The sequence below is a fragment of the Barbus barbus genome (genome assembly GCF_936440315.1).
Source record: "Barbus barbus genome assembly, chromosome: 10".
NCBI classification, from domain to species: domain Eukaryota; kingdom Metazoa; phylum Chordata; class Actinopteri; order Cypriniformes; family Cyprinidae; genus Barbus; species Barbus barbus.
Genome location: NC_136738.1, coordinates 14,531,819 through 14,588,478, shown reverse-complemented (window position 1 = coordinate 14,588,478; position 56,660 = coordinate 14,531,819). Strand labels below are relative to the sequence as shown.

General features: G+C 37.8%; 1 protein-coding gene across 1 annotated transcript; it reads right to left on the bottom strand.

The window, feature by feature from the left end:
• Positions 1 to 4,889: 4,889 nt before the first annotated feature.
• On the bottom strand, positions 4,890 to 45,400 carry LOC306875610 (interleukin-1 receptor accessory protein-like 1-A; the record flags this gene model as incomplete). Its single annotated transcript, XM_079426297.1, has 11 exons — positions 4,890 to 7,201; positions 7,422 to 7,466; positions 8,120 to 8,290; positions 8,462 to 8,608; positions 12,190 to 12,335; positions 13,934 to 14,066; positions 25,447 to 25,521; positions 37,136 to 37,289; positions 37,904 to 38,090; positions 40,910 to 41,195; positions 45,340 to 45,400. The coding sequence occupies 11 exons, from the start codon at positions 45,398 to 45,400 to the stop codon at positions 6,480 to 6,482; spliced, it is 2,127 nt and encodes a 708-aa protein (XP_079282423.1). The 3' UTR covers positions 4,890 to 6,479.
• Positions 45,401 to 56,660: the final 11,260 nt, after the last annotated feature.

Genomic DNA, 56,660 nt, shown 5'->3' with positions numbered 1-56,660 from the left:
TGTAAAAACCTTCAGGATATAGACAGGAATAAAGATGTAAAGTTTGGTGTGTGTAAGTGCTATAAGTGGAGATATGTGGCTCAATGTAGGAGAGAAAACTCATTTTCAGAAAACGGCCTTATAAAATATGTATTGTAATTGAAATCTGTTGACACAAATAGAACAGTGCTATAAAATAAACTAACTAAACTTTTTTTCTGCTTAGTACCGATCGTGTCTTTCTGTTCCACTTGATTTGTGTGTGTGTGCGTGTGTATATATATAAACACACACACACACACACATACACATACACACACACACACACACACACATGTTGGTTTTTCTGGTTTATGGGGACTCTCTATAGGCGTAATGGTTTTTATACTGAACAAACTGTGTGTGCTATTGCCCTACACCAACCCTACACCTAAACTTAGCCCTCACAGGAGACTTTGTGCATTTTTGGATTTTCAAAAAAACACCATTTAGTATGTTTTTTAAGCCTTTTGAATTACGGGGACATAGGCAGTGTCCTCATAAACCACTTTCATATTGTAATACCTCTGTCATACCCATGTCATTATACAAATTTGTGTCCTCATAAACCACATAAACACACACACACGCACACACGCACGCGGGTAGTCGTGGCCGAATGGATAGAGAGTTGGACTTGTAACCCGAGGGTTCGAGTCTCGGGTTATTGATATTAATAATATGACAATATCTGTAGTCAAATGGGCTGGGGAAATCCTGCCCATACCCAGCTAGGAAAAAATGATAAAAGCACTGAAGTGGAATTCTGAAACTTTGATTAAATTAAACAAAACAGCAAAATAATAATAACAACAATAACATCTTCATCAAACAAAAAAGAGATTACCTTAGAAAAAGTTTGACGAATATGTACATACACCACTGGTCAAAAGTTTGGACCCATTACTATTTTTAATGTTTTTGAAAGAAATTTCTCAGTTTTTTTTATTTATATTTTTAATATAATATAATAAATTTATATTTTTATTTTTAAACATCTTTTTAATAATCAAAACAATCCCGAAAAAAGTATCACAGGTCATATAATAAACATGAAGCACTGTTTCTAACATTGATAATAAATCAGTAGGCTATATTAGAATGATTTATATAGGATATTACATGTGACACTGAAGATGGAGTAATGGCTGATGAAAAATCCGTTTTGCATCAGAGAAATATGTTTTAAAGTATAGTAAAATAGAAAATCATTATTTTAAATTGTAATAATATTTCACAATATAATTTTGAATCAAACAGACTAAATCCAGGCTTGATGAGCATAAGAGACATCTTTCAAAAACATTTAAAATAGTAATTTTCCAAATTTGTGTACTGTATAAGTATACAACATTTAAAGTTAAATATTGTATAATCAAAAATGTTAGGAATCATATTTGTTTCAAGTGCTTTTTATTGGGGGTGGGCATGATTTTTTGCCTAGGGCCTCCTAATGTCCGGCCCTGGAACTGGATAAAGTGTTTTTATCATCATCGTTTTGCTGCTGTGTCCATCACTTCTCGTCGTCTCTTCACTTCTAGTGTGGTAATTGAAGTCGCACACCGTTTCTCTCTGGTCTTCTTCCACATATCCTGAATGAGTATTTTGATTCGTTCTGCGTCTTTGGACACGCGATCGTACCTCAGTAACTGAGTTTTTACATGAGTCGCAGAAGTTTGCCAACAAATTCCTCCAACACGAGTCACACGACCGCATATTCCGCAAGCTTATGTCCACGAAACTGTCTGTATTTATTACATGTGGATGGATTGAAACTGTGCCCACAGAGTCTACACACATGTGCTGCTGTTGTCTGTACATTTGGCTGCGACTCTTGTGCCGTGATTTGAACGGGTCAGCCTCTTTGTTGTTACTGAAGTGGATTATTATCGCCGCCTACTGTACACTTTAGGAATCTCACACGTCGACCTCAAGGGGGCCGCATTCAAATCTCAAATCTTCAAGGGTTAATTAACCCAAAAAATGTAAATTAGCCCATGCTTTACTCACCCTCAAGACATCCTAGGTGTATATGACTTTCTTCTTTCAGACGAAGCCAATCGGAGTAATGTTAAAAATGGCCCTGGCTCTTCTAAGCTTTATAATGGCAGTGGGCGGGTGTTTTTTCTTTTCAACAATCCAAAAGAAGTCCAATAAAGTGCATCCATCCATATTAAAACGTGCCTCACAGTATATTTATCCAAATAGGAAATGAAAAGAAATCAATTTGCATTTGTTTTATCACTGCATTTACTCTAGGATTTAGTGACTAAACAGAAGTGTGTGTAGGCTAGGCCTACTTGATGGACTTTTTAATTTCCAGAATGACATTTTGGGATATGAAGAACAACACAATGCAATTATTTATTTTATTAGGAAAATACCATATACATACGAAAAAGTAAAAATTCTAGCCTATGAAAATGAATTTCTTCCATTTTATAAATGCCTTAAACATAAACCTTTTGGAACAAATTAAAAATCAAAACGCACCGAGATGTATTAACTTTTTTGTCTGGTAGCTAATGTGGTTAATAATGTAATACCCCTGGTCCTTGTGGCATTGAATAACAATAAAACATTTAAATAAATTAGTTAAAAAATATTTATGAAACATTTACTTTTCCTGTGACATTTCTGATGTGTATTCAAGTTGTAATAAAATAAAGAAATAAATAAAAATATAATAAAGAAACATTTATTTTTCCTGACATTTCTGACGTGTATTCAAGTTATTAAACTGGAAAAAGTTAAGTCCACCAAGACAAACTTTGAATATTGGTTTGACAGACCTTGCCTGAGTAGTTTTAAAAGCTTAGGTTTGAAGGTTATAGGATCGAGATGTGCTCAAAGGGAAGGTTTTAAAGGAGAGCTGCACAGCAGGGATCTGTGTTTACTCAAATGTTTTAGAAATGTTATAACCCTGGCCTGGAAAGACACCTCTTACATCCCTGTACCCAGAGCTCCATGTGCAAAATCTTTGAATGCCATTTGACCCATTGGTCTTACATCAGTTCTCCTTAAATGCATGGGGCCTCTACAGTATATGTAAAGTATTTTAATCGGAAAAAGGTGAATTTATGGACGCCGTGCATTTTGCTTATCAGCTAACCTATGCTGGATAACGTCTGACAGCATTTGAACAAAACTAACTCTTCTGCCTTTAATACAGTCCAACCCCAAAGTACCTACTACATGATGTAAATGTGAACAGGCTAGTCCTTTGCATCAAAGTGCTGCTTCAGCAAGACCGTATGAACAGCACCTCATCCGACCGGCGCTCCTCAGGGATGTGTGCTGCTACATCTCCCGTTATATCATGTTAATACATAGCAGTCAAGTGCAGTGTAACAACAGTGACCTGCTCCTTTCAAGTGTGCTGATGATACAGCTTTGGTTGCTTGCTAGAAGGATGCAAATAGTCTATTTCCAGTATGCTGACAGCCGTGTCTTCAGGTTTGATAACAGCTCCCTACACATTAATATCACCAACACCAAGGAACCATGATTAGAAAGTTACGCTCGAGCTGGCAGCACAGGATGTGAAGAAGGTCACCAGCTTTAAATATCTCTGCACTATAATAGACAGTAACTTTCACAGCAACACTGATTACATCCATAAGACATCAAGGAAAAAAAAAAAAAAAAAAAAAGTTTATGTTGGAAAATTCCACTGGACAACATTATATAAATCCTGGCAAAACTTTACTATAAAAGGATCACATTGTTATCATTAGTTAATCATTATATATCAGAAACTAACCGGTAATGTTATTTTATATATATATATATATATATATATATATATATATATATATATATATATATATATATACACACACACACACACATACTTTTTTCGTAAATTAAAATTTTGGGGTAAACTATTCCTTTAACCTAGATAGATTATAATTGCTTTAGAAGTATTGTTCATTGTTAGTTCATGATACCCAACACATTAACTAAAGTTAATAAATAAAATTTACTGTAAAGTGTTGCATTGGCAGTAATTATCCTCAAGTTATTGTGATGTCATTTTACTATTTTAAGTATTGTTTTTAATTATGTCCACATATCTATTTATGTTCAATAATTACGTAAGTCTTTTTATGTAAAATATTTATTAATGGTATCTGTCTACGTGCTATTTTCAAAGACACATTTCCATTGTACAACAAATCCAAAGGATTATAAATCATAAGATCATAAATCAGAATCTTTTTAAATGTCACAGTCTGTAGTAATACAGAAATAAGTGCATATATTAGATGTTGTTTTTCTCTTTTATTTAAAGAGGTGCATTCATATGCATATGATATGAAATGATTTTTTGCTTATTCAACTAGTATCCAGTATGTAGCATTTTGTTCAAAAGCATAATTGAAATATTCAGTTTTAGCTACTCACCTAGAACGTAAAACTTTGTGTTTGTTTCTCAAATAAGTGTCTTATACAGACAACCCACTGTGAGAGAATTCACATCAGGCCTGACACACCTCTTCACACGCACTCATGTTGGTATTGGTGGTTTACGGGGACTCTCCATAGGTGTAATGGATTGTATACTGTACAAACTGTATATTCTAGCAAGCTACACCAACCCTACACCTAAACCTACTCCTTACAGAAAACTTTGTGCATTTTTAGATAAAAAAAAACAAAAACAAACACAATTCATGTTTTTTAGCCTTTTGAATTACGGGGATATAGGCAGTGTCCTCATAAACCACCTTCACATTGTAATACCTGTCATACCCATGTCATTATACAAATTTGTGTCCTCATAAACCACTCAAACCAGTGCACTCCACACACACACACACACACACACACACGCACGCACAAAATTTCACCGATCAGCTTATAGTGGTTTGTGACTTTACTGTACACAGTGAGAAACAATATAAAAAGAAAAATGATTGTGCCTCTAGAGAGATCACACATCTCTCTGTGATAGCTGTTGTTTATAATACAGTAAATATTCAAATCAGGATACACAACTAGTCTCTATGCATACTCAAGAGGTAAACATTCATACATAATTCTAATTATTTTTATAAACAATTTTCTTGCAACTGAAAAAAAAAAAAAAAGAACAAAGAAAAATAGGAGAAAAGAGATTACAGGAATCGTTTCTGATTTTTTTTTCTTTTTTCATACAGTTAGACCTCTTTTTACTGTAAACCTCTTGGTTCTGATTCTAGCTTTGTGTTTTCCCCCCTTAGAGTCAGTACATGCTGCCATAAGTGAAAATCCTTAGATCAGGAAAACCTCTAGACAAGATACAACAAATACATGTTGACTTTGGGCATTTATTAAATCATATGGTATGTTATAAAGGAGAGTTATTTGACACTCTATTCTAGAATGCGAGTATACAGGCCTGTGTTCCTCTGTGAAACATGCCAGCATGTATCTGAGTCACACAGCAGCTAGAGGAGAAAAAGACAAGCATGTAACCAGTGTGTTAAGACGTCAGACTGAGAGTTAAACACATTAGAAATGTGAAAGAAGGTGAAAAGGTCTGCCTGTGGATCAAAAGTCCTAGACTATGAACATAAATGAAAAAAATACAAACAAAAATGCAGTTGATTATTGTTTCAGAAGTTAACATAAAACATTTCCTTTTCTCCACAGGTGAGAACAACGTAGCAAACTGTATAAAATACCCAAATTCACAAATAAAGAGAGTCTCCAGTCCCATTGACCCTGTGGTATTAGAGAGAATCAGCACTCTTCAGATATAAAAATAGATTTCTCATCATTTAAAATCCCCTTAATATTTGAGAAATGGTGCTGTTCCTCCTGTAAAAGAAGACAGCACCGCTCTCTGATCACCTCTGTCCCCTTTAGGCTTTCATATATTTTGCATAATTTGTAATATATTTCCTTCTTGAAAATTTTGCAATTAAAACCATAAATACATACCTTACATCGGACAACAGAAAGAGGGACGGAACTAAACGCAGTAGCTTCCGAGCAAAACGACAGTAGCTAAAATCAAACGAGGAATATTTCAGTCCATTTCAAAAGAAGGTAGAAAAAGCAAAAAAATTAAATCAAATGTCCATGTCAAACCTAAAAAAAGTGGAAGGGACAAAACGAAAAGCATCAAGCGTTAACGAGTAAAAATAGATGGCGTGATCAAACCCAACATGGAGACAGGAAGACAGCGGTGCTACAAATATAACGCTAACATCTACACGAGACCCTGTATACCTCCATGTGGTGTGACTTTATATGCTCAGTTCACGCCTACAGATCCGGCACTACGACGTCCCTCGCCGCCAGATCAATGCCCAAAAGAAGACGCAAATCCTCAGACCCACTTAGCATGGACAGAACGATCATTCCGCTCATAGGAAGCCACTAACCTCATCGTGTCCTGTGCTGTATGCCAGCTTATTTAGTCCCCCGTGTGCCAGGCGGCCCAAACCGCGCGCGTTTCGGATTCTCTGTGTTTACCAGATGACGCTGGAGATGCTCGTCTCTCTGGGCAGCAACGGGAGCATGGCGTTGTTCCCGTGGTGCTCATCCAGGCTGTGCTGGTGCAGGGTCTTGTTGTTGACGGGCCGCTGGCCGTTCAGGAGGGTGAGGGGAAGGTTGCAGTAGGTGTGCTGGGGTGGCAGCGTTCCTCCGGCCGTGAAGGGCAGCTCGTAGTCGTAGCTGCGGTAGTGTGAGTGTTTCTGCCGTGCCAGTGAGTGCGAGCGGTACGAGCTCCGCAGGGACGGGCGCAGCTCAGGGTGAGCCGGTGCCAAGGCGGCGGACGTGGCCGTAGCCATGGAGATGGCCGAGACGGTCTGCAGGTCGGCGAAGGGGCCGGGTTCGCTGGCGTCCAGCGCGTGATTGGTGAGGGTTTGCTGGGGGCGGCGGTACGGCATGGTGTAGCGGAGCTGCTTCCAGAAGCGCGAGCCGGGCTTGTTGCTCTGCGGGCCGTTCCAGTGCACCACGCTCAGGCATTTAATGGATTGTTTTAACTCCTCCACCTCCTGGTAGTTAATGACTCCTCGCAGATCGGGACACTCGATTAAGATCACTTTAATGTCCCCTGAAACTAGAGAGTTGCGCAGACGGGACTCCAGCTCAAATATACTCCACCCGCGACGCAGCACATAGCTCGGGGTCAGCACGATGATCAGGCGTTTACTCATGTCTATGCAGCGGGACACGTCCTCTATGTACGCTACAGGAGATAAACACCACAGACAAAGAAAGAAACTGTAATACCAAAATAACAGTTTGCACGAGGACTGAAAATAATGCACAGCTGAAGACAAACGCACATTTAGGACAGAACAACCACAGTCATTCATGAAGAACAATCTGCATGCACAATGTATGCGTGTTGTTGTTCGCACCGTACATGTGTGCACGCATGTTTTTGCATTCAAACAAAGCTGTACCTCTAAGAAGATGTGTGTCATCCTGGTAATGTTGACTGCTCAAACCTGGACATAAACATTCGGCTTTCAGACACAGCACACATACAGGGCAAAAACACCTGACATATGATGCAAACAAGCACACACACCGTGTCACATAAACTGGCTCTGATGGCTTGCAATGGAAAAAAAAAAGTTGCATTATTATTGCCCAGATTTTGGAATATGAATAATCTTTTAGAGTTATTGTTTTGTTCTACAGAAACTTTTAAGACTAAATACTTATTTTCTTATTAACCAAGCTATTTTCTAGTCAACATAAGGCTTTCTGGTCATATTAATGCTGATGAGGGAGTTTAATTAGATTTAATTACAAATGATTAAATTACTTTGCAGTATGAGAAAGCAAGATAAATCCAGTGCTGCTATCATGTTCATAAGCTGAAAACGTCACACTTCATTATGAATGATTGAGGTGTTTTTATTAGTTCTGTACAATTAGCGCTGTTCATCAAATCTCTGCACAACTTTCTTTTGGGATTGTTGGTCTCTGAATACACTCCTAGTCCTAAAACTTCACAAGAATTAATTTGTCTGACTATTCATGACATTTCTGTGAACGTCATGTGCTAATGAAAATGTTTTAAACATTTAAGACAACATTTACAAACACGCTAACAAAGACATACATTCACACAAAACACACATTCGGCACATACTGCTGGTAGGAATGAGATCTCGGTCAGGGATGAAGAGTTTGTATCCGTAATGTTTCTCCAGGACGTCAGGGAGAATCTCCAGAGCAAAGCGCTCCTCTTCCTGTAATTCCTGACCCCACTGATCCAGCTCAACCTTACTGTAGGACAGGTATGCATCATACTCTTTATTTTCTGAGGGGAAAAGAAAGAAAGAATGAAATGTTTAATGATATAGTTTAGAAATATTACAATACTTCTGATGAAAAAAAGAGTTCCATATAATGTAGAAATTAGAATCAAATATGTAATTGCTGCAGTGTCGTGCTCATTAGTTCCTGTAGAGGGAGTGTGTGTGGCGTTTACCTCCGTCTGTATCCTCCCCACCAAAGTGATGCCTGTAGCAGAGCAGCAGCTCGATCCTGTAGCACTTATACACAGACAATAACAAAGCCAACAGCAGAAGAATCGCACCCAGTCCACCAGCCAACTCCACGGTGTACATCAGCTCCACTGAGAGAGACAAAATGGAAAGAGAAAGAACATATTACAAATACATATTACAAATATAATACTCCTGGAATAACATAGCATACATTTGTACTACATTTGTGAGGGAAGAGCTGCAATCCTATGCAGCATTGCGAATGACAATCAAATTAAAGAGAAATATAAAACTATTTTATACTTTATAAAACAACATATTTTACATTTATTGATAAATATGCATATTACACATACAATTACTTAAGTATTACCTTCGACTCTTTGTTATTTACAGTGCTTCATGGAAATGGGAGCTCTTTTTGCTAGTCGAGATTCTCTTATTGTTATAGATTTCTCTTCTGAATTTTGGGTAATGTATTTTTTCACTAGGAAATACACTGTTTAACATGATTATTTAAAAAATAAGTTGAATTACACTATGAATCAACAACCTTGAAGCTCACAGTAGTCTGTCTTTGAAGGTGTATAAGTTATTATTAAAAATCAATTCCCTCTTGGAGGAAACAAATAGGATTTTTACTTCCAGCACCCGACAGTTGCATTCTATTACAGAAACATTCTAAGCCTAGAATACTATTTCATTAGTTTGTAACCATGGCGATTTTAGTTGGAAGACTGAATTCTTGTCAGATTTTAATTTACTACAGAAATTTTCGCTACATGGTCACTGATCCCTATCATAGGATTCTAGGTGTGCTGGCATCTAGCTAAACCGGCAAGACTTCCTTTGTCAATTAGCTTCACTAGCAAATCTAGCAGCCAGATCAGCACCAAACCAGCCTGGACCAGCATGGAAATTCATGCTGCGCTAAGGACATACACAAGGGGTGAGAAATGCAAAATGACTTCAGAATGATTAAGCGCTAATGATGTTCATATTGTTCAAACCTCCTCTGCGCTACAGCTAATGGAGGAAAACACGCAAGATACACTCAGATGCTTCAGAGAAGCTGAAAGATTGTGAAAGCATGTGTGTTTGTGAGCTCAGCAATGAGCTGAAGGAGGGGGGGGGGGGGGGTGCATATGAGAGATTTAGTTTGTGTGTGTGTTTGTGAGTATGTGGCTTTGAGATTATCTGCAGAATATGTGTGCATGGCTAAGACGAGCTGAAAGAGAGAGAGAGAGAGAGAGAGAGAGAGAGAGTGTGTTTATTCATTTGTGTGTGTGTGTGTGTGAGAACAGTTTTGAGTTGGGCTGAGAGGGAGAGAATGTGTCTGAACTGCTGAAGCCGTCTCCTCCTCTGAACTGCCATTAAAAGAGAAGACAGGACGCCTTCAAAGCAGCTCTCTCTAAAAGAGAGTGAATTGTAGATGCTGATGCATTTCCCGAAAGGAGAGAAAGAAAGAGCCAGAGAAGAGGAGGGAGACACAGGAACATGCTGTGCTGTTTAGGTAAAGAAACCCCACAGCACATTAAAAGGATAGTTTACCCAAAAAATGAAAAATTCTGTCATCATTTACACACCCTCATGTTGTTCCAAACCAGTATGACTTACTTTCTTTTGTGGGACAAAAAAGGAGCAGCTTTGAAGAATGTCTGAGCTGCTTTTTTCATACAGAAAAAGGATACAGTAGGTGACTAGGGGTTGTCAAAATAGTAAAATATTAATATTATTTTTAACATAAAATGATAATAATGATAATAATGTTTCTTGAGCAGCAAATTGGAATATTAGAACGACTTCTGAAGGATCATGTGACACTGAAGACTGGAGTAATGGCTGCTGAACATTCAGCTTTTTCAGGAATAAATGACATTTTAAAGCGGACCTATTATGCAAAAATCACTTTTATAAGGTGTTTGAACACAGTTGTGTGGCTGCAGGGTGAGAAAACATCCAGCCTATAATGGTAAAAATCCACCCACTCGTTTATTTATAATCTAATAAAATCATAAACAGTCTCTCAGAACGAGCTGTTTCAGATTCTCCCTGTGCACGTCACTGAGGGGAATAAGTCCCACCCATTTGTGACGCTGCCCCTGAGTGAGAAGCTGCAGTCCGCCTCCGCCATTAACGTTACTGATTACTGTAGCTGCTGGAGATATACAATGTCAGCGCCAAAGAGGCTTTTCAAGTGTTGTTTTGGGATGCACTAACGAACATAGGAGTCTCCATAGACTCCTTCCATCTGAGCCATTGTGGACACTGTGGTTAAGTTTAATTTTCTGAGGAAATATCCCAGAAAAAAATCAGTAAAGCCCCCAATAAGTGTAGGGATCAATACCAACGCTACGTGCGCGAACGTCAGCTCCAGACAAAGTATCACACGTTTGTTTTCCAAATTGCCCCTCTGAAAGAGCTTCTTGTCACTCTGTAAGGCTAATGATGCTAAAGCTATCATTGTCTCTGTCTGTTCTCACTGGTGCTGTCTTCATGAATGATCGTGAATAGGAATGTTGTGGTTCAAAGTTGCATCTGAAAGCAATGTGAGGCGATCATTTGACTTTGTTGAGCTCATAATCACGAGTGGGACTTATAAAGTTTGTGATAATATGAGACCAGCTATGTTGTTATTTTTATGGTGCTGTGCTCCCTGTCTGTCTAATTCATAAATGCTAATTTATTATGCACAGTATAATCAGATGACTGACTTTGAAACAGAGTATGTTTTCTGTGAAGATAACAGGCTTGTACTAATCGTGGAATGTTTATTTGCAAAGGCTAGCACGGCTAATGCAGGAGCTTGAGCTCTTGAAGCTCCATCCTCTTCTCCGGGAGCACCAGCTCATTTGCATTAAAGCAATACACTCAATATCAGAGCATTTGGGCTCATACCCTAAAGGTGGCAATTGTAACAAGCTATAAAAAATTATCTGTTGGGTATTTTGAGCTAAAACTTCACATACACACTCTGGGGACATCATAAACTTATTTTACATCTTGTAAAAAGGAGCATAATTGGTCCCCTTTAAAATATATTTAAATAGAAAACAGTTATTTCAGATCGTAATAATATTTCACATTACAGTATTTTGAATCAAATAAATGCCTTGCTAAGCATAAAGGACTTTAAAAAACATTAAAAATCTGTACTGACCACAAACGTTTTTGAGCAGGGTAATGTATACTGGAAAAAAGATTGTCAGTGAGCAGTTTTGGCCTAGTTACTCAAAGAATGTAAAATATTACTCATTAATAGTTACTCCTTTCAAAAGTAATATTGTTACTTATTACTTTCTGGCAACAGTAATTAGTTGCACTACTAGCTACTGCAGAAAGTAATATTATCACAGTAACTAAGCTACTAGTAACTAGTTACAGCCCAACACTGACAGTGAGTGACTTATATTGCCATGTGTTCATTCTATAAAGACACTGTATGTATTATACATTTCTAAACTCATGAACTCTAAACTTTTTTATGGTGATTTTTTATTTGACAGCACCTTATCACCGTCTGTGCTTTCACTGTCTAAAAAAAGAACAGCCTTAAAATTCTTCAAAACATCTTGTTTTTTCATAAAAGAAAGTCATACAAAAACAAATTACAGATTTTTCATTTTTGTGTGAACTGTTCCTTTAAATGAGAAGCAGCTGGTATGACTCAGTCGGTTGAGTTCATGTGTGTTACGGCTGAATGTGTTACCTCGTTTCCCAATCTGTACATTGGCTTGTCTTCTCCCGTTGCCATTTTCCGCATAACAGGAATAATTACCCAGATCTACCTCCTCCAGTGAATCTATGGTCAGAGTAATGGACACTTCCTGTTCACCCAGGTGTTCTCTAACCGTCCTGGCGGAGAGAATAAAACAACAATGAGCCATTGTTCACCAAAAGCTGTGGAATAAAAGTTTTTTAATTAGCTCCTTTTGATAGAGGATTTGGGGGATAAATTTTAGATTGAGCAGCTTGTAGAGATTAGAAATTTTGGGAGGAAGGGTTTCGGGTTTGGTCGGCGTTCAACAAATGGGGCTCTCATTTAATTATAACAACGCATTTTCACTCTCTTGTTTGTCCTGGCTGAATCATTTGAAACTGAAATTTCATTTAAAAGATGCTGATATTGCTGCTCCTTAACAGCATGTAAATGCAAATGCATTCAGCTCATGGTGCGAGATACATTTCGCTGTGTTATTAGGATGTATTCAGCACTTGCTCAGATCCAGCTCTCTTTCAGACACGGGAATTAATAATAGTGTGTCATCACAGCGACCACCCCTGCTAGATATAAATAGGTTCATATACAAGCTTGTGATATCAGTAATTGAAAATGTACTGTCGACATCTCAGTGAACATTTAAAGTGTGCTTTACCGTGCACTATCTATCGTATTGAATAAGCGATTTCACAGTGGAAGCTAGTTTTAAAAGCAACTGTTTCTTGTATACCATTACAACAACACTATGGTGGTACAGTGATAGTATTACCATTGAACTTTGATATATTATCATGGCACTTCAAGATAACCTTATTCATTTACTAAGGTATTTACACTCAACTCGACAGGAAGACTGTACTGAAGGAAAACTATTTGCCTGTAAATACAATAAGTAAAATAAAAATTATATATATATATACACAGTGGTGTGAAAAAGTGTTGGCCCCCTTCCTGATTTTTTATTTTTTTGCATGTTTGTGACACTTTAATGTTTCAGATCATCAAACAAATTTAAATATTAATCAAAGATAACACAGGTGAACACAACATGCAGTTTTTAAATGAAGGGTTTTTTTTATGAAGGGAAAACAAAATCCAAACCCACATGGCCCTGTGTGAAAAAGCGTTTGGCTGTTTTGCTGCTTCAGGACCTGGAAGACTTGCTGTGATAAATGGAACCATGAATTCAGCTGTCTACCAAAAAATCCTGAAGGACAATGTCTGGCCATCTGTTCGTGACCTCAAGCTGAAGCGAACTTGGGTTCTGCAGCAGGACAATGATCCAAAACACACCAGCAAATCCACCTCTGAATGGCTGAAGAAAAACAAAATGAAGACTTTGGAGTGGCCTAGTCAAAGTCCTGACCTGAATCCTATTGAGATGCTGTGGCATGACCTCAAAAAGGCGGTTCATGCTCGAAAACCCTCCAATGTGGCTGAATTACAACAATTCTGCCAAGATGAGTGGGCCAAAATTCCTCCGCAGTGCTGTAACAGACTCATTGCAAGTTATCGCAAACGCTTGATTGCAGTTGTTGCTGCTAAGGGTGGCCCAACCAGTTATTAGGTTTATATATATATATATTTGCATGCAATTCTAATGTTTGCATGTTTGTAATGTTTTTCAGTATGATATCCTTAATTCAGAACATTGGCTATTTTTTGGGGAGGGGGTTGTTTTGAGCTTGTGTCACAAAATGTTTACTCTCGCCTCCACTGTGTTCCTTCTTACTTGATTTCACTCTCTCGAATGCGACTCTGGTCCATGTCCTCAATGAACTTCTCTCCTTTCATCCAGTAAACAAGCGGACTGATATCCCCACTGTACCCAAAGAAGGCTCGGCATGTCAGGTTCAGCATGCTTCCTGCAGGGGTAAAGGAGGTTTGTGATTACACATTGATACCAAACTTCTTTCTGTTTTGATCCAATAGTTCCTCTGCCCAGGGCTTGTTGCCCTCTGTAAGAATACGTCTGGCCCATACTGTGTTTGTGAAGCCAGAGATACTGGCCATTAGGGGGTCTCACTGTAATCAATGGCAGCTGACAAGCTCACAATGGTGTTTTGTAGGTTAATGAGACTCACCAGTGTGCTCGGAAAGCAGAATCGTAATCAGGGAGCTATTTCTTGACAATACAATAATGTGTAAAATGCAATTTGTTCTCAGTTCTTTGAATCTTATTTCTTTAAAATTGATCTGAAACACCCTTAATAAAGCATTAAAATCAGTTAGATCTATTTTTCTAAAAGCAAGGGTCTTCAACAGGGGGTCTGTGAACCCTCGGAGTATGCCAATTATTGTTTGATTGCACACAGATTTTTGGGAAAAATAGCTTTAAAATATATCATTATGAGCCAGTAATAAAATGCTACACTCACTTAAAAACAATATGTAACAGTAGGTTCCTGCTCCCTCTGTCTTTCGACTAAATATGGATGCCTGTTCTCGCCTTGAAATAAAAAGTAAAAAGGGTAACTGCAGTTCTGAGGAAAAAAGGTCAGAACTGCAAGCAAACTTGGAAAGAGAAAGAAAGTAAGAACTGAGATATAAACTCAATTTTATGAGTCAGAAAAAAGAAACAGAATTCTGAGATTCTTGTGATTCTTAATCTGAGATCCTTGGTCCGAAAAATGTTGAAGTGCCCTGTTTTAAAGTATTTATATGGCGTGCAAATGATTGATGTACACCATTTCCTTTATATAACACATAAATCTTGTTATTCCCCTTTACTCTGAATTGAATTTCTGAAAGATTACTTTTAATCACTCTCAAAGCATCAAGATCAGTCAGATCTATACTTCTAAAGCAAGGGTCTTCAACGGGGGGTCTGCAGACCCTAAGGTATCAGGCAATTATTGTTTGATCTCAAGCTATTCTCTATGAAAACAAAATCAATTAAAAATTGCATTAAAATACAAATGCAAAACTGAAAACTACATCAACAACAGTGTGTTTATTTCAGTGTATGAACATGTTTATCCTCGGTGGTTTGAAGTGCTGCTTCTTTTCTTTCTTTAGTTGCAGTTGAGGTGGTATTTCTGCCTTAATGTTGTGATGTTTGTCGGTTGTTTGACGTTAATTAGGCATGTCTTTAGACTAGCAACGAATAAGGCCCAGCACCGGGGAAGATCTTGCTCCGGGCCCCCAAACAAACCAGAAATAGCGTCTGTCTCTCACCAGGATGTGAAGTACATGTAGAGCATCTGATCAAAGAGATACTGAGACCATGAGTCTGTAAAACAGCACCATACACGCTTTCTGTAAATTACATCAAGTCACAAAAATGTAACTGATACTGGGTTTGATGTATTGTTGACATAATAATAATCACAAATTACATTTATGGAATGTTAATGTTCAGACATTCACAGTTTGAGACCTTTAAACCAATTACATTTACATTTAATCATTTAGCAGATGCTTTTATCCAAAGCGACTTTCAAATAAGGCAAAACACAAACTATTTATCATACAGGAGTCAGCGACATTAGCAGTGCCGCAATACTGAATTTCACGAGTAAACAAAAGCTAGAGCAGAAGTGCGACTGCAGAAGTAGAAAAGAGAGATTTGAATTTGAATTTGATTAGGATGTCAGTGGCACAAGACTGAGAGGGGTGAAACGTAGGCCGTCTCCGGTCGGTTAAAGACCAAATACACTGGCGTTCTTGTGCCAGGTTTAAGGCTGGCCAATACAGCTTTGTAGTAGTCCAGTCTTGAGATGACAAGATCCTGGATCAGGAGCAGATCTGTATGCACACATTAGAACACCCTAGCAACCACTTACAACAAGCTAGCAAACACATAGAAACAAACTAACAACCATTCAGAACATTTTAGCATCTGCATAGCCAAGCAGAACCAACATACTGTTATTCTACAAACCTGAGTTAGTTTAGTTTTTTTTTGAATGACTCAAATCAGTCATTCTGTCATTCAAATCAGTATCAGAGTAATGTTTTTTTTCACAGAAGACACTGATGGAATGGACTTCCATTGAACCTTTCTGAATCCCAAATTCTTAATGCAGTATAAATGCTTAACGTTGTATAAGCTTCAAATTTCAAGACTTTTATAAGCTATTGTTTTTTTCATTTTCAGGGAAACTGTTATGTACATAGTTATGTTCACAATGCTCTGCAAGGCTGCATTTATTTGATCAAAAATACAGTAATACATATTTTCATAATTAAAAAAATATTGTTTCCATTTTATGTGGTGAAGCTGATTTTTAGGATCAAAGTTGATCCTATATAAATCATTATAATATGCTGAATTGTTTCTTAAAAATATTTTTTTATTATCATCAATGCTGACATTTGGGCTGCCTAATATTTTTGTGGAAACTGTGCTAAACTTTTTTCAGGATTCACTGCTGAATATAAAGTTAAAAAAAACAACATTTATTTGAAATACTGTCATTTTTGTGTATATGAATTGAGCCTTAGGTCTGCTATCTATGCTGTTTATGTTTTAAGAAAGCTAAGAATTTAAAATGCAGCTGTGACATTGACAACATAACATTCTGAACATTTTTCTTTCTAACATCTATATGCATACGGAATTCAGATTAGTCTTTCCTGTCGTGCCTATATAATCACAACAGTGTTGCATTGCCTGTTTATTTTTATGCATAGCTGGCAGAAAATCAGATGTGTGCTGATTGCCATGATGACATCAAACAGCTCCGATGCAGTATTTCTTAACACATATCCAAACTTAAAACTCCAACACTATTCGTTCGCTACCTTGGAAGCACTGACATTTCCTTTAGAAAATGCAAATCTAGTTGTTATCTCCTCTGTTATCATCCCAATCTCGTCTGCCTCCTAATCAGAGGATAACGCACTACAGATATGGAATAATTTAGCAATTTCAATACATCATTTAGGAAGCAACAAAAAAAAACCCAGATGTTTAATAAGGTCTGCCACCAGAGAGAGCTCTAAGCTCTATCCAGGGCCATTTTTCTGTTTGGAGTGTGTTTCTTCAATGCGTTTGAATGAAAGGCAAGTGTACTGAGCTGTTTGCTTGCGGTGTTTCGCTCCATTTACCAACAGAGTCGAAACACTGACCAAGCATTCCTGTAAAAACATACACACACAAAAACATCCAGGTCTGAAGACAACACACGAATAGAGACCTATGTTAACTTTTTGACCTTCACTCAGAATTGACTTCACTCTCGGCGCTGCTGCTTTAGCAGACTGCATACACACATTTCTTTGTATCCATCTTTTTTCTCCCCTCCTCCAATTCTTCACCTGATTTGTTCCTCAGCAGTGCAACCCAACGGGGACGTGTAAGACTTTAATTATCTGTATAGAATAGGGCTTTATCTGTATGAACAGGTACTCCTCCACAGATCCTTTCATACTCCCTGTCCTCCCCTCATCCTTTCTTTCTGATGTCATAATAGAGACCCTGCCTCAGCACCTCTCTCACCGATGTTACAGCGTGTGTGTCTGACACTGAAAGAGTGTGCAAATGAGAGAAAAGACAATTAGTACAGTTTAATCCGTTTTTTAGAGCTCAGAGCACATTTGAATTGTAAAGGGAGATTCGTGAACAAAGAGAAAGTTTTCTATTATAAAACAGACTCACACACACAGACACATTCGATTTCAGACAGAACTATTCTAGAGGTATTAAAACGTTCTCTCAATACAAAAGCACACACACACACACACACACATACTGACACATATGTGTCCCCTCCCCCTCACACAGGCGGCATTTCTCCAGAGGATCTGTTTCAATCTCCAAAATAAATCCAAGTCCAGATATATCAGCGCGTCAGCAGGCCCTTACGTATTCAACCCACTGCTTCTATTCTTCTCTCTCAGCATTCTCTCTCTCTCTCAGTACAGTTTTCTTCCGCTGACAGCGGGATCAAACTCCGTCAGACCCCTGGGAGATCATGTGTGGAAATCGCACGCGTCACATGACTTCCTGTTGGTACGTGACTATAGTACAAGGCTGATTAACTGCGGCAGGCAGTTTTGGAGATTAAATTACATTAGGATGGACCGAGGAGTCAATAGGATAGTCAATTCAGTTCATTTAAATGTGAGAAACAATGCAGTTTTCCTGGTATGGCTGATTAACAAACATAGCTGTGTATTCTGACAGGAAAACGGTGAGCAACATATAAAATTGATTTATTATACATATACATGGTTCAAAAGTGTAGGGTTGGTGTCTTATGCCCGTTCATTTAGTTGATCAAGAATACACTAAAACAGTAATATAGTGAAATATTATTACAATTTAAAATAACTGTCTTCTATTTTAATATATATTTTATAATGTAATTTATTCCTGTAATGACAAAGCTGCATTTTTACCAGTCATTACTCTAGTCTTCAGTGTCACACAATCCTTCAGAAATCATTGAAATGCTAATTTGATGCTCAAGAAACATTTATTATTATTATCACCATTGTCAATACAGTTGTGTTGATTAAAATGTGATACTTGTTTGACATTTCAGGATTCTTTGATGGAATAATTAAAAATCTTTAAATTTAAATCTTTTGTAACATTATAAATGTCTTTACTGTCACTTTTGTTCGATTTGATGCACACTTGCTGAATAAAAGTATTAATTTCTTTAATACACTTTTTGACTGGAAGTATATATACCATGTACTAAAAAGATTGGACGGGTTTGGAAGGACATGAGGGTGAGGGTGAGGGTGAATAGTTTACTATTCCTTTAAAGATCCTTTTTATATTTCAATTTAATAGGAGTCACAGTCACAAGAGCCAGCAATGAGGACTGTGCGTTCAAATTCCCAAAGGAAAGATGATAGACTCTGGACATCTGACAAACTGCCAGGATGGACACAAATGAGGTGTTTTTGGGCTGCAAATCTGATTTGATCTGATTATTCTCGAAGCCCAGGCTAGGAAAAGAAATAAAAATGGCAGTTTGTTCAAATACGAGTAACTTCCAACAGTTTGTAGATGATTTACTGTGAAATGCTCTGTGTTTGACACGAGTGAGTGTATGTGTGTTTAATAGTCCTCTTTTCTGAATGCAGGCGAGTATAAGTCTGTTAACAGACTGACAGGTGGTTTATGTATGGTTTAAGCTTTGCCGGAAACTAAACCTCAGCAGAAGGAAGGACGGGTGTTGTGGATTGTCAGATGAAAGGATTTCTTCTTACTAAAGTGAAGGACAGAAAGGACAGAGATCAAACAGTTTAGAGAGATGCAGGGGATAGAGAGCCAAGGGTTAAGCATCAAAGAGCGGTACAAAGATGGATTCAAGAAGAGAGTAAAATGACACTTGTTGTTGTGTCTCTATGCAAGAACAGGTAATTGGTTACATATGCCATTTATCTCCACATCTACATGAAAGACTTTTGACTATGCATAAAATCTGTGTCCATTTTTCTGTTATTCTGGCAGCCAACTTAGACAGAAAGATATTGTCTGGATGACACATGCGACAAACCAGCATTTATTTTGTTTGTCTGAATAAATCTGGATTTTTTATTTAAAAAGAGAAATATAAAGGATCCAATGCTTTGAGCCTTAGAAACTTTGGCAATTCACTTTAATTGTATGGAAAAATGCAACTTTAGACATTCTGCTAAATCTCTCTGAATCAAAGTCAAACGGGTCTGGAATAGCATGAGATTGAGTAAATGATCACAGGATTTTGAGTGAACTTTCCTTTTTAAGGGCATGCCAAAAACTGCCAGCACATGAAAGGTCGTGGCAGCTCTAACAGGGTCATATGCATGATTAGAAACCGTGGCCTTGTGGACCCAAAATGTGGGACAAAGGACTCTGGATTGGAGTGAACACTTCAGAATAGAGATAAAGCGACCTCTCCGTCTAGTCGTTCCTCTTTTGAGCTCTCTCTCTTTCTCAAATTAAGCTGAAAATGTGTGTGCTCAAAAATGTGAAGGGGATAACTAAGCTGCCGCTCATTGGCTGTTACGATCCCTCATTTGCCTACTGCGCATTACATACAAATGTTTATTAAACAAAGATTAGATTTGAATTAACAAGAAATGGCATAAAAATAATCATTTAATTCATCATTTAATCCACAGCTGTGGCCAGATAGCTGAAAATGGGCTTGTAAACCCCAAATATCTGGTTCCAGGCTATTTAGCGCAATATCTTAAGAGGAGAAACACGGCTTTTGCACATATTCCACTGCTTTTGTGCTGTTCCTTTAAGGATATCAGTGTCCAATCTTACCCAATAATAAATTGAGATGTTTATTTAGAGAAATGCCCTCATCTCCCGATGGTTGCTTAGCAACAACTGTATTATTTTGGGCAAGGGTGATTAATATTAAGAAGTGTTCTCTGAATACCTCTGCACAAATCCTCCCCACTTCTGCGTTAACGTACGTGTGTTTTTCTGCGTGTGCGTTTTGTGCCATCTGTGAGGAAGCAAAGCACAGTGAATACATTTCAATTAAATTAGATTATGTTTAGTTAACCCTCATGTTCATTTGAGATTGACTTTACTTTTTTGTTGTTTTTATGACTCAGAAGCCCCGATGACTCACATAAATTACAAATAATAATAGCAGTTATAAAAATAACAATTTAATAAGTTCCTCTGAGCCAATCACAATCCAGTAGGTAGGTAGACTGAAGCTTTTTCCCTCTCTTTTCCCACACTTTTCAGAAATCTAACTAACTAACTAATTTCAGTAACTTCGCTTCTGTTCTGTGCCGACTGGACCCCTCCAAAAAAAACATTTTTGAAATATAAAATAAAATAAATTAAAATAAATAACTGACAGGGGTGTACACAGATAAAAAAGTTAGCATGTGAAAATTCATTGCATTTATTAATGCTTTGTATCCGAGTTCTCTGAGACTCCAAACAAAAGTAATGAAGCCATTTTTCATAAAAGATGGTTGATGCATGTTATCAAGCTGAAATTTTGTTTATAATCAGATCTCATAAGATTAGAACAGGCAATGGAGTTTCAACCAGATATTTCAATGTTTATTGGTATATTTTTGAGCCCTTGAGGGCTCTAAGAGCCCATCCAGAACATGAAGGTTAAGATGAACTCTCATCAGTCCAATTCAATATATATAATACAGATAGATAGTCTTTCCTGCATTGTTCCTTTCTATCTGTTCATCTTGGCTGGCGACTGCATAGAGACACAGGAAAAAAGGTCACCTTTTTCCCCTCTTTCCTTGTTGAATGTGAGTCAGCCCAGTTTCTTTCTGTCTCGTTTTTTTCCTTTTCTTTGTTTGTCTGCGATATTTGAGTTGTGCTTGTGTGTGTGTGCGCATACATAGGTGTGCGTGAGTGCCCCTGTTGTCATTAATAATGTTTGGATGTGATGGGTTCACACACAGCACACTCTATCCGTCTCTCTCTATCCTTCACTCATCATCCCATCATCCCATCCTCTCACATCATCATCTGTTCCGCGTCTATGGCAGGGAGCATGACAAATGATTTCGATAGCTCATCTCTCATAATAAGCATGTTTATAGCAAAGTAATGGCCATATACATCCTACATATCACATAGTATTACACAGTAGCATCAACAACTGCTGGAAATAACTAGTATTAGTTCAGCAATATCCTCTTACCTGCTATATACTTATAAAACTGTATGTGTTTAAGTTTGCATGTGTGTGTGTGTGTGTGTGTGTGTGTCTGTATCTGTGCGTGTCCAATAAGATTTCAGCAGGAAGTGCTCAGCAAGGAGAGATTCCCTCCTGAAACGTTCTAAAAGCATTAAATATTCTTCCACCAGCTCAGAATTCTGTCTTCATCTCTCAGAACCTCCTTGCATGTTCCTTAATGCTCTTCTTTCCTTCAAAATCGCTCTCTCATTTCCACTGAAGTTCTTTCATTAGATGTCCCCTGAAACCCACACCTGTATGCCACACATTTGAGATTTCGAGGTACCAGTATGTCTGTACTTGATTTGTCAAAATCACTGAAATTAAAATTAGTGGTATATTTATTATTTTAATGATTTGTTCATTTAATATGTTAGCTTAATTTGATTACATTTTTGGTCAAATTTATTGATACACTTTATTTACTTTGTATTTATTTAGTTTTTATATGTAATTAATTTTTTTATATTTTATTCATTTTGGAAAAGGTGAAATCATTTTTTTTCCAACAAAATAAGTAGTTTCATAAATAAATAAATCAAATTTTGCCATTTAAGTTCATTAAACACATTTGAGAGTCGTGACCTAACATTTTTTTTTTCTTGGAGCGGGTCGTTTTAAGGCACAGATCATGTTGAATCACATGATCAGCAGGAATATGCTTGTTTTATCCCAATTATACGGTGGCCGAGAGAGTTTAACGTAACTTCATCAATTTGACAACAAGCATGCTGCAAATGCTCACAACACAAACAAATAAATAAATGCGCTGAAAAAAAGAAACGCGCCAAGAGACCACCTCAAAATGTTTAAGGGAACCACAAAGTGACGAACATGGCTGGTACATAGTTATCAAAGTTTGCTCTGAAAGGTGAGACTTTTCTTTATTTTAACATCCTAATATACTACTACTAATAATACACTATACCTAACATCCTATTTATTATTATTTTTTATATTATTAGCCTAAATATGCTGACGAAATACACAATTACTGTAACTGTGAGTGTGAATGTAAACTGGCTAACTTTCTTTTACAACTTTCCTTATAAAAAATAACTTGTACTCACAGAATAATTCGAATAAGAACAACTGACTGAAAATCTTTAAATGATGCTACATCCTTACCACAATAATAATTTCATTTAAATCAAAATTCTATTTAGGTTCTCATGATTCTGCAAAGTGTTTAGAAATAAAATTTTTTTAGTTTTTCAACTGAATTGAGAAAGAGAGATGAAACTGAACACAACACAATACAACACAACAAAGTTCAACTCCATTGGGTTCTATTATACTAATTCAGCTAAGCAGCCCACAACACACATGCCGTCTAATCCTAAAAATTACTCATCATGTGGTCTGTGTGTCTCTAGTCGATGAGTGGTGTCCTGCTCTCTCTCTGCTCATTCTGAAGGCAGAACATGGTCAGAGCCGCCACAATATGCTCCAATCTGCTCCTTTTTCCAACATGCCTGGATCCAGAGTCTCCGCCAAACAAACAGACGCGGCTCCATGCACCACATACATACACACACACACACACACACACACACACACACACACACACACACACGCAGTTCAGTTCAATGCACACGCTAACAGACTAGCGCACATGCGCGAACAAGCACATCTCAGTCCGTTACATATATTAAAGCGGACGGTATGCCTGTGTTAACATGCACAAGGAGCTCGGATCAACACACACGCACAGCGAAATCCAAAAGAAGGCCCATTGAATGTTTCGGCACCATATGGAGCGGCTATTGTTGGGAGACAACAGCAGATAATTAGCATAGAGGATTTGCATTTATGAGAACGACTTCCATTCAGAGTGTAAACAACATAGCATCATAATGCTGACTATAGCAGCTATCTGTCTAGCAGGGGAACTCCTTTCTCAGGCGTTAACACACACACATACGCAAATGCCGCTGCTGCCGAGTTAGCGCATAACTGCATGACATGAGTTTAAACATTCTTGATGAGTCTCTTTTAGTAACAGTTTGACGTCTTTTCAATAACAAAAACAGTTCACACATTTTTGAAACTGTTTTGCTTGTTTTTTTGTGAGTAAATCCATTACAACGACTCTCTGTGTACTTGTGTACAAACACAATTCAAATGCATGAACCACATCGGCTATGGAATAGAATACTACTGTGCTGCTTACTCTGCAGTATACTGCATACTGCCTATTACTGTATTTCAAAAAGACAGCACACAGTGTTTCACTGTAATAAGAGGAAAATTCTTGGATTAAAAGTGAATTGTGCCCATTATTTGCATTCGCTTTCTGCTGTTGCTATACCACGACTGGGGATTTTTTTTTTTGCTGGGACTGTAGAGCAATTGGCTCTTTAAAATGGCAAAAGTGCATTCCGCTGCACCAAACACCTGGATATATGCCCGGTTATAATGCTCTTCTACATAATTTCATCATTATTTGATGAATTAATTACTGCCATGATCAATAAAAAATGTTCACAAACATCTTTAGAAGTAGTATTCAATTTACTGCCAGCTTTCCATGAGCAGTATGCCAAACAAAACATCATTATCAGCGCTATTTGATGCAAACTTTAATTGCATCAAATAGCCCTGACTTTTGTAGAAATGGTACATTAAACTATCCATCATACATAGTGCCTTTCAAAAATTAAGTGTAAGATAAATTTTTTGGTGAAAGAAACTTTTATATATCATCAATGAATTAAATTGATTCAAATTGACAGCAAATGCTTACATCGTTACAGAAGATTTCAATTCAAAATACTGCTCTTTTAACCTTTCTTTTCAACAAAAGAACTATCACAGTTTCTACAAAAATATCAAGCAGCAAAGCTGTTTTCAGCATTGACAATAACAGACAATATCAGTATTTTTAAATAGTGCTGGCTGCTGAAAATTATTTTTTAAAATATATTAAATGAGAAAACATATTGTGATCAATTATATGCTTTGGGTAGCATAAGAGACTTTCAAAAACCTTTAAAATAAAAAAAAAACAAACAAAATTACTGACCCCAAACTTTAAAATGGTAATGTATATTGACATAGTGTATAGCCCCTGGCAGAAGCAAATCTTAAAAAAAAAAAAAATTAATTAAGGGAAAAAAAAGGATATTTGAATATTTGGATATTGGATATTTAAGATGCGCGTGATATGACAAAAAAGTGTTTCATTCAGAAACAATTTGGCTAAAATGGTGCAACTGTTTGAATCTTTAATTTAGTGAGCATTCTTTTTATTTCCATTTTGTAATCCAGGTTTGTGCAAACATTTTGGCAGACCCTTCAAAAATGAGTCAACCAGACAAATCGTGAAAAACCATGATTGATATCGCCTCCGGTTCTTTTGTCACCCTGGAAATAGAAGGTCAAGTCGAGTGCAGTGCATCATGGGATACAATATTCCACGCTCTGGTTCTACACTGCACATTTCAACAAATGTAGCAGGTCATCCGGGTAATCCATGCATTCAGAAAATCTGCATACTGCGCACAGCATATTGCATACTACGTTCTTACAAAAATAGTACATGGCATTGCAAACAACCCCCCCTACTCCTCCTCCCAACACACACACATGCATGTACACAAGCAGAAGCTTTTCTTACCGAGCTGCACGTCCATGGTGAGGAGCTTGTTTTCAGAGGGGAAGAGAATCCTGGGGGGCTCTTCAGTCAGAGGAGCTGAAACACACACACACACACACACACACAGAGCGTTATTTTTATTAAGTGACATCAAGCACCTCTGATGAAGCACACACTCTCTCCCTCTCTCTGCCCACACGTTCGTGATTGGATGAGTAAACTCCAGCATCTCGCCATCAACATCTCAGCGAGAATTGTCTTGGTCTCCCCAGTGCTCTCGTTTCTGTTCTTCTTGACTTTTTTTCCCCATCCATCAATCCTCCCCACATCCCTCTCTCTCCAGATCTTCCACTCCCCATGTGGGCACGATGCTCCAAATTCCAGCTCATTTCCTTCGAGTCAGAGGTGTGTACGTGTCTTTCTCTCTGGTGATTATGCTGACTGTGTTTGTTCAGTCCGCTTTTCTCAAGCACAGGATCGCTGTAGGTAATACTACACGCACCGAGTAACTGTGGCTACATACGTGTGCGTTTGCATTCGGCTTTATGTAACTCTTAAAACTCGAGGATGTATATTTGTGTGTGTTTGTCGTGGCTCTAGATTGGTTCTGGGGTGAGTGTGTGTGTGCGTGACGTGCACTTAATAGACAGCAAGCTGGTGGAAGTTTAAGCCGCGCGATCGCTCATCCGAAATCCAATTTTCACTCGGCGGAGGAAAGCGTACTGGCCCCTCCCGATGGATTATTCCGGGTGACTGACGGATAGCAAACAGCAAATTAATGAATTACGCTTCCGGAATATACACATCTCGCTGCTGACCCATGCTGTGCATTTCCCTGTTAAAGTTGTAAGGGAAATGGACATATTAGTTCACTGGAGGTGGACGGTATGACTAAAATCGTAAATCACTGTAAGACCAATCACGGTAACGGTATATATCACAATGTAGCTGTATGACGGAAATTCAACAATAAATAACATTGGTCATGTGGTAGTGCTTGTTTTTGGATATTAACAACTTTTTTAAAGGAATACCCTATTTTATGGAATATAAATTGCGTTTTTATTATCTGAAAAGCACTGCGATTTATATTCTGAATTGACTTCTATTAAAGCAATTAACATCAAGCACACAAAACTTGTGCAAAATGCACACATTTAGATTTGTGCCGAAGGAAAGAGGTACCTGAGCATTTTTAATGGTGCATTTACAGTACCATATATCAGCCCGGTAGTTTCAGTTTTATTTGAAATAAATTTGTTTTGGGTTTGACGTTTATAATAAATGTTGTTTATAATTAATGCCACTATAATTTATGTTTTTTATACTTACATTTTTCATTCCTGTTCTGTTTGTTGTGGAGTAAGGGGAATTACAATGTTTATAGTGTTTATAATACTTTTACATTATTGAATGTAACAATAAAATGTAACTTATACACTTTTGCAACTTATCTGCATTTTTTCCCCTCTCAACAATGCAATTCTGACCCATGTGCAACCCTGTTTTCTGTAAAATATGGGAGTTTAACCAAAAAAGTATATTTGGTCATTATTTACCCACCCATTTTTTTTGTTCAGTGGAAAACAAAACATTATTTTTCAAAACAGTTTTTCAGACTGAAGCTTCAAAAAGGACACAGGTACAAACTTTAGTGATAGTTTTAAGAAAGTTTTGTTTAAGACAGAAATTTAAGTTGAGTTGGATATCGATCTTCAATAAATCAGCTGATTCAGTTCACTAAACTGATTCGTTACAAACTGGACTGATATGATTCTTGAAAATGTAATTGTTTCTCTTGGGGATGACTATAAAAATAAATCTGCAAGGCTCCTCAGAAATAAAACTCACGTGTTCAGAAGATGATTTATTAACGGTTGAGGAAATAAAATAAATAAAATCTAATTTTTAAAATACATGCACAACACACAATTACCATACTGCACATGGCAGTGGTCAAAAAAGGCCCATTACAAAAATACCCTCGGTTCACGTGATTAACAAGAAGTGAATAATAACATTCATTTTGGCCTGGTTCTTCTTCACAGAGCTATCAATGACTTTGGATAGTTGTAATACAGCACACCTTTACTTAACTTTTTTCTTGCGACCTTCAGTCCTCATTCATTGTAATTGCACGGAAAATACAGCCAGCACGGCCTTCAGAATAATCCTTTTGTGTACCACGGAAGACGGGTTTGAAACAACATGGGGGGTGAGCAAATGATAAAAAATAATTTGCAATGTTAGGGTGAACTATTCCTTTAAAAGATTTTTTTGAGACTATGAGGGTCTTTAATGAGCCTGTCAAGACTGTAACTATCATAACATGCTTTAAACGCAGCTTGAGGACGCGTGGAGATTGAGAGGACGAGAGAAAAGAGAGAAAGCGAGAGAGAGAGGATGAGTCACCATACAAATTGATTGCTGTCTGGTAGAACAATTACACAGCTAATCTAAGCAAAGAGCAATGTAGTGTCACCACGACTCGAACCCACAACCATGACAAACACCCTCAAAATGAAGATGCTATCGTCTCTATGTCTAAAAGTAAAAAGAGAAAGAGCGAGACAGGGAGGAGAATTCACTAAGATTGAACTGCACCCACTGAGAGCACCATTTATTTGCGAACACTATCTGCGTTGTTTTAGCACCCAATTCACTAGCGTTCACCAAATCGGTTCTGAATTTAGATAGAAAGGAGGTGTTTGTGCAAAAAAGAATCAAAATGGTTAGACCTGATCGTGATTCGTTAGAAGCTGGTTTTTGCCTTGAAATCCCAGATGCAAAAATGGCATGACTTTTTAGTGAATTTGTCCCTGAGAGAGAGGAATACAGAGGGAGATGAAAAAAGAGAGATAGAGTGGAAATGTGGGTTGGCTCTGAAGCAAGGGATGAGTGTGACGGAAGGATGGCGTGATGCAGAAGAGGAGAAAAACAAAAACACTCGGGCCAGCGCGGTGGGGAGACTGGTTACACTCAGCGGGAGGGAAGCTACAACCCAGAAAAAAATACAAGAATCAGTCCGCTTTTAAATTCCTCCATTATCATTCTCTCTGACACACACTCGTAGAGTAGTTCCTGTGTGTGAGATGAGTTCACGAAGTTTAAGACTGATATATTGACAGACTGCGAGTAGGAGAGGTGTGATAGCACAGGCTCCCTCTGAGGTTCACAACTCTTCTTCTCTGACACACACACACACACCTACACAGATACATATACACATGGCCACAAACACACATTTGATAAATGTATATGCCTGAAAAGTAACTGGGCATGCTTAAAATTGTATAAAGTTCTATGCATTAGATAACAGTACACATTTCCAAGTCAGAAGTCTGAATTTAAGTGGTGCTCCGTTGCACTTTTCCTGGCAGGAAGTTGCACATTCAGATTTTTTGAGTTGAATGGGACACAGAATCATTAGAGGCACCTGTGTGAAATTGAGGGAAACTGACTCTACTACCATTAAAATAACCATGGAATCAGTTGGTTAAAAGTGATAGTAAAATATGTTAGAAATTGCTAATGCAATTACATTCACAAGTTGTTTAGTGTGGCTTATTTCGATTTCTTTCAATTTTTGATATTGGAAGAGCCCAGAAAAGGTACAGGTAACAAGGTAGCTCAGATGAAATGATGAAATAGCTCAGGCCATATGTCAGTAAAAACTAATTTTCCTGTCCTGTCAGCCGTTATACTGTGCGTGTAGCACGTGCTCTTCAATTGGACACACAAATGCGGTGGCGCGCTATGCTTCACATACTTATTTCATAAGTGCAGGAGAAACTACGAGCATGCAATATCATAGTCGTCAGTTTTGTTTCTGTATATTTCCTACTTGCTGAGGGGCACAGGTAAATATTACATTTATTATAATGGGTTTATATGAAGATTGTTTTAAGTTAACTTAAATCAAGAGTTGTTGTTTTTTATCTAATAATAAATGTTAAATTTGATAGCTCTCAATTATACTGTAATGTTGAATGGGTATAGTAAATGGTTAAATATTAGAAAAAAAAACAATATCCTAGAGATATCTCAGGAGTACTGGTATCAGTGATACTCGCCTTCAGTCATAAAAAAGGTGTCATTAAACAAATACCAAAAATACTGTCTTTATGTAGTTTCTACATTAATTTGAAGATTGAATGTGAAATTATTGCAATATAAAAGTATATTTAAAATCTTTAAAGGGATAGTTCACCCAAAAATGAAAATTCTGTCATGAATTACTCACCCTCATGTCGTTGAAAAGAAAAATAACGACTTTATTCAGCAATTCGTCTCCTCTGCATCACCCTATAGCGCCATTTTGGAGAGTATCACATACGTAAACAATGTATGCAACTTATGTACACGGATACGTTCACGTATTCGCGTACGGTGCTGCTAAGACAGAACAGCATACGTTGTTTACGTATGTGATACTCTCCAAAATGGCGCTATAGGGCGCTATAGATCCTTGCTGTCTATGAGGGGGTCAGAGAGCTCTCATAATTCATCAAATATATCGATAACACTTTAGAATAAGGAACACTTATTCACTATTAACTATGACTTTTCTCTCAATAAATTCCTTATTTGCTGCTTATTAATAGTTAGTAAGGTAGTTGCTAAGTTTAGGTATTGGGTAGGGTTAGGGATGTAGAATAAGTTAATGTAGAATAAGGCATTAATATGTGCTTAATTACTACTAATAAATGGCTTATATTCTAGTAATATGCATGCTAATAAGCAACTAATTAAGAGACCCTAAAATAAAGTGTTACCACAATATCTTAATTAGTCTTCCGAAGTTGAACGAAGGTCTTATGGGTTTGAAACGGCATGAGGATCATTAATGACTGAATTTTCATTTTTGGGTAAACTATCCCTTTAATGTTATGTGCAATTAATTGAGATTAATCGTGATTAATTTCAGATTTTTTTTTCATAAATTATAACCATTTAGAAAAAAAGATTTATTTTTTCACAAAAAAGCTTTACATTGTTTCAGAAATACAATTATACAGTAAAAGTATACTTTAATTTTAATTTGTTAATTGTTGTTTGGCAATTTTTTATTATTAACAGTCATCTTTTTGGATCCTCAGTCAACAAATGTCATGTGGTCAGGATGATAGCAGACACAGAGGTGCAGCTTTAATTTCACACAATTTAATTGAAACCATCTCATTCATAGATGATCATTTCAAGTCATTTCAAGTTTATTTTGATTTGAGCCTGACAGAAAGTGATGTCATCTGAGTGGGAGAGTTATTCACTTTGTAATTAGTCCGTCTGTCCATTTCCTCTAGTTTGACACATTCATGTGGATTTGTGGAACACAATCGATTCAGCCAACATTTAAAAATAATTATTTTGTGGTAAGTACTTTTATTTTCAAATGTTGCCTCTTCAGACGTAGGATTCTCTCTATCATAGTTCATATTGCATAACTCTTCTTAGCCAGTAAGCAGTGTGCAGTGCAGGTTAAATAATTTACATGGCCCTCTGACTACTGTAACACTATTTTTCCATTACAGATAAACCCAAAACAAGGGAAACGCTAATCAAAATCATGCACCTTAAACGGCCCGAGAACCCTGAACACAGATGTAACGCACACCTTGCGGCCTTACTTAGCAGCAGCTTAAACTACAAGATAAACCCTGTGTGATCTTTAGCCTGCAAAAGTGTCCTAGCATTAGCCAGAGCGCACGGTTCGCTGGTGAAACTAGGGCAGATTTGATGCTTGGGAGGGCACGAGAATGTATTCATTGGGATCACTGCAGCACACTGCGCTGGATGCGATTCACTTTTGTAGAGCATTCAGAATATCTAACTCTATTTTCAGTGATGACAGAGATTTTCATGCTGTGCATTATTCCTGTTCAGATGTCCTTGAGAAATAAACTGTAAGATAAAAGGAAGCTCTGAGGGGAAGAACTACTATGGAGTGGAATGTAAAAAAGGTGGAATGTGTGTTACTGCCGTGTGTGCAGGGCCGTAGCTAATGGGGTGAAAGGTGGGAATGATTCTTGGGAACTAAAAGTCCAGAGGGGCCCATTTCAATTTAGACAGGATTGATGTAGCATCTGGTATAATTATTTCAATATATTTTACATCAAAATATATCCCCCCCCCCAAAAAAAAGATAGGAAAAAGCAAAAACAACGCTTTAACCAATTTTAGTCAGTTATAAAATCCATTAAAATCTGAATATAATGTATTTTACATCAAAATATGTAATAAAATGTTTGTGCATTTCTCCTAAATGAAAAAATTCCATTTTGTATTCCATTTTAATATTATTAATATAATACAAATTTCACAAAAATTGGAAACAAATCAGTCCCCCTCTATCAAAATAAAAAAACATAACATTTCATAATATATATTCAATATTATTATAAAAACGGATCCTGTATAATTAATTAATTAATGTTTTATAAATGTTTATTAAAATACATACATATTTTAATATTATTAATATAATATAAATGATGCAGAATCCTGTATCATTAATTAAACGTGTTTTACATACAAATGAGTTAAAATAATGACAGCATAACTTGGTGCCCTAAATCTAAATGAAAAATATTACATGTTGTATTATATATTCATATTATTATTATAATAGAAATTGTATCTATTGTAACCGTATCTATTAAAAATATGTATCAAAATATGTCAAAAAAATTATTACAAAAATTGTGCATTTCAATCTATGGTCATGCTACCTAAATTAAAAAATATATGCAAGTATGTCTATATTAGGATATGAAAATAAACCGCTAGCTATGGTCCTGAATATAAATACAATAATAATAATAATAATAATAAAAACAATAGCAGTCAACAGAATGCCCTCAACATAACTGAAAATAAACGTGTGTATGTTATTGGGTGACTAAGAGAGAGTTAAGTTGTCGCACTCTCACTTAGCGGCATCTGTAATTAATCCTTAATTAAATATGATTACATAACCCTCTGCTGATTACGGGCACATGTGCACACACACACACACACACCGACACTCACACACACAAAACACACACACACTTATCTTGTCCTGATTAGACTTGACAGATGCAAGGTGTTGGGAGCATGTGTAAAGAACGTGCTACGGCAGCCCCAGCGCACTATAGGGGATTTTAAAACAACGGGGGCTCCAATCAACACGGAGATCAATGGATAAACAAACAAAATGCTTACCCGTGTATCATCATGTAACCACTTAATACCTACCCTGCCACTCAGTAGCGTTTTCCTAGCCATCTACATTACCCACAAACCCTTCTGTCGTCTATGGGTGACTGGGTCGAATCTGGGCGACTGCCCATGCCTGACCGTTTCCATGGAGATTCAGTGGGAAGGGCACGGGTTGGTACAGGTGGGAGAGGTAAAGAAAGTTTGGCATTGTCCCTGGATTGCTCCACCACAAGTCCCTCCCGGGCACAAGCGCTTACAAGCTTACACTGCTCCAAACCTGCTGTTGGCATGGACACCACGCAAGTGTCCATGGAAACCACACTGTCTGTACTAAAATAGCAATAGGAAATGCAAGCTACTTTTGGAAACTGTTTTTCTGCAAGCGCTACTTCATCCAGATTGCACACACAGCACTGCATCCGGAAGCTGGACGCCTCTTCTAAAAGTCTTCTAAAATTCCTAAACAGAAATAAAAAAAAAAGTAACAAATGGGAGATTATAGGGGTCTTTTTTTCTCAGAAGCAGGTTAGCTTAATTAAAAGTCTCCATTTGGTCTCTATTTTAATCGCATTGCTGACTAGGACAATTTGTGATTTTTTTTTTAAATAGGTGAAATTACTGTAGTTTCAAGGACATTCTTATTCATTTGAAAATTTGAATTTTATTGAGACATGAAACCGACTTTAATATGTAAAAAGAGAATTTTTATAGGCTGTGGTTACCAAGGCATGCTCAAAGCAAAGGCCTGAAGTAAAATAAAATAATAATGAATAACCAGAATAATGAATAATTCAATTACATGGTAGTTTTCATAAGCTGAAGGGTGCTAGAAAATAAAATGTGTTAGGAAGTCTCTGTCACTCTAAAGTTACTCTTCTTTAGCTGAAAAAAAGTTCTATTATATTATATTATAGGTCACACTTTATTTTAAGATCCAGTTCTTGCTATTAACAAACCATTAATAATTAATTTGCTGCTTATTAATAATTAGTAAGGTAGTTGTTAAGTTTAGGTATTGTTCCTGCAGAACATGTGCTTTATAAGTATTAATAAACAGCCAATATTTTATTATTAGGCATGCTAATAAACAACTAGTTAATAGTGAGAATGGTCCATATACTGAAGTGTTACCATATATTATATTATATTATATTATATTATATATAACTAGAGGTCTATGAGGGAAAATACCTACTTAAAATTTCCCTCACGAACTGCTGGTTTCAGACACATTATTTGATAGCCTTTTATAATGAATATAATGAAGAGATATCAAAAAACATGATTTGTCCCATTAAACGTTCCTCATTGAGAAAAAAAAAAAAAATCTGATGCTTGTATTCATTACTGAGCACCTCAACCATTTCTAATGATTTTATATTCTCTGTTGCCATTTTTCTAATAAAAAAAAAACATATCCAGCTACATTTTTTCTTTTTTCTGTGTCTTTTTAAAACGATATGTTTTTTTCTTCGACTACAGGCAAAGCATGATGAATCACTGCGTGAGAGAGAGGGCAGCAGAATGGCCAGGTCAACGTGCAGGACAACGCACTCTACAAGAGTATGATGCTCCTTTGTCCTGTAGATATATAACAGCACACAGTACTGTACTTAAAGGCCACTTATTCACTGTTAAAAACCAGCTTGAACTATTTCTCTGCCCCATTACTATAACAATCAGCTTCTGTGACTGATATCTAGAGTTTACACCCAACTACACACAATCACGCTCACACAGGAAGTCATTTCTTCACTGTTTGTGTGTACGGGTGTGTGCAATGCGCATGATTAACTGTTTAAACACACATTTTTGGCCCTCAGCCTCGAGAGAGGATGTACAATAGCACTGATTCACATCATCGGCCGTGTATTTTTGTAGGTCAGTTTCACGCTTCAAATTTTCAGACATGCATGCGCGCAAAAAGGCACAAAAAACCCACCGCTCCAATCTTTGTTGTCGAAAAGCATGTCCACAGTAATAGTCTGTCTGTAAGCACTCAAAAACAAGAAAATGATTCCGTGTTCTTCCGCTAACTTCCTCCCTCAGGCGCACAGGCAGCTCCACCAGATAACCCGCTGCAGAGATGTACCATCGAGGCAAGTTTCTGTAGCAATTATAGAGACGTACTGCTGTAACCAGCTGAAAACAAATTGAGCTATAGTGCTATGATTCTGCTGTAACTGCTCTACGACTCCTAACATCAAAACTCTGCTTCCATGACGAGGGTTAAATCGAGCTACGGACTAAATTTTACTGTTAATGGTGGCTTTTCCGTTGAGAATCATTTGCCGTCCTGGACTATAAATTCCATCCAGGAAATCATCCCTGAGTGTCTAATGCCGTCCTAAAATAGGCTTTAAATGAGTACGGGAGGAGAAGTGCAAAGTGTTTTAATAGGTTTCAACTGAATGAGGGCTTAGAAAGGGAGAGAGAATAAGATCTGACCTCTTTCCACCTGTACGTGCCGTTTTATTGACCTGCTATAGTGGCAGAAAGGACTGAATTCGCAAGGGACCAATAAGAATCTGTTTAATCGTAGACAGAGATGTTTAAACATAAAAATATAGACGGAAATGACCTTTCCACTGCCGTCTTAGTGTTGTGTGTGTATAAATGTCATTCTCTTTCTCGCTCTCTATCTCTGTTATTGTGTGAGTAGAGCAGTAATAGAGGTCAAATGTGTGTAGTGGGTAGTGCACATGCTCACGACACATATGAGCAGTTGTGCTCACAGGAACACAGGTCTGGCCTTGTGTCATAATTCGATCTCATTCCCCTCATTGTCTCTCTCGACTATCCTAAAGGCCAAAAGCTTATGAATAATATATATAAAAAACAGCTGTGTTAACATTAACCACTTCATCACCGCATCTATCATTAAAATGGCTGTATTTAAAACTGCAGTGTGTAATTTCTGTGGCACTAAATGCTACTTTTCTGAAGAAAATGTGCATGGTGCCAGTCTGGGCAAAACATTCTTATTTTATCCATACACTGTAAAAAAAGATACTGTAACAGTAAAAAGGTTTAGTCAAATGGATGCTTTTTGCATGTAAAAACTATGATCTAACATATAATTTACGGTGAAAAACAGAAAAAAGACATTTCAGAAGAAATAATATATACAGGCAACTTACATGCCATCCTGTAATACCTGAAACTTGTCACAGTAATTCATTTCAAATTCAACCTCAACTTTTTTTTTTCTGTAAAATTTACAGGATGTTTTAAAGTGTAAAGGCCCATTAACACCAAGGATGATAACTATAAAGACGATAAAGATATAGTTCTAAAAATCTTTCTCAATATTAAAGAAAAGCAGTCCACACCACAGCTATAATGATAAAGGCACAGAGAAACAATATCATTGGAATTGCTTTCCGAACGATTTTTTTCCAGCCGATGAATGATAAAAACATTGACACCCAATCAGAATCCATCATGCTATAACGAGCTCGAGAATTTAAAGTGGCAGACGAGCATGTGCTAAGAATAAACAGACGATATCGTCCACTAATATCTTTATCTTTAAAGTTATCTTTATAGTTAGCGTTCTTGGTGTGAACAGGGCTTAAAGGCCTGTTCACACCAAGGACAATAACAATAAAGATAATGATAAACAATAACGACTTACAGAACGATTTTTTCCAGCTGATGAACGATACAAACACTGACACCCAATCAGAATCCATCCTGCTGTAATGAGCTCATTACAGCAGGATGGATTCTGATTGGGCGTCAGTGTTTGTATCGTTCATCAGCTGGAAAAAATCGTTCTGGAAGTGATTCCAACGATATCGTTTCTCTGTGCCTTTATCGTTATAGCTGTGGTGTGGACTCTGCTTTATCGTTATCTTTATAGTTATCATCCTTGGTGTGAACAAGCCTTAACTCATAATGCAGGACGGGGTTTACTTAGAGTTTGTGGTTTCATTGTATTCACTTTTTCATTGAATAAGAAATAGTTACCCTAATTAAAACGAATGAAATAGAAAACGTTTGCCACTATTCTACATTATTCAATAATTTTCTGTATACATTCTGTGTTGCAAAAATACATCTAACTTTTTGATTATAGATCAGACAATTTCATTAAAAAATACAAAATATGAATGAAAGAAACAAGACTCGTCCACGGAAACAAGACTAATTTTTTCATCCACGGAACACAAAATGATACAAATGATGGATGATGACTGTGACTATTAAGCTCCGAAAACCACACAAAGTAGTCCATATGACTCATGCACTATATTTTGAATCTTCTGAAATCATATGAAAGCTTTTTATGAGGAACAGACTGAAAAGTTGTTATTCACTGAAAAACTTGTGCATTAACGACACGCAGGAAAGTCACTGTTAACAAAAGCACGGCACAGTGAATGCAACTGAAACCAAATAAGAAGCAAAAGGAAGACTAATACTTCACGCTTCAAAAAACAACCGGGTATCACAGCAAGTGCTCTCACACACAGACGCACACCGAAGAGACATCACACTGTACTACCTGTCACGCTCAGATAGGTCGTCCTCCGCACCAAGAAGCCTCCAAAAACCAGCTCACAGGTGTAGTTGCCAATGTCATCCTCCTTTACTTCCTGTATGGAGAGCATGTCTGCGGTCTGCAGCACGCTGCTCCTCCACTGCTGCACGTTACACTCCTGCACACCCGCAGGCAAAGAGAAAAAAATTTAGAAACAAAGAGACAAAACTGCACCATATACATTTGTATATACTGTCATAATGAAAAAATCAATTCAATATTCAATAAGAATAAATTGCGCAAATCAAGCAACGGCACAAACAATGCCCAGAACAATCAGTGCTAAACACAATTTGCAGACTGGAGTTCCTGATCTTGTGGGTCACTGCTGCTATCCAGACAACTGAATCGGCTCTTTAAAATGCAGAATGTACTCTCAAATGTATTTTATAACACTTTATAATCATCATTTGATAAATTACTGCTGCCATGATTGATTGAAAATGTACATAAATGGTCTATTTTAAATAATTTTCTGTTTACAGTTTGCATGCAGTAAAAGCACAATGTTAATTGCCCTCGGCAAATAGCACTGACTTCCTGGCATAAAGTATTATAACCCTAATTTACATAAAAAGGAGGTGTGTTTGCACTGAAAAGAACGAGAATGTTTTTCTCAGGGGGCAGGTGCCGTGACGCTGGATCGCAGGTGGTTTGTGAATAAGATGCTGGTTTGTTCACTGAACGGCGCAACTGTTTAGTGAATTCACTTAAGAGTATCTCCCACTGTACCTTGTACCACGTTATCTGTGGTTTTTCTCCAGGCTGAACGTAATCCTGGATATCAGGACAGGAGATGTCTTTACTTTTGCCCAGTTCTCCTTTCTCAGTGTAGCGCAGTTTTGAGTTATAACATCCTGCTGTGTCATTATCAGCAACCAACAGAGTCATAGACACCTTCATACAAAACGTGGAATTCCTGTAATACACACACACACACACACAGAGTATATAAACTGTGCTATCCGTAATCAGATTAACACATACACACCCAGAGACATCACTGATCGTAAATTGGTTTTCATCTCACAGAGCCTATACACTAAACAAATTATAAGAGAATAAAAGATGATTTTATTTGTAATTCAACCATGATAGATGTAATTTGACCACGATGGAGCAGAATTTGTCTCCAATTTTCATGTACAGCTACAAATAATTAGTGTTTTGCTGATGGAATATGAGTAGCAATGAATAGAATGAGTTGTTCTCTCAAAGGTTTTAAAGGGTCATTTCATACATTTTTTTTATCACTTTCCATTTTCCCCGAGGTCCACTTATAATGTAAGTGAATGTTTTTCACCAGAAAAACATGTAAAATTTATTATCCTACACTCTCTTTGACCCTTAATTAAATTTGATGTTTTTTGTTTTTTTTTGCTGCTGTGCCTTTAAGATGTCTATGAAAAATGTGAAAGTATGGAATTAAATGTTTTTGCAGTTCAGTACAGTGTTTTCAAATTATTATGAGCATTTATTTATTCACTTAAAAAAAAAAAAAAAACGAGATTTCTCATTATATGATCCTGTTTGCATTAAAGTGAGTCAAAGAAAATCATACAACCGCAAAACGCATATTCACACGCTCTGTAACTCAGAAGAATTGCCTGTCAACACACACTTCTCTACATTGATGAGTGTCTCCATTAAAAGTGCGTTAGTGTTTGTTTTGTCCAAGGGCTTTGAGTTTAATAGCTGCTGATAAGATTTGTTGAAATTTGACCTTTTCGGTGTAATGACCTCACACCTCCTACCGGGTTACCGTGGTTACAGAGTGCTTGGGGCAGCAACCTGCAATGCACTTGTCTCTTGTAAAATGCATAAACAAATTTAGCGAAAACAAAAACTATAAGCTCTCTTTCTCTCTGCCCTATTAACTGTATAGCAAAGACTATTTTTACACTCAAACTATTTTCAGACACCAGCATATGTCAGCACAGTCTCGTTTTATCACCCTATAAACCTAAAAAGAATACTAAAATATCTGCTCTCTCCTACCGGTGTGTTGCTGAAAACTATTGTTTATGGTTTAATCAGCTCAAAGCCAGTCTCACAACAACAACAACAAATCCTATTTCCTTATTGCTAACTGGGTTCTTAATAAACAAAACTCTGCAGCTCTGTTTTAAACCTAGTGAGCTGCCTACATAGACAGCTTCCTTCTTAGGCAACATCCTAACTGAACTGGAATCTCATAAGTGACTGATTTTACAACTAGCAGTCATTAATTGGTTCCAGGGGATCAGTGTTTGGCTAGTTAATTTAGGGTTTTATCCACTGCTGATAAATGCTGCAATCTCAACAATATGCTGACAAAAATGGTTGTTTACTCCACTGCCGGCCATTCAAAATAAATTGAGCATACCGACTAAATCTTATTGCTTTTACAAATAACATATAAATCCTCAGAACTTCATCATATTACACGTTAAAATTGTGAGCTAAATCAAGTTATTATTATTAGCAAAAGCTAAAAGTGCAATATTCTTAAAGGCTGTTCAGAATGATAACTATAATGATAAATCTAAAGTTTTAAAGTTTGTTCCAAATCATAATTCTGTGAGAATAGGAAAGTCCCCATTACCACTATAACAATAACAACACAAAAGAACAATATCGGTTGGACTCGCTTTCACTTTTTTCATTTTTATTTTTTTGCTGATGAATCATTAAAATATTGGCGATATTATTTTATTTAAAGTTATAGCTTACTCAAAAATGACAATTATGTCATTAACTCAACTCTATTAAGTTTTTTTTGTTCTGTGGAACATAAAAGACAATATATTCATAAATTGGACTATTTCATAAAGTGTTGTTTGAGCCCAATATTTTTCAAAATTTCTTCTTTTGTGTTCCGAAGTTTAGTTTAGAAGAACTATCCCTTTAAAATGTCTTGTGACTCGTTTGCTAACTTGGATGATTATTTTCTCTGATGCATATGTTGGGATTGTTTCTTTGGAAAGAATACATTTGATGCTGCCTTAGAAATAAGATGCCTTTTAAAACCACCTTCACATTTGAAGCATAGGATTCCTTTAAGTGTTTTCTAGCAGGTCTCTGTGTTTTTTGTGAAAAAATAATTACTGTACTCTGAAATATTTCTTACGTCCTAATATGTTCTACAGGAATGCTTGAAATTAAGGCAGCACGGTATTTAAAAATCACTCTTTTCCCATTTCTGTCTGTCTGTTTTCAGTACACACACACACACAAATACACACGCATATACAATAAGTGTGACATTCTGTGATGCAAAAGTGAGTATGATGAGTAGATTATGTGCTTTGACCTCAAGTCGGTTGGAACCTGAGCAAATGAGGACCCTGGAGAATTGCCTGACTGTTTAATATGTGTGACAGTGGCCTGCGGCATTGTGGGAGAGTGCTGTAGTGTCAGTGTTTGATTGATGGATGACAGAAAGTCTCACTGTCCTCTGTCGTCGCTCACTTATTTCGCTTCCAGTTTTACTGTCCCTGAGAAGCTTTGGATACAGACACACAACCCACGCACACACACAACACATACAGACACTAATACACACACGCTAATTTTCTCAGCACGGCGCTTTTCTTGAAGGCTTTGAAAGACAATCAAAAAACATCAAAGGAAAAAGTTAAGCATGTTCTCCGATCCGGCTAATGTCTGAAAGGCAGAGTGTGTGTCTCCTCGTGGATTTGCATATCTAAGCGTATGAGTGTTCACACATACACATGTTCATGTGTCTCTCTCTCTCACCTCAGAACACAGGAGTACAGACCGGCGTCCTGCAGCTCGGCAGGCCGAAACCAGATGGCGTCCTCCTCTTTGCTCATGCGTACCCCATCAAAGGAGATGGGTTCCTCGAAGTCGCCATGTCCCAACCCAGAACTTCGGTACCACATCAGACTAAGTCCAATGCTCTGTGCCTGGGTGTAGTTGGCTCTGATATAACCGTAAAACAGAGCACACTTTATCCTCACCGGCTCTCTGTGTAACACCCGGTACTTCAGATAGTCCACGGACCAATCAGTGCAGCCGTCCACTGCAGAGAGACAGGAGGACAGAGATATTAGTCTCTACATCTTTAGAAATTTGCAAAGCTTCTTTATTAACTGACCATTTTGCCATCCTATTAAACATTAAATAAACTTAAAATAAAAAAGATAATGACAGAATTGTCTTTTTCAGGTGCAATATCTTTTTTAGTTCACTATTTTTCAATTATTAAATTCATAAACACACATCAGACCCTGTAGGTAAAAAAAAAAACTCATTAATTTTTGCAGATAAAGCTTTAGATATAAACAGACACATATGCCACTGTGACAAATTATACATTTTTAGCTATTAAAAGGCGGATTTTGTTTTCAGAATCTCATAATTATTGAGATGTTAAGTCAGTATGAGTCAGAGTTCATTTTAAAGCTTGGTTGCTATAGAGAAGTTAACCCGAGCAACTAATTATACACTAACTAATTATGTTTCATTGTTGTAATTAACTGCTGTGTTTTATAATGTTTGCATATGCAAGTACGTGTGTGTGTTGGAGGATCGCTGTGCGCATGTGTGTGTGTACACAGGAGATGGCATGAGCTTGTAATAAAAGCAAGTTAATTGCTTTTTGAAACTCTGGAGAGGAAGAATATAGAGCTATTAAAATCTGATAGGACAGTCAAATAATCTACTGTAGCCTTTATAACCAAGATATAAAAAAACTAAAACCTAAATAGGCCTAATATTTTACATAATGTGATTTTGCAAAGTGCCCCAACAAAACCAGCATTATATTTACGTTTCTTACATCATTTGAGCTACTGAGGTACTGGTGGCCTCGAAGAGTGATGACTGATGTGACTCTGTGTGATTTTCTTTCCAAGTACAAAGCCAAAAATAAAAAGCCCAAATTGTGACAAATATTATTGCTATAACAATTCAGAAGCAATAAACATTTTACATATTGTATATTTTTATATATTGAGTGTATGAGTATTAAATATTTCAAGCAGTATATTGATTTTGAGATTAATGAATAATTCAACAGTAAAAACATGCAGGGGAATCCCCAAAGTGTAAAACAGAAGCATACCTTGCTTTAAAAGTACAGTTACCTCACCAGACCAGATTCTTAAAAATAGCTTTTATTGATGTAACTCATTATGTCTCATGTTGTGTTATTTAAATGCATTATATTGTAGCCACTGTAAATCTGAAACATTACAAATAAGTAAATACACATTTGCTATGCTTTTCTTTAAGGACAGTCATGGTGAACTTGAGGAACTGGAACCACGGATGAACTTTTGGAAACTAGAACTTCCTTTTGTCAAATTTTTTCAAGAGCACTATATTCATGATTTCAGACTGTTTTAGTCGTTTGTGTTGGTTTGTTTGTTTGTTTCAGAGTAGTATTGCAATGTCAAAAAAGCGTTATTTTTGTACTAATTGTCTGTAATCCTTTTATTGAAATGCAGCCTCTGTCCAAGGTCAAATGCTTTATTTTGTACATGGAATGGAATGTTTTGTGTTGATTTTAAGACGCTGAATGTTCTAAAGCAGTAGGTAGACCAGTTTTATTCAATAGCTCATAATCTAAAATAAATTAAAATTTTATGTTGGTTCAACTCAATTATTTACCTTTTTTTATGTAATTGAGCCTAAATGTTAAATTAACACAACTTGCAATTACTTTGTAGATTTTATTGGTGTTATATATTTTGAGTGAACTCATATATTTATGTGTTCTTGTTAGTTTTACATAAAATTGCATCAAGTTGGATTTATTTAAAAAGTGTGATGCCAAAATGTATATTTCAAGTAATTCCAACACATAATTTTTACCAGTTTACTGTAGGTCATATTTCACCATAAATGAAAATAGCCAAAATAAAACATTTTAATTAAAACTACAGTCCATAAGTTTTGCCTCTTTATCGCCATCTCTGTTTGAAACCTGCAATTGTAGTTATTTGTGGGTTGTGGTCCTCAGCACGGATGAATCTAATGTTGTGATGTGTGGCTGTCAGTCACCGCACTGATGTGGATACTGTACTTCGGAATCACAGATTCTAGCCTTCATCTTGGAAGTATGACTCAAATAAGAATTTTCACTGGATATCGTCATCTGCACAATTAAGTAACAAGACTGCCACTTTTGTTCTGACCAACTGAGGAAAAAAGCATTACAATAAATCGTGCTACCAATGGTGATTAAATCTAACGATCCCAAAGTTAGATCATATTACATCAAACCGTGCAAATTATTATTATTGTTATACTCTGTTCTCAAATTGTTAATGTTAACAACATCAACGCTGCGTGACTATGTGTATATAGTGTGTATTAGCGTTAGCTGAAGATTTAAATTTCTGTACAGTCTAATCACTTGTCATACCATTCGAATTTCATATAAAGAAATTATTTTAACCCACAAAGCAAATTATTCTTCCTTAGAAATGGTTCTCTTTAAAATACAAAACTTGTGTACTCCCACGTAGGCTATCTGTAATCAGATGCACATTTAAAACTGGAATATGATCTAATTTCAGTCACTTACAGTTTCATAAACACATAATCCTTTCTGAATTACAATCCGCCATCAAAATTATACATTTAATTATTCCAGCTGCAGTGAAAAAAAGCCTATAAATGATCCGCCACCAACAGGATCCTCACATGCGATGAAGCCTATAGCTGGGACTCTTTCTTTATGTTTACAGACGTGACGTAATGACATGGCGGCATGCTTGAATTTCCTGTGAAAACCTACCAGTGCCAATCAAATTAGAAAACATTATTATACGCTTACCATTGTGAATTAGGCTAAAGTAAGGAGATAGTTTTGAACACTGGCTGGTTTTGTACTGGATTCAAAAAATTCTCAAAAATGGATTTTGGATAATTTTTAACCCAAAAAATGTACATACTGCAGCTTTAAGAATATAAAGCCTATTTCTATGACTATTAAATAGTGCTGTCAAACGATTAATTGCGATTAATCACATCTAAAATAAAAGTTTTTGTTTCCATAATATATGTGTATTGTGTATATTTATTATGTATATGTCAAGGGCACCTCAGTCGTGGTATTGAGGGTGGAGAGAGCGCTGGACATTCACTCCCCCCACCTACAATCCCTGCCAGCCCGAGACTCGAACCCACAACCTTTGGATTACGAGTCCGACTCTCTAACCATTAGGCCACGACTTCCCTAGCTGGTAGCTGGTGTGTGGTGAGCGCACTGGCGCCGTTGTACTGTGGCTGCCGTCGCATCATCCAAGTGGATGCTGCACACTGGTGGTGGTTGAGGAGAGACCCCCACATGATTGTAAAGCGCTTTGGGTGTATGGCAATACACAATAAAAGTGCTATATAAATGCATCATTCATTCACTTATTTTGTTTTAGTTTTGACATTGGGGAAAAATATGACCAGGATATTTTCAGTTTTCAAGAGAATCGTGCAACAAAAGCTTTCTGTGATGACGTACATCACAGGCTCTTCAAAACACACTCCTTTTACTTGTTGAGAGAGCATTAAAAACACAAAAGCATATTAAACAGCTTTACATCCCATAAATTACGATTCTATTCCAGAAAACCAAAGCTCTTGTCATTGAGCACACTCCTCTGTGTTCCTGCATTGCCCTTGACCAAATTCACAAATGGCTAAATCCGTCTCTGTAATAACTTCCCAATTGTGTTCAAATTAAGTGGAACCCATTACAGAACATTTTCTCCCCGATGCAGAGGACAGAACATCCACTCATTATTTCGCTTTCCGTCGATGCTAAAAGGTATGAAAATAAATAGCATAAACTATGCGGAAATGCTTAGTGACATACAGCTCATGTACAATATGCACCCCTCAAGACGTTTTCCTTCATGCCGAACCCAGGCATTCGTCCCTTATGAAAATGCTGAGGCAATAGATGGCAGCTTGCTGAATCTTTTAAATGAATCCGAGAGCAAATAAAAAAAATATTTGATGACATGCGCATTCTGCCAAATCAATTACATTTAATATGACAATTACATCACACTTCTCTCCCACTCCACTCTCCTTCTTCCTCCATCTCTCACTGTTTTCTTTCTGTTTTGTTTTACATCTGTCTTGCATCAGTATGCTGTAACTGTACAGTGTGAAATGACTCTACTAAACCCTGTTAACCTCTTCAGGTGTCATCATACCCTGCTCTCCATTGGTCCCAGTTCTGCCACTGTCCATGGTGCTGAAGTCCAGCTGTTTCATTTTATTTTCTTGTCCTATTGAGATCAACTTTACCTTTTTATGTTTGTGGTCAAAGAGACTTGAATGATGTTTGTGTAAAATAAGAAAACGGCCCTAGACTGTGACCAAAATTTGCGACCAAACTATGTGCTCGTGCGACCAAGTTAGTCGTAAAAGAGCAACCAGAGGGAAGAATGAGTCTGGAGCCCGGAAAAGCAATTTTGATATTAAAATCTTATTTTTACTTGAAATTCATTAAATCAGTTCTTAATCAAATCCCAACAGAAATATATTACTAAGGCTTTATCTCTCTGTTTTACCACAATGCATACATGCAGTTTAGAAAAGCGCCTAGCAATTTTGTAACATTGCTTCAGTTTACGGTCAGTTCCCTGCAGAAACAACTGCAATTGAATTGGTACAGTTTGTAATCTAATCAGGCAAAAATGCATGTATTTCTTTTGTATAAAACTTAATTTATTAATTCTTTTGAACTTTCTATGCCTATAGAACTTTCTATTCCCTTTCTATTCTATACTATTTCTATATAGAAAAAAATGCATCAAATTTCCACAAAAATATTAGGCAACACAATGGTTTTCAACATTCAGAATAATAAAAATGTCTCTTGAGCACAAAATCAGCATATTAGAATGATTTCTGAAGGATCATGTGACACTAAAGACTAGAGTAATAGCTCTGCTGGCTTGAGCTATATTAACTACCTAACTAACTAAATAAATAAATAAAAAAGCAAGCTTCTGGTTACCAGAATGTAACCAGACCGAATACAAATTGCTAAAATAAGTATCTAGCTTTTGGCTAACAATACTCATTAAAACATGCAGCATAAGTGAAGTGAAAAGAAAATATTAGGAAAATTACAAAACACAAATAACACTTTTTTTTTCTTTGAAATTCCGTGCACTGTGGTTGGCCTGTGGTTCTCAAATACACACATGCAAACACACAGTTAGCTTTGGTTGGCTGCACATTACGCAATGATTTCCAGATGTACGAGGGCTAAGATTTGTAGAGACAATCTTCCACTCTAATATCAGGTGCGCTTTAAATGGCTCCCCACCGCTATAGGAAACTCTGACCTTTTTATGTAAGCAAAAGGGGGAAAGCAAGAGAAGGAAGGAGAAAGACAGATGTTTCATCTGTATCTCCAGCTAAGAACCCTGTATTTCTTTGCCCGAGCGATGCTAACAAGCCAAGCTTCCCTGAGGCACTCTGGGTAACAGATAAAAGAAACGAAATAGAATCAAACTGGAATCAACTGCATTATTTTCTCCTTTCCACCCTTTCTCTCTTTTGGAACGCTCGGATCACTTGCACACCTGAAGCCTGCTTCTTTCCCCCAATGCCTCTTTCTACTACATTCACTTCACAAATGTATCCCATCATGCTCGGTTCCTCTGCATGTACATGCTTTTCTCTCCCCTCTCCCTCTGCATTCCCCATTCTCTTTTCATCCACTCATCTACCCCCACCCCATCTATCTATCTTGTTTTTCACTGCTAAATGAACGATAACGAGGTCGGTTGTCTCTGGGGTGAGGTCCCTTATGTAAGCCTATAAAACATTCACATGTTCTCAATCCTGCGCAACCTACTGCACTAAAATAGTCAGAGAAAAACAGGAGCTTGAGAAAACGAACGAGAAGTTGATTGAACACTCCCTCTCTTTCTCTCTCTGCACTCCCCTTCTTTCCCAATGTGTAAGATAAAACAACCAGCTTGCAAATCATTAAGATTTTGGATGCATTTCATGCAAATTGCATCTGAATCCCTCCACGCACACGTACACAATCCTATTTCGGTGCACTTTCATCTCTCTCAAGCTCCGTGTGACAGGGCTGCGTTCACATTGCAGCTGAATGTGGCCCAAATATGATTTCTCCACTTGCATGTGACACAGATCGGTGTTTTGTTTTTTTGGTGACAGTGTAAACAAAAATCTGAAGATTACATGTTTAATTCTGATCTGGGGGAATCAGAACTATCATATGGGGGAATCATCTGTAATACATACACACACACACACACACACACACACACATATATATATATATATATATATATATATATATATATATATATATATATATATGTGTGTGTGTGGATTACGAGTCCGACTCTCTAACCATTAGGCCGCGACTTCTCTTGTGTGAGAGAAGTCACACACACACGCATGCACACATAATGGTTTTCTATTTTAATATACATTAAAATATTTATTCCTGTGATGCAAACCTGAATTTTCGTCAGTCAAAATACTCCAGTCTTCAGTGACACATGATCCTTCAGATACCATTCTAATATGCCGATTTATTATTGTTGCTGCTTAATATTTTAATTTTTTTTTGGAACCTGAGATCCTTTTTTCAGGATTCTTTGATAATTTACTGCATATTTTTGATTAAATTAAATGCTGCCTTGACGAGCATAAGAAACATAAAGCCTAAGTATTACAAATTTTTGAATGGTAGTGCACATATATTATTATTATTACTACTATTATTTTTACAATAAAATTTAGTCATAATAATTTTAATGACCAAAGGATATTGCTTGCAGGATCATTTCCAATTGTTTGTACAATAAAATACCCTCTAGATTGATGTCTCCTTTCTCTAATACCACCTGTCACCAACTAGCTACAGCAAGTAGTAAATCACGGTTTTGCCAGACTGTGATGTACTACTTAAAAGCAGTTGGCTATTTGAAAAAGCATAAGCCTTTCGATTTGTTCTGCCCCAGCTAGCCGTTTCAATAGGAAATATGTCAAAACAAGAAAGAAAATTGTGTTTCTTAAACCATTTCATGCAGTCTTTAATGGCAGTAAAAGTAAAGTGCTGCTTTGAAACCGTGAAAACATTTTAGGGAGGTTGAATCACAGCTCTGGCCTTAGAACAGATATTAGATTTTTAGTCACGTTGAGGTTTTGTTCCTCTGAAGGGTCATTAGTAAAAATTAGCCATTTGTGATGAGGAATTTTCACATTAAAATGACTGGTTTACTAAAATGAAACTGAATACAAAGAGATTAGTGTTCCCTCATTGTGTGCTTACTCTAAGAGGTTTTTATTTGGTTCGTGTGTGTCCCCTAAGTAAGGTACTAATGATCACTTGACAGTTTAAGACGCCAACTGTCTTGAGCAATCCCATGTCTGTGTGCACGCAAATGTGAGTCAATCACCCAAACCTCAATGAGTTTAAAGCTTGTAGCTGCCGCAAAAAGGTTGTTTGGCTTCTTTCTGTGAGAGATGTGTTGAGCAGAAAGACTAAGAGGCTGCGTGCTTAGTGATCCGACCACCGGGGAGTGTCACTGGCCAGGATTACTGCTAATCCACCATGATCCAACGCCTCGACACACACACCAACAATAACCTCTCTATGCATAACCTCTCAATGCATACACACCAACAACAATCACCTCGCTCTGCACAAGATCCGTGAACGCTTACACACAGGCAAATATAGAGGTTTTCACATATAGGGCATTACGACATGTGCAACCACACAACAATGGAAGTCTACAATGCAAGGCACTACACCGGAAGAAAACATTAAAAAGCGGTAAAGAACAGCACAGTAATTAAACGTTAAACATGTTAACATACATCCAACGATACAATAAAGAGACTGTTTACATGATACAGTATATAGAAAAATCCACCCAAAGGCCTTTCATAAGCAGCATATAACCACAAATTCCTACTCTAAAACAGGGTGAAAAGACTGATATAAAATCCAAACTTCTGTCATGAAACTCTAGATGGCGCATGCCGATAGGTTCATCATCTCATTATCTGACATAATGACATCATTATTCACATGGCTCAGCTGATTGGTTTCTTTTGCATCAGCAGCCAATGAGCTTGCTGTTCAACATTCAAATACTCAGCTAGCGCTTGCTGTAGCAGTTGCAGCGCACTTAAGAAACCCTCCACCTTCCCCAGCGCCACCTGAATAGATCTGCTATAGAGTGATTTCATGTATGTTATACATGGGGGTTATTTCACAAATGTTATATGTGCAGCAGCAGTATTTCCTCCATGCTCACAGCAGCATGTCTGTGAATATATTGGAAGTAGCCAGTCTCAATACTTGCTCTGCCGCCGCAGCAGCAGTGTCCAAACAAATTAACATTGCCATATATAATACCATGCTAAACTCTCAGAGATCTGTCAATACAGAAACTATTTTAATGCAAAAAAATAACAAACATTATGGTTAACATTATTTGTGTACACTGACAATAACAACAAAACATTGTGCTTTTCTTAAATAATCAAAACAAAGGGTGCTTTTTCTGCCATCTAGGTCTCTGTGAGCAACTTTCTACGCATCACAAACTCAGCGAATCCTTGACACAGAGACATGAGCAATATGTCTATAGAACGCTTGAAGTGTCTACTTTTAAATGAATGAATTCAAATCGAAAACAAATATTATCTGATAATGTAATCCGTGTGAAAGCGAGGTACAGTCTTTCCCATATGTGAAAGCTTGAAGTGCCTACTTTTAAATGAACGAATTCAAATCGAAAACGAATATTCCTGATTATGTAATCCGTATGAAAGCGAGGTACAGCCTTTCCTGTATCTGAAAGCTTAGTGTCTACTTTTAAATGAATGAATTCAAATCGAAAACAAATATTCTCTGATTATGTAATCCGTATGAAACTAAAGCGCAGTACACTCTTTCCCGTATATGAAGCTTGAAGTATCTACTTTTAAATGAACAAATTCAAATTGAAAAAGTATATTCTCTGATTATGTAATACAGTCTTTCCCGTATCTGAGCTCATTATATGCAGTCACCTGCGCACAAATGCCCTCACCTAGATACAGAAAAATAGATAAAAAAATAATCAAGATTCATCTAATTTTCATTGTTTTTGAAAGAAGACCTGCTATGAGAAATAAACTGGAATTTACCTCAGAAGAACAGCGTGATCTGACGTGGCTTTTTTTCAACGGAGAAGATCATTTCTGTAATTTATTCTTACCTACTGACTGTTTTGTGTGTGTTTTGCTCCCCATGTGTTTCATGTGACCCAGTTTCTCCCTCATGTTGAGTGTTAATTTGATTCCAGGTGTGTCTCGTCTTCCTCCCTGATTACCCTGTGTTTAAAAGCCCCAGTCCTTTCAGTTAGTTTTTTGTCGGTTCTTGAATGTCTTCCATGTCTATGCTCCCCATTTGGATTATTAAAGACTCTTGTTTCGTGAATTCCTCGTCTTCTCGTTCCTGGCTTCCTTGCTTCCTGGTCAAGCGTGACAGAAGAACTGACTAAAAACAGTTACCCCCGCGTCTACCCTACGTTTTGTTTTCCGTTTTTTTCCCTCAGTGTTTTTATTTACGTTGTGCCCCATGGATCCCTTTGTCCGGCCTGAAATCCTCCTCCTCGTGCTGGAGCAGGGGGACCGATCTCTCGAGGACCATACTGTTCCTGATGTTAGCTAACACCACCACCTCCCGGACGACGCGCTCTGCTCATTCTATAATGGAAGCCTAAACACCCCGTGCAGAGCGCTGTCGTCCGAAGATGGTCCTCGAGAGGATTTCACCGCCTTCGTGGAGTGGACTCTGGCGAGAAACGGATCGCCCCTCACAGTCTCCCCTGAGGATGATCTCGCCAGATCCACTCCAGACCCAGAGCCCAGCCCACCATCTCCCCACGGAGCAAAGCACCAGCCCGAGCCCACCAATGACGGAGAGCCATTTCCCGCCGCGATCTGCGAGCCAGCGCGAAGCCGAATGACTGAGCGGATGATCGCCCCGGAAGTTGAGCCTAGCCCGTCAGACAAGGTTCGAGAGCCGGCATCAGTGCCCATCACGAGGGAGCAAGCCGTGGACGGTCTGAGCGTGGAGTGGAGCTCCGCCCCCTGCACCGCGGCTGAGGGTGAGCTGAAGATAAATCTGGGCCTGCTGGACAGAGAGGGGGCATCCGATCCTCCAGTACCTGCTCCTCAAAAATGCCCTCCTGTGCCTGCTCCTCGCAAGTGCCCTCCAGTGCCTGCTCCTCACAAGTGCCCTCCAGTGTCTCCGCTGGTCCCGTCCAGCTCTCCTGCGTCTCCACTGGTCCCCTCCAGCTCTCCTGCGTCTCCGCTGGTTCCGTCTAGCTCCTCTCCTCCAGAGCACCCTCAAGTGCCCGCTCCTCCAGAATGCCCTCCTGTGCCGGCGCCTCGAAAATGCCCACCCTCCCACCCTCTCCTGCCTCCTCCACCATTGTCATCTGGCAGCCCCACCGCTCGCCCTCAGCCCGCTATATGTACGGTGCAAGCCCTGTGGGTCTGCCATTCTCCAGCGTCGCTGGGGCTGGAGTATCCCTCACCTCCGCCTCCAGCCTCCGAGGCCCGGACTCCGCCTCAGCCCGTAGACCCAGTGGCTCCACCTCGGCTCCTAGCTCCTTCGCCTCCATCGTCACCCCTCGATCTACCAGCTCCACCGGGCTCCCTCGTCCCTCCGGCTCCACCTTGGTCGGGCGTCAACCCGCCATCGCCTCAGGACTCCTCTCCTCTGGCTGCGCCTCGTCGCTCCGTCCCACCGGCTCCGTTGGGCTCCTTCCTCCCTTCAGCTCCACCTGGGTCCTCAGTCGCTCCGGCTCCGCCGCGGATCTCCGGGTCTCCGCCTCGGTCGCCAGAGCCCTCGGCTCCACCCTGGCCCCCCGGATCCTCGGCATCCCCCTGGTTCATTGGCTCTCCGTCTCTGCCTCGGGCTCCTCCACCACCTGCTCCGCCGCCGTTGGTCGGCCCCCTGGAGTCACTCCTCCATGGCTCCTCCCTCCGTCGAATCCACCATGGGCCATCTTCACGGCTGTGGCTGTGCGCCTCCTGCTCCGGGTCCCTTCTGTCTCTTCCCTGGCTCCTCCCTCCTTCGTCGCCTCCTTGGTCTCTGTCTGCCGGCCCCCTCCCGGGTGACCGTCCTCCTCCTGAGCCTCCTCCTTAGTTCCCGCCCGTCCCTCCACTTTGGATGTTACTATGGTGCGAGGACGCACCTTCTGGGAGGGGGGGGGGGGTGTCAGCATTATGGACTGTTTTGTGTGTGTTTTGCTCCCCATGTGTTTCATGTGACCCAGTTTCTCCCTCATGATGAGTGTTAATTTGATTCCAGGTGTGTCTCGTCTTCCTCCCTGATTACCCTGTGTTTAAAAGCCCCAGCCCTTTCAGTTAGATTTTTGCCGGTCTTCCATGTCTATGTTCCCCATTTGGATTATTAAAGACTATCGTTTCGTGAATTCCTCGTCTTCTCGTTCCTGGCTTCCTTGCTTCCTGGTCAAGCGTGACACCTACATTATAGTTAATGTGTTATTTTTACATAAAACTATACGGATTTTACTATTTGGGCTTTTCCTGAACATCTTGCCAAACTGAAATTTATTGTTTAACTTTTCTTAAGGTTTTTTGTTATTCAGATATTTTGTAGAGTATTTCTATTTAAAGAAGGTAATTTTTTTTTAATAAAAATCTTAAAGTATTACAGTTGTTTTAAAGCTAAAAGGCTAAACTTTTCTGTTTGCCTCAAACTGAAAGAATAAAGAGTTTAATTTCTATTGTCTATGCCTTAAGGTTTATAGGTATTTTTAAATGTAGCCTAATTAGCGATTTGAATAATTAAGTTATTGAGAAACTAAATTACTTTTCAGACAGAGTAATTAGTAAAGTAATTTAAATACAATACTAATGATTTAATTTTAATTTAATTTAATTGTAATTAATTACTTTTTGAAAGTAACTTACCCAACACTGCATATACACAGATATAATTATAAATGAATTTAAGTACTATTAATTATATAATTCAACTATAAATTGAATGATTCATATTCAAATATATATTTTTAATATTTTAATAATTATGAACGCACACTAATAATTCTAAACACACATATAAAGACACAAATATTCATATTAATATTGCGTCATATTAAAATGATAGTAATATGTTTGGTCTGAAAATATAATAATAACAAACATCATATGGAAAAAACTAATACAACCACTTCAACATTCACAATTAGATTGTAAAACCTTTTAACCTCTCTTTCTTCATAGAACGGCATTGTAACTGCATTACTGCAGGGTTTTTTTTTTTTTTTTGGTTTTGAGAACCAAGAGACAAGTCTAAATTAATTTCTGTGGTATCCAACCGCATCTTACAGATTCTGTCAATAGCGCTTAACTTCTATTGAACCTGTAAGATTCGCATTGCCTTTTAACAAAGAAAATAAACTTCTGACATTTAAATTAATTAAATCATGATGACGTACAGTATGTACAGTGCAAACATCTTGTACTGCTGTCAATTCAAACTGGAGTTATAGGGCTGACCTGTGCATGTACATTTATGTGTGTCCAAAGGCAAGTGAGAGATTTTAAAGGAAGAGGAGGATTTGGAAATGTATGGCTTGCAGACTTGTGTGTAATTCAATGCAGTATCGATCATGCTACAGGACTGTCAGGTCAAGGAATTCCGCCTCCTGTGGTTTAATGTTTTAAATGCTGCCCAGAAGCTCTCCGCATAAAGGAAGGATATTAAATAAATAAAAGGGAAAGAGGATGAATAATCCTGTTAAAGATCAAACAACTCCCTCTCCTTCTCTCCCCTCTACAGTCCTCATGGGAAATATAATGCACACACACAAATGAAAGCGCATACAGAACCAAATGACAGTGGTATTCCCTGATCACAACAATACATGACTGCCTTTGTCTGTGAGGAATGATTAAAGAGGGAAGAGGACAACAAATGTGAAGAAAAAAACATGTTGATGTTGCCGTTACTGATCATGCTGAATAGCTTTCAATGTCTAAAGCCTGAATCCCTATTAATATAACTTAGGGCACTAGGGCTCTGTTCTAAACGATTGAACTTTGTTACTAGTAAACAAAGTATTAAAGGGGTCATATGACGCCCACCTAAAACAGCTCATTATAACATGCCCCCACATGTCTACGTCACGTTGTGGGAAAATTTGCATAACACTGTCCAAATGTATACGCAAAGAAAGAAGGTGGAACTATTATTCTCGCTTTAGTATTGTTGCTGCCGCTGGTGCCATGTCCTGGAGATGCTGTGTTTCGTTGCGAATGCGAAAGTACTTTGTTTGGGCTTCTCAAAGAGGACACAACTAGAAATCAGTGGTTAAGTTGTATTTACAACACTGTTCCAGAACAGTTCAACCAAAATATTAGAGTGTGCGCAGCACATTTTACGAAGGACTATTTCCTGAACCTGGGAGAGTAGCCTACAATGCCAGGTGTTGCTCAAAGGCTGTTTCTATAAAGTGGGGCAATTCCAACTTTGCAAGGACAGTCTGGCACTTCTGACTCACAGCCTGTAAGTATGTTTTCATATTTAAAGATTTTGCCACTGACTATTCAAATGCGAGTTTTAAGCAGTGTAGAGTAGCACTTGTTGTTTGTCATTTCTCCGATCACAAATGCAGACATGGTAATGTTGCATCGCGCCACGTAAAAAGACAGTATATGTCATTATAATCAGTAATTATCTCCCCACTGGATGCAATAAATGCCTCGTTTATAATGGGTTTTATTGTTTTTGTGTCGTCGTGCAGGGACACAGCATCACAATACGGTAAGGGGCATAACATTTCCGTCAAACGCTTGAGGTATTCGGCCAATCACAACACACTGGAGAGCTGGCCAATCAGAGCACGCCTCGCTTCTCAAAACGATGAGCTTTGTATAAATCGACGCGTTTCAGAAAGGCAGAGCATAGAGGAGCAACAATAATGTACAGTGTGTGGAAAATAATGTGTTTTTTGAGCCTTAAACTGCATAAACACATTGCATTACACCAAATACACAAAATAATGTTCTTTTTAGCAACGTCATATGACCCCTTTAAACTTTGGCACGTAACTCATCCTGAACCATTTGTGCTGCGGACATAAATCGTGAAGATTATTAAGTAGAGGTGTGTTACTACCTAATATATTTTCTAAGCAACTAAACTTTATTATTATAAATAAAAATGAAAAAAAAATTGCACAGATTTACAACGAAGGAGGGTGCTGAGTCATATCTAGAGACCAGAATACAAAAGAGACCTCAGTGACCACATAGTGATGACCTGTCAAATGCTCACAAAATTAATTGAGAGTTTCATTACTATTATTGCTATTATTAATAGATTTTTTTAAATTAAATGCTTTAAAAATAAAATATAGGAGTAAATAAAGAGAGATAATCTTACTTGATAATCATGCAATCTTCTCTTTGTGTTCTTGTTTCTTAAGTTTGAGGGAATCACTCATTTTCAAGGGAGCTCTGTGTGTGTGTGTGTGTGTGTGTGTGTGTGTGTGTGTGTGTTTGGGTGGATGGAGGTGGAGAATTAGTTTAAGTGGGCTTCTGTTGCTTAGATAAGAACCTTGTTAAAATGCTTCAATACAGAGTTTCCATAACTACAGACACATTTCCCAGCAGTGAGGTCATGATTAACACATCAGATTGGTGTTTCACTCCCTAGAATAAAATGGCTACATGTAGAAAAAAGAAAAAAAGAATAATAATAATAATAATAATTCATTACATTTATATAGCGCTTTTCTGCTTTTCTAAGCACTCAAAGCGCTCTACATTGTGAGGGGTGGTGTCTCCTCGTCCACCACCAGTGTGCAGCATCCACCTGGTCTACTGTTGGAATACAACAAAATGCACTGAAAAAAATGATTAATTGAATTCACTATTTTTTAAGGTAAGTGGTTGCAATCAATTTACTTTAGCTACATTTAAATAAACACATTTATTTGACTTTCAACATTTTTTTATTTAAATGTAGCTAAAATAAATTGTTTGCAACCACTTACCTTAAAAAAATGTAGTATCGTATGTTTAGGATATTCATGCTGCTGCTTTCCAAGTAAAATGTGAAGTGACATTCAGCCAAGTATGGTGACCCATACTCGGAATTCGTGCTCTGCATTTAACCCATCCAACGTGCACACACACAGCAGTGAACACACACACACCGTGAACACACACCCGGAGCAGTGGGCAGCCATTTATGCTTCGGCGCCTGGAGAGCAGTTTGGGGTTCGGTGCCTTGCTCAAGAGCACCTCAGTCGTGGTATTGAGGGTGGAGAGAGCGCTGGACATTCACTCCCCCCACCTACAATTCCTTCCGGCCAGAGACTCGAACCCGCAACCTTTGGATTACAAGTCCGACTCTCTAACCATTAGGCCACGACTTCCCATGTGACTGATGCCTTTGAACTTAAGAAATTCTAAAACAAGAAAAAAGCACAAT